Below are 72,089 nucleotides of genomic sequence, written 5' to 3' on the forward strand. Positions count from 1 at the left end.
GAAAGGGTTCTTAAACTTTTTGTTTTATTACATACCATTATTTGGATTTAATCCTTTTAATTCAACCAATCAGTCAAGTAAGTTAACAGTTAATAATAAACAAAACAGCTTTGCTATGTGATTTCTACTAGTTTAAAAAAAACAAAAAAACAAAAAAAAAAACATTCACAGACTGTCTGGTTATGCTTGGCAAACCCCATAGACTTTGATAACCACCAGTTTACAATTCAAGTCATTATATTTCAGAAGACTTCACTACAAACTCCCCCATGTGAAATCAATCTGTCAACAAGCAGTGCTCGCTAATTATAATAAAATGAAAGAGTATGAATAACATGGTGGTGAACAGCACTAAAACATTGATTTAGAATTAGTACACTTCATTTGTGCTGAAAAGAAAAAGACGGGAAGGAGGAGACTCAAGGGGGAGGTCTGTAAATAGAGTGTGGGGGGAGATAGCCGGCTTTGTCTCCTAACAGTAAATTGTTGTCATCCCATTGGTAAGCAAAAGAAAATGGGTCGTCCCTCCACTCTCTGAGGGCAGCGTGCGCCATAGTGAGGAGCTCATGGGTTAGCAAGTCGACCAGTATTATCAATCCTGGTTAAGGAGGCTCTGTTGACAGTAGCAGAGGGAGAGGGCTGCTTCCAGCCACTCCCCAAAAGAGTCCACTGAAGCGAAGTCCCTCCCTCACCCCGTCACAGATCCACACACACGTCGCGACAAGACCTCCTCAAGGCTCAGCCCCTCTTCATACATCACTCCAAATTAAAGTTACATTAGGCCCTCCTCAATCAGGGGCCTGGCGGAACAAGCTGACATCATTAGACGGAGCGCATGGCGGCCATCCATTACAGCCCTATTATACACATGTCTCTGGATTTTAGCAAAGTTCATGCATACCTAAGTGCAAGTTTGTGTTAAAAATTAAAGACTCTTTTAGGAGGACAAAGGAGTTTCTGAACTGTTGACTTTGAGAGGGGCTTCATTACCCCAATGCCGACGGGTCAATGCCAAGACGTCGGCCTCTTTCTTCTTCCCTTGCTTTTTATCTATGTCCACATTAATACACTTATTCAATCAGGGCCGAGACAGTGAGGAAACACACACTCTCTCTCTCTCTCCCTTCCTATCTATCTATCTATCTATCTATCTATCTATCTATCTATCTATCTATCTATCTATCTATCTATCTATCTATCTATCTATGTGTGTTCGCATCCCTACACATCTCTACACAGGCTGTGATTGTAGATCACATCAAATTCCAGTTGTAGTCAGACAAGAGTGTCACCTGAGCAAAATGCTTTACTCTAATTGCTTAATTTCCTGAATTGCTAATCACCTTTCAATTTCTGCTCTCATTTCCCCTCTGTCATTTAGCCCCACACTCAGTTTACCTCTTCCTCCTCCTGCAAACACACTGCATGCCTTTGCTTTCCAACATAATGATAACAGTTAATGCTGTGCACATTGATGCTTGATTCATAAACTTCTGTCTAATAGTGAAATGTTAATAATGGAGTATAATCACCACGTTTCTGTTATTTCTGCTCTTTTGTCACTTTTGTACGTCTCACAGTCACTTTTGTACATGTCTCTGGATATAGGCATGTGCCAAATGCGTTAAATGTAAATGTATATCTCTAAATATTCTGTAGCTGTGGCTCTGTATTTATATTGTATTTTTTATTTAAATAATTTAATCACTAATTTATGTGCTTAAGCAGAGCTCTGTGTGTGTGTGTGTGTGTGTGTGTGTGTGTGTGTGTGTGTGTGTGTGTGTGTGTGTGTGTGTGTGTGCGCGCGCGCGCGTGTGTGTGTGTGTGTGTGTGTGTGTGTGTGTGTGTGTGTGTGTGTGTGTGTGTGTGTGTGTGTGTGTGTGTGTGTTTCTCTTTTTTATACTTGGCAAGGCTTATAAACACCATGCAGATGTTTGCTGAGTGCATTTATGCACATCAGAGTACTAGCCTGCATAGATATTAAAAAATAAAATTGTTCAAAGTTAAGGGTGATAAAATTATATAAATAAAGGATCCTGGCTATTAAAAATGAAAACATTTTTGAGCAACTTAGAGAGTTACTTTCACCATCCCATCCTTAAGTTGATTTTATTTTTTATTCCTGGAGAATAATTTTCCTCTTATGTGCTTATTCCACAGTGGTTTACTTTTTTAATTTTTTACTTTTTATAGTGACATTTAATGCTTTAGAATATTCATGATATATTGTCGCACAAAACAACGATTCCTTCACTAGCCTTTGATTTCCTTTGATTTTACTTTCTCTTGAAGTTAACAGGACAGAAAAAAGAGCTTGTTATGTTACTGAGAAGCTATACATCACAGTTCTCTATCCTGTCCCACGATAGCTTATGTACCATATCGATTATTATACATTTGAATTTGTTAAATAGCATATCCCCAATAAAAATTCCCTGTAAATAAGTTCTTACTATCCGAATCAACTAAGTAAGCAGGTGCAGGTTAAAAGAGTCTATCAAAGGGCTCAACACTGGCTCTCAGGCAATCATGGGATTTGAACTCACAGCCTTCCCAGTGACCAGCTCAGAATTTTAACCACTGAGCCACCACTCCTGCAGTCAATGACCCAGTGTGACAGTTCAAACCACGGCACTCAGCCACACACTTACATTAACTACATGCCATTGATCCATTAACATACAAATGGTCCCTGCTTAACATGTGATTAAGATTCCAAATGCCACCAAATGTTAAAGAACTATGGTCTGAAGAATAAATAACCTAAATGGGGACCCATAACATTCAGACAGTAATTCGCTTTTTGTGCCGCCGTGGCTAAAACGGCCACATTTAATTTCTCATTACATGATGGATCTTCTCTGGAAAGTTGAGGTGTGCTGGCACATATATAAAATAAAGCTTGTTCCAGTGAGCTGAAGAATCCTACTGCTACATCTGGTCAGTATAAAATGTGACAACGTTGGAAATCAGATTGGAGCGTAGGCTATTAATTCACTCTATTACTACTATAAAACTCTGATATGAGATAAATGAAGTCTGAAGCCAATTGGACTCTTCTGAATGTACTCTATTAATGGTGGCTGAGAATATGCGACCTAATCAGAAAGGTACTAAATAATCTTAAAATGCAAAGACTCTTCAAAATACGTAATTGCATAAACATCCTGAAATTGATCGCAACTTCAGGAAAATGTGTTGTTCTGATAGAAAATCAAAAACAGGGTGGTGTGGAGAGATGTTTATTATATTCTACAGCCATCAGTAAATCCTGTTGTGTTCTATTCTTCTTATGCTGCAGCAATTTGCCAGCTCCAACATGTGTATCAAAAATATCATACTTTTTAAATCTAATTATAGTTACCTTTGATTGTATTATGTTCATGAAGCAACTTAGCTCATTTTAGCAATTGATCACACATTACATTAACTATAAACAGTCATTCCCTCACAAGTTTCTTTCTGTTTGGACAAAAATGACACTTGGCATATGTTTTCCATCCTGAACACAAGTTAAAGTTAAAGCTTTGACACAGGAGACTCCTTCAATAAATGCTAACTATAGATCTCCTGACAGAAAACATCATAATATCAACAACTACATGGTTTATTTTTTATCAATTTCTAAGCGTCCATCCAAGTAAATGTATAATATTTAAAACGCATCTCATGGGATATTTGAGTTCAACGCAATGTAAGTACAAGACACATAGATCATAGTTATTTTATTTTTCATAGCTACTTAGTGTTTTGTATTGTCTTTTGTCACATACTGTTGCACTAGGGTGTAGATATATATTGATGAAATGACAATAAAAGCTTCTTGAATTGATTCTTGACTTAAAAAGCTAAAAGCTTACTCTTGGACATCTGGTTGAGTACATCTGGTACTCCAGAACATCTGGTAGAACAAAAAAAGATGCCTCTGACACATCAACACATGGACAAAAACAACTGTGTTACGAGAAATGTGTATGTTGCCAGAAAAGGACCCAAAACACAGCAGATCATGTTAGACCATTTTGAAGTCATTTTCCACATGAAGTCAAGATGTCACTGGCACACTTTGGGCTTTGTTTCTAGAAATATGTGACTATTGTGACTTGGATCTGACTAAAACTGATCACTGAAATGACATCACACTGGCATTTGCTCTAAAACCACGTCTTTTGTCTGAAATAATTCAATGAAATAAATTTTTAATGTTTCATATAATTTAACATAAATATAAGAATTTATTTAAAAGTATATTTTTAATCAAATGTTTATTGTTACAGAAAACCATCATACAGAAACATATCAAACCAGAAACAAAGTGCAACACACTGAATTTTTGTTTTTTGAAATGACATCCCACCCACAGCTGCAGTTCCCCAGGAAAAAACTCCCTCTGCCTCACATTTGGTACAATCACAGATAGTCTCTATCAAAGATAATTACAGTAGAATCCACAAGGCAAATATGGCACAATGACATTATCTTTATGTCACTTTAACAAATCCTTAATTTTAGAAATTGCTCTTAGCGAAGCTGACACGATTTAATAAGTAGTACCCTGCATCCTTGCCACAGATAGCTTCAGGTTTGCATTGTCCAGGAAGAAAATTAGAATTAGTTGTAATCACCTAAAATTTTTTGGTCAATTGACTCTCAAAAATAATTTTGGACATGGCTTGGCTACAGTAAGGTAACAAATTTGAATAAAAAATTGAGACTACAATATTTTGGTCTTATGATAAAATCACTACAGTCCTGTTTAAGCCTTACCTAAATGCATCTTATGAATAATAATAATAATAATAATAATAATAATAATAATAATAATAATAATAATAATAATAATAATAATAATAATAATAACTATTTTGTTGTTATTGTTATTATTATTATTATTATTATTATTATTATTATTATTTAATCCTCTAAAACTCTGTTGCTAATTCATAAGATGCATTTAAGGAAGGCTTAAACAGGACTGTAGTGATCATACCCAATAATATTTATTATTATTAAATTATACAATTTCTTCCATGATGTTATCTTTCTGCCCTTTCATTGAATCACTTACTCTCTTATACAGTCTCTGTAGGCTTCGGTGGGTTTTAAGGGTCGAGTCAAGCCAGGGTGAGAAAAACAATCAGCCTTTGCCATCCTTTTTTTTTGTCTTTCTCAGATGTTGCTTACAACAGCTCCATGGGTCGTGGATACTTGGATCAATATCTATTTAGTGACCTAACCTCTGTGTATGTGTGTGTCAAAGCAGGCAATCTAAAGCTGTATGAAGTATTTCATCTGACATGACCTACCTCTTGACCTGCTCACATCACAGGCCTTTCTGTCCTGAGGGCACGCTGCTCTTCAGCTATAAACAAGCCAGGGAAGTTGTTGAACACTTATCACAATGTTGGTGGCAACCGACACCTACAGATTGTCTGTCTTTATACTGGTCTCTCACTGCCTTACTTCCTCTACTATAATGCAGGTTAGACAACAATAGTCAACCAGAGGCATTGGAAACACTTTATGCTTCTATTCGATCATATCCTTTATATAGTTTAGCTGTCTCAAGACCAGACATCAGGAGTCCAGGAAATATTCAAATAATCTGATTGGTCAGATTCATTTCCTATAACAGCAGCACAGACAGTAGTTCTTTCTGCAATACAGGTCGTAGTTTTACAATAAATGTCCTTTTATAATATGTTATCATTTCTATAGTAATAATAGAGTATGTATATGTTTTTGGTAAGGAGATAGAAAATGTTTCCAGTATCAACAATGTTCATTCAAGCTTTCTAACATGGCAACATTTTCAGTACAGACTGTTTTTTCTTCTTAGTTCTTCTTAGTTCTTTGCATTTTCTTTTTGTTGTTTTAATGTCATCTTAAACAGAAAAAAGAGACAGCTGATATAGTAAGTAAAATATGATATATGCCCAATATATAGCATTGTCAAAATGCTGTGGAACATCAGAGGAACTCTTCAAAATATATTGTTATCAAAAAATATGAACTTCACACAACCCAGTCACTGATTATTTTTCCCCAAAACCACAAACCCCATTATGTTTCATTCCTTACTTGCCATTTATGAACTTTTCTCAATAGAATTGAGACAGATCCAAACACTGAATAAAGGAATAATATCTCCTCCATGTCCATCTATCTGACAGGCTGAGGTCTGAATAAGGAAAAAAGCAAGCATGGCCCCAATCTTTCATTCAGCTGGCATTCATCTATCCCGTGTGCACCTCTTAATCTGCTTCTGCCAGCGGTCAGAAAACAGAGACCTTCAGCAGCTGAAACAAATGATACTACCAGGAAAAGGACACAACTCACAGCAAATGCTTTAACACTTCCAGCCTTAAGACACAACTGTGTTCTGCTGCTGTGTGGATGAGGCATGTGTTCCTTATAATCATACACATGATTATACAGTCAAGAGCTGTTTCTCAAGTGGTGTACTTTACATACATTTAGTACTCTGTCAAATGAAGCAGAATGATGCATTAAACTCATATTGAATTTTATTAAAATACCTCTGTTTCACAACATTTTTATGTAACTCTGGCTAGTTTTAAACATAATTGTCACATATCATATTGTCGTATGCTCTGCCACTCCATGTCTAAGATAGACAGAAAGGACAAGGCTAACTCTTAATGATTGGCATGTGATGTCAGTGATAAATTTATGAGGTAATTCAACCAACCAAGGATCTTTTACACCTTCACAACTTGTGTGTGAAGCATATATTATATATAAAAAAGCTCAGAGCTGCTTTCACGTTATTATTAATAGTGCTTCGTAATACTTGAGAGTAAAATGATATCTTGGAAATGGTATTAGAAGTGAGAAGGTATTAGATTTGATTAATTTTGTATGTTCAGCTTAGAACATTCTAATTCTAATTAAATCAATTCAACATATTGTAATTCAACAGTAGATAAAAGCACAATGAGTCTTTATTTTATAACTTATTCTACATGCAAGAGAGAATACATGACTTTTTCCATTGGGTATATCTTCATAATTAGTGACATTAGTAACTCTAACTGTATTGGTTAAATCCTTTGGGTCTATAATGAAAGGTGTGGCTTATCGCATGACCAACACAGGCACACTCAGTACATATATATCCACATCTTGTTTGTGTGACAGTGAATTTGAAGTGTTTATTGCACTCTGGTCTGGTTTGTGGTTGACCTCTGTAACCTGCTCCTTGATCACATCCTAATTTTAATGTGACACCAGATCTGTATGTCAGCCTCATGTGAGAAGTGAGTAAGGGTTCTGGAAATACCCAACCAAGGCCTGCAGCTCATCCTGTACACGGGCAGATAGACTACAGGATACAAACAATGATGGCACCCATGCTAACGGTTTGAGTAACACAAGTGTAGAACAGAGGCCACTGTTCAAGTTGGAATAGGAGCTTTAACCGATTGTATTGTGCTTATAAATGGACAAACATTACCATTGTGTGCTGAGTGAATACAATGATGAATTTATGGTGTTGTGCATTAGTAGATAATTTTACCTGGATGCTGTAGCTTTGCTCCTACTAAAATCATAAAGACTACCTTAATACTCATCCCTGGTGTTGCTAATGAAGAGGATGGTTTCCTTTAAGTCTGGTTCCTCTCAAGGTCTCTTTTTCATTTTGTCTTATGTCTAACAAGTAACTAACAATAAGCCACAAACGTGCTAGACAAATAGAACTAAATCATGTAAGTTTACTTGTTGGTTGGTTTGGTTGTTTGGTTTGCCTTGGGCCCTGAGTAGCATACCAAGTAAAGACACCACATGTGTCCTGTGACTAAGAGAAAAATACAGCTGTGTTAGGTGCTATTGGCTTTATTCCCAAGAGGGAGAGCTTCCAGTCAGATGTGCTTAAATTGACTAATCAGTATTTTTCTTTAAATACTTGGACTCCTCAAATAGCACAGATGACTAGCGGTTCTGGTGATTTTGCAAATTCCAGCAATAAACCTTGTTTTGAGAAAAGTAATCTCTGCTTGCTGAGTGATTTTAAAGTTACCTTATTAAATGCCATACCATAACAGCAATTACAAAACCGTAAACAATATCACCATAAAGGCCTTCAAATCTGTTGGAAAGGTAATCCAATTGAGTCAGAACTCACTTGAAAGCCTGTCTATTTGGAAATTATTGAGAAAGTCAGCTGACAGAAGTTAGGGAAATGCAATTTAAGCATGACAAACTTTGCTTTGAAAATAATCAGGCATTAGCACGGCATTTAATATGCTCAGTACTGTAAACATGGCCAATAAACCTGAGAACCAAACCAATAAAATTTATCACTAACAAAACACAGAAATACCTAACAAGAGCTAGAGACAGACACTGCATCCTTTTGTATACTATCATGGTACTGAATAGTTAATGCCATGTTACGCAATGATGGATAATGTGTCCAATTTAATTAATTGTTCAGAATATAAGGAATGTGCACTGAATCATTTTTAAGGACTTTAAATATACTTTGAAACAGAATAAAGCTAATAGAGAGGAATATATATGAACTGATACATATATAATTTTGCTATACACAATGCTGAAACCAACATAATACTTGGAACATGTCTGAAAAGCATTGATTAATTATACAGTTTTGCTTCCCAGTAATTGCACATTGCACACTGGCCTACACTGGCCTACTAAACCCTTATCACTGCATCTATTCAACTAATAGACATTACAAAATCGTGCAAATATCTCAAAGCTCCTTTTACATTCATGCCAACAATTTAGCAGAACACACAAGCGTGACATAGCCAACAAAACTGGATATGTATGTAACTTCCTTAATATTTTCACGAGCTTGCTTTGTCTGAGATGGGTGTCCAGAAAATGCACAGAGATGAATGACCCAGTGAAGAATCCGGCTGAACGCTCAATGAAGTGACTGATGACATGCAAATTTAATATGTGGTTTCCACCGACTAAAGTGGAAGTGGAGGGGGGCCGCTATGGTGCAGCCCCGAGGCAGCTGATAAAGTCGAGCAACACAGGGGAAAGAAGGAAGGCTTTGTCCTAAGGAAGAAAAAATGAGGCAAAAAGTTTAGGCTCATCACAGGATGCAGGCAAACAGCTTCAAAAATCCCACTGGGCCGGGGTAATAAGAGGAAGAGACATTTATTCGTATGCTACACCTGCAAAGCACTATAGATCTTTGAGGAGAAAGCTAGAGAGGGATGGAGAAAGAATATGGATACATACTGTATGCAAGGCACAATTCTAGAAATAATCACGCAAGAACATTATGTCCCAAAATATGTTATTCCTCTTATACTACACAATTGCAAAAGTTTACATTGTTATTAAAAATAAAAAGAGAAGTCATTTTTATCCATTTATAGTTATATTTAATGGTGTGCAACATCGATGAAGCAGGTTAGCTCCAATTATTTCTTACATTATAACAATCCCTTTTTTCTTACTACTCTGATAAGAAGGTTATGAGTTCAATCCTAGGACCACCAAGTTGCCACTGCTGGGCCCTTGGACAAGTGTTTAATCCTCAACTACCCAGTTGTATATATGAGATACTGGTAGAAGTACAAGCATCTCTGGATAAGGGCATCTGATAAAATGCCATAAGTGTAAAACATTTTAAAAGATTTTCTTCTACCAGAAAACCTAAAGTTACAGCTGTACCTCTGACTAGAGACTCCTTCCAAAAATATTCAATAAACATTTCATTAAAAGTTTAACAATTAATTCAACAATTAGACATATTCACAAGGCCCTGTGTAAGCTGTTACTTCAAAAATGCTAAGAAATTAGAACATCAATATAACCATTGCAGCTTTAATGAGGTTTTGTCACAGAAAATTAATCAACACCTTCTGACCAATCAGTGTTGCACAATAAATAGCCCTGTAATTTAAGTGGAAATAAAATGGTATAAAAAACAAATATTTCATTTACACTCTAATCTTGTGATCTTTATATGTAGAATTCAACACAGGAAAATAAGCTTCAGACATTATTCTCATTGCAAATAAAAAAAAATTAAGAAATAGAGGTGGACAGAAATTTACTGGTGTTTACACCCATAACAGCTAATGTGGACGCCCAAATGAAACACAGACATAACACTGAGCTTTAGGTTATTGAACAAGATTGATTTTGATCTGATATCAAGAACAAGGTGCCTACACTGGCACATAATGTAGGCTGTCCGTGATTACATTTAGCATATTAAACACTTTGTAAACTTTTTACAATGCTCAAAGAAGGGGGTCGGATTTTTCAAATCAAATCACACACAGATGCAAGTCATCTGACAGGACTAGCTGTAATTTCTAGTATAGACTGTTTTCATGCTGAATTCCAGCATGTTAATTGAATCTGCTGTTCTGAGCCTCATCTCAGCTTCAATCACATGGTGACATTAATCGTTTAGCAACTCGTTTGCTAGGCTTCTGAAAGACACTGGATTCCAAGGTAAGGGTCCCGAATGCCAAATGATAATTTAACCCCATTGATTTTATGATGTGTTTAAATTATACAAATACTCGGATTCTGCACTGGTCTGCTGAGAACAACTTTGCAAAGTTATACAATAAGCATTTTACTTTGAAACACATAACAGCCAATAATATAGGTTGTAGCTGTATAAAGAGAGTTTTTTCATGTTTTTAGGGATTTAGTGTGTTTGACTGATGCGGCAAATTTTTTACACTTAGCTATTGTTCCATTTCATGCTGCTTTCATCTTAACTCAGAGGTGAGAAGTTGGAAGGGCTACAAAGTGGGAAAAGACTAGGATGTTTGTTTGCTAGCAACACTCTAATAAGCCAAATAAGGTTAGTAATATGAGTACTTACTGTACTTACCTACCCATAACAATGAAGTGACTGTCAGTCTTAAAGATTTAACATGCCTCTTTGTTTATAATCTAAAACAAATACTAGCATATACAGTATAAGCTATTGAAAAGCAACACTAGAGTATGTGGTACGGAAATGTCGAGTCGAAATCACTTTATGCAGAACGTTCTCACTTTATGCAGAACTTTGAGTAGTGGGTCAAGTTGAAGGTCATACATTTGTGTGTCTAGCATAAACACATCAAAGATTTGGTTGAAATAAAAGTCGTAACTTTATTCTGCATGTTTACTCAATTACAAATGTACACATTATGTAAAATATCTCATTTTAGTTGCAATGCCGGAATATAATCAAGCAACACCATTTTATGCTTATTTGTAATCATTGCTCTCAAAAGATGGATGATACGGATGATTCGGTTACAAAGTGTATGCTGTTGTCATGGTAACCACCTAAGTAAATCCAGTAAATCTACATATTAAAAACACCACTCTTTGCTGTAACTTTGGGACTGAGGTGCCAATAAAGAATAATGATTTGACCTGATGTCGATGCACAACTGCAATGAAAAGGAAAAAACTGGACTAGCTTTGACAGGTAATGGGAGATTCCATAGTAATAATGTCTTTTTGTCCTAATTGTAATAAATAATTGTCAAAATGAAGGTAAGAATTTATACTGTTATTAATGCAAATTGATCTCATGAAATATGAGATCAGTACATTAATATACATCATATCACACTTCCTTCCAACTCTTACAACTTAAAATAAATATACTCTCAGAAACAAATTGCTTTCCTCTCACTTGGAAACATTGATATATACATACTATTAAAATGATTTAAGGCAACCTATAGAAATAGACAATGATTAGGAGATACCACTTGAACAACAAGGAATGGTTTAATTAAGTACCCTTTATTCTGAGTGTGTAGGCTAATGCCAGCCAAATTAGATACAGTAGGCCAGACAATTGTGGGGCTGGGGCGCTTGCTACAAAAGATTTCTTACTGTTGACACAATACAGCAATGCAGCGCTAAACTGAGTGTGGCATTGTATTTGCTGGAGGCTGGTGAAGTAAAATTGCAATCAAAAAAGTGGCCCAATTTGTCTGGACTATAAATGATATGGAAGACAAAATTTCCCATGTGCTGAATTAAACCTGGTGTTCATGCCATGTGTGCATCCAAACAGGCTGTGTGACATACATATTGGGGTTCATTTCGAGATTTCTACAGAAACAACACTGTAAAATATCAGCAGGCTACTCCAGCGCTTAATAATGATGAGGCCGCAAAAAGTCCATGCTGTATTTACTGTATGTAAAAATAGATTTGTCATTGATTTACATTCTGGCTTTATTATGATGTCAGTAAACTCAAAAGATTTACAAGCAATGTACAAATTTAATCCGGATTTTCATGCTTTACCAGCACATGTTACAGAAACGATCAGAAATATAACATCCAAACAGTAATGCACACTATTATTTTAGATTTTATTTTATCTTGCATTTTTTAAAGTTGAGGCAAAATGCATGTACTTCACATTGCGGTGAGAGGAGGTCTAGAGGGATAATATATCTATCTGGAAATCCGATTTGAAGAAATTGTGCAGAATATTAATTGAGAAAGCAGTCATTAGACTGACTGGTGATTGCTTTAATTAGGCTCCATGTCTAGCCAACTATTTCAAACCTAACATAAAATCTGAATAGTGATAAATCAATAAATGATTACAAGGTTACAAGCATACACGTACAGTGACTAGTGGACCCTGGCATGCACATGGATAAAAAGTCCACTTGTTGCCTCGTGAAAATGTCAGATGGAAATCTTAGTTTGAAATCCACGGAAATTAACAACAGACCTCTTTTTATTGTTCTGAGAGGTCATTAGGCCGCCAATTGGGTAATTATGGAAATGATCTGTTCGGCTCTTTGGGATGTTTTCCCCTCCTCTGAGTCTCCGTCGTGGGAAAGTTCCCCCGTAACTGCAAGTGTACCAGCAAAAATCAAATTAGTCAAAGAGATTGCATTAGTATTTATAGCCGGAGGCATCTGTAAAAGTGCAGGGTGAGAAGTTATGTAGGACTCAGAAGAGAGGGGCAATTATTGCCTAATGACAAAAGATCCGTACCTAAAGCCGACACTAAGAGTAATGAATTGGAGGCATTGATTGCATCTTGAAAGAGATATGAAGAGGAACGAGGAGGGTGACATAATGATGCTTAGTGAGCATTAAGGCTCGATTTGAAGCATTGTCAATAGGGTTGTTGTAAAAAAAAATGGTCGGTGTATCTTTCTTCAACAAGTTAGGTTGCTTTAGTCTTTAATCTATTAATCTATTTAGACTATTTTATAAGCATTGTTGAAAACTGTTCCATAAGGGCAGGCAGACTAATAAAGATTTAATTAATGTACAAATTAATAATGAATTGTTAACAAATGATAACAATGAATACCCAACTTAGAATTCAGGGATTTGTTTAACATGTGCTTAAATCATGTAATAATCACCGCATTACTTTTGGATTGGTACCTTTATCTGTTTTTTTTACCTTGAACCTAATGTGTAGGCTTAGCTTTACCCTGTTAGTGTGTGCTTTTATAGGACTTTTTAAAATAACACGTTTATGAGATATACATAGCCATGAGTTCCCAAATGTTTACTCCTTTTTTCTGAGGGTCTAGAATAATGCTGCAGACTTTGCCTTATATATAATGGCAGGTCCTCAATTTAAAAACCAACCAGCACCCCCGAACAAATAACTGACATCTCTCAATAGCCAATTTACTCCATATTGATTTTGTTCCAACGTGATATTGAGCCTTTGTTGAAGATAGATTAATTCAATTTCTTCTGATTTGGATTGAATTTTAAATTATTTTAAGGACATTTTTCGGATCTCAACTCTTCAAAACACTCTTCAAATGTAGATCATGTAATTATGTCCAAACATCATATAGTAAAACTGCAAATATATTTTATAAAGATTTACTACAGTATACAATTCGTTATTCGTATACAATACAACACACGTTATTCTCACCACATTTCCTTTTAACGGCTGACGCCTGCTAGTACACAAACAGTGAGGCCTAAGATCCCTTTCCAGAAGATTCAGTCAAATTGTCCCTTAGTGATGGAATGAACTTCTATATTCATGGCTAAACCTTCATTTACTAATGTCAGCATATACTAGTGCATAAACCTTTATCCTGTGCTCTTTTTGTGCTCCATACTCAATTAATATATAGTATGGTACCAATACATATATTGTCCTCTACTTGATGTCACGCTTTGCTTGAATTTGCACATTTGTACGTCGCTCACATTTGTAAGGGGCAATTCCATTGAGGACAGCATTTTAACATGTGATCTAATATATGATATGTTTTGGATTTGCACACCACTTACCTGAATTTCCCTTTAGTGGGTTTGACATCAATACCGAGGTCCCGGATGCTACCACACGTGGGCGCTCTATGAGCCAATCAGAGATTTCAAACAACAACCAATGAGCTCGATATAGTAAACCCCATTAGATTATTGGCTTCTAAGCCGCGTTTTGTAAAACTGGTTAGAAAAAATCAGTGACTGAAAAAAAAACTGACAGATTATTAGAAAGAGCTGTAATTCTAATTTACTCTGATGTTTGCGCACCAATGCGCATGACAAGGTCGAGTTTTTACAGGTCAGTAACGTATAAGCTTCTGGACTGCATTAAATAAACCCAGTGTTTTAAGATTATGTGCTTGGGAAATCAATCGTTTGTTTAAGTTTATTTGTTGTTTAAGGGATTATTCAAACTACTACTACTTTCGCACTGCTTGATATCTATTTGTTTCTCTGTATTCAGCTTATCTAATGGGTTTTTAACATCCAAGGTATATACATTTACATTGTTAAGGGCCTTGCTCAGGGGCCCAGCAGTGACACGACCATCTGCCCAGTAACAGTCCACCACCTTAACCTCTAGGCATCCCCGCAGTATGTAACACAGTGCGCAATCTCAAACTTCATTACTTTTTTATTTATAATTATTAAGTTGTTTCTTTTTTTTTTGTTTGTTTGTTTGTTTGTTTGTTTTTTGCAAGTTGTTCACAGTGAGTTGTTCTCGACCACATATTTACGCACAGAACATTTAATTTTACCCGCTACACTCGGGCTGTGAAAGACACTACATAATCCTGTAAAATAGCTCTGCACGGTTGCAGGCTGTAAACCATGAAACCTTTTCTTTTAAGAAACACGTGTATTGTTTGAGCATTTGTGCAATGTTGACTGAGTGCTTTGTGCGTATTATACGCGGGTAAATCACACCATTTACAAGCAGAAACACACCGTACAAATAACACCCTGTGGTCGCGCTAATGTGCTACTTAAGCGCTGCTCTAAATGACAATGAGTCGTACAAACCGGGTAACATCACACACACTCAACAGCACACATTGGCATGTTAATCTGGTTGCACGTTTAGCCGTTTTCCCACATTGCAGAACTCTCTATAACACTCCACGGCTCGGAGATGGTGGGATCACCAAGTCCAAGTGCTGAAATAAATACGCCTGGTTTCCCCAAAAGCATTTTAAACCTAAAGCTAAGGCCGTGGAAATCATAAGAACCGTTTAAGATTTAGGAGATAGATCTATGCATTAAGCACAGCAATATTACACTTAATACGTTTGTAACCTCATATGATTATATTACTTAACATGGATTACAAAGCTGGATTGGACACACTTGTAATGTACATTATTGTAAAAAAAAAAAAAAAAAGTATACAATTTACAATTTTTTTTACAAATTAAATTGTGTTTTTGAATTTTTTAATTATTGGTACATTTTTAAACCTTGAAATAATGGCTGATTAGTAAGGATTTTGTTATTATATATAATATTTTTTATATATAATATATTATACAACTTTGTTTATTTATTTGTTTGTTTGTTTGTTTGTTTGTTTGTTTGTTTTTGTTTGTTTATTTGTTCATTTTAATTTGTATTTGTTATTCTATCATGACAAACACAACTGTCTTAAATTCCACATCACTGGCTCGCATATTCGCTGGTAGGTATCACTGCGACAGTGTGAACAGCTCAATGTTACAGCGTAGATTTTTTTTTACATGGGCTCCAGAGACGAAAAAAATCCTACAAGCACCAATCGCTCTTCACGATTTCACTTGTCTTTGGGGCAAAGATTTAAGAATAATTCGCATTTTTAATTGGTATTTATGAAAGTGGTTGTAGAAAGAAAGAAAGAAAGAAAGAAAGAAAGAAAGAAAGAAAGAAAGAAAGAAAGAAAGAAAGAAAGAAAGAAAGAAAGAATTTTTTCCAAGCAGTACTGTATAGATGGATGTTTATGCAAACATATTATTATTATTATTATTATTATTATTATTATTATTATTATTATTATTATTATTATTATTATATTGTTGTTGTTGTTGTTGTTGTTGTTGTTGTTGTTGACTTGACGTCTGAGTTTATGTTTGTAGAATAATTGTGTTAATGGTCTGTAACGTTCATGTTTATTGATGGTCTTCAAAACCCATGCAAAATAACATTTCTAATCCCCTTTCTAATTCGTGCGGCCTTGGACATCTGTTTCTATTATTTTGGGAAAGTCAAGATGAAATGACAAAGATATTATGACAGATTCTACGTTCGTTTGAAATGTTTTAACCCAAAATTTTCTCACGTCTATTTCCTATGTGTTCACTATGAGCAATTTGGCGCTTGTGGTCGCGTTTTGGGAGCGCGGTGTAGATTTTGTGTTTAGGCCGCGCGATGATTCCACTAAAGGGACTGTTAAAAATGAGCTGGATCATACTGTTTGACAGAAAGCTGCAGGTTGATAGAGTGGCTCCTTCGGGGGGTGAGGATGGTGAATTCAGGGGGAAAGGAGCCTGAGATCCTGCCTTCTGGTGGGTACAGCCTTGGGGAATCACGGTGTCGAGCAGAGAAAATCCCATTAAGGATCGCATTTAAATGAAAAGTCATTTTTTAACGCGAGTATACACATGACATGGACATTTTCCTTTCGGCTGCAGAAGAAGAGGATTTTTTTTTCTGTGAATGACGCGCTTTTTTAGCAAATCTGACATGCTGATGATTACGAGTTGGTGTAAAAATAATTGACATAATAACCGTAATTAAAAGCGCGCTAACAATGCCATTAATTTATCACACCGTTTTACAGCCATCCCCCTGCAACACTCTGATAATAAGTCTTTACTAGTCTTGCGTTTGGGGAAAGACATTAGGCTCTGCCAAACTGCACAATACCGTGGCAAACTTCAACAAATCATATAAGGTTCAGTTATAAAAACTGGAAAGGGTGCATTTTATTTTATAAATGAAATAAAAAAAATACATCTGTATTAGGATTGCGGTTTGTACTTGAAGGTAAGCAACTAATTGGCAACTAATATATCAATAAATATTAATAGTGGAGAGAGTGTGAGGTGATCCCTGTATTCACTTAAATAAAATTAATATGATAAGGTGTGAGAGGTGCCCTTTGAATGTTACGATTGTCGATTAAATCAGAACCATACCGTTAAATATAACATGTTTCAGAGTAAATATTATCTCTACTGTAGATGCTCTGTGTGGTATGGGTTCAGCATCCACCCCAGCTTTACAGTCTCTAAAGCCACATCTAAAGCATTTTCTCTTGAATGGACACATTTCACATATATATATATTCGCCCTTTAGTTTCCTCCTTCTATATCTCTTTTTATTTGAGCGATTTAATTAGGCATAAATTCTGGTGCTGCTTTACTATTTGTGAGCCATTTGTTTCTGACCTTGCTGGATAATCACAGTGAGCGACTGGATCCGCACCGTCGCCTGCGCGCTGCAAACACTTCCCTTATTATTCTAAAAGCTTTAGTCGGGCTAAGCCGTGCATGTATGCTTAAATGCACATTTCATTAACAAGCTGCGGAAAGAAAATGACACCCGAATTTATCGAGCTTCAAAAGATCGCTGAGAGGACGAATGTGATCTCGTTTTGGATAATATGATAATATGCCTTTTACGCACGTACGCGTTTCTTCAGTGCGCACTGACAGGGAGAAACAGAACCTTATCCATAATGATCCTCGATGGCTTGGTGTATAATAATAGCTTGATACCATAAGGCAGTATTTTTATTATTTCATAAAATATGCATCAGACATTGTTAGAAATCAAGAAGAAAAAAAATCAAATGAGCATAAAAACAACAGAGCTGTTTTGTTTTTAAGTGTCACAAAGGCAAAAGTGCTTTGGCTTCATCTGCTAAGTAGCTCGTATTGATAGACAGAAGATCACACGGGTCACCGTCTGCTTGCCAGCACAATACTTGTCTAATGGAGGGGAGGACATGGCCCGCGTTTCTCTTCAACACCATTATAAACGGCTTGATTTAATTAATCCCGCTTTCATTGACCACGTTTAAAAAAAGTTGCTCTGGTGACGTCGCCTGAGCGCGCGCTCCCTAAAGAACAGTGAGACTACGGAAATGCACGTTTATCAGGTTCAATATTAAATATTCTCTAACAAAAACATTATACTCTACAATAAATGAAGAAAAAGATAGCAAAACAAATAAACAAATATCCAAATAAATGCAGTTTAAATTGAAAACGCATCCTACATATAAAAATTATTTAAATTAACCGGTTATTATTATTAATAATAATAATAATAATAATAATAATAATAATAATAATAATAATAATAATAATAATAATAATAATAAATTGTATGATCGATATAAATGCTCTCCTTACAGATTTTATTTTCTCTTTAGAAAAGTCAAAGGCTTACACAATATGCAAAATACCTCGTGGCCACGCAGGCACATTTACATTTCTCTGAAGCTGAGCTCTCATTTCTAAGTATAAAGTAATAAAGTAATTGGTTCTACTGTCGATTAAAGATCTTTTCATTACGGCAGGTGGAGCCTCTTGAGGCAAGTCGATAAGAGGTTATAACTGCATGCTGCAAAATAAATGACAAATGACGTGTTTAGAGACTTTGCTTTTTTTATTCTGTCTGTGCATAATAGGAATTACCTCTGCGATGTGTTGTATGTTAGTGCACGTTAAAAAATATTTACACAATATAATAATAATAATAATAATAATAATAATAATAATAATAATAATAATAATAATAAGCATGCACATAACACCTTTCAAAAGCCTATTAACATTTAGTCAGTGTTATCTTACACACCCTTATCTAGCGCAATGACACTAAGCAAAATTTTCTCACAGAGCTCTATATTCTCCATCCACATCCTTTTCCTCGGGAACATCCCCGCATGCGTCGCTCACCTTGGTGCGCGTGAATGGTCCTTGGTTTGCATTTTCGTGCTCGCTCATTTCCTACTTTTTCATATGCTAACACATGCAATGATTAGGTCGTTAGCACCTCCACAGAAACCAGTCAGAAAGCTTTATGTGTAGGTTTCCCTATTGTTGCTGTGCAATTATTTCCCCCGACACGTATAACAAAATCGACGCAGCAGCTACGTAGCCTATGAGTTCAGTAGAAGAAAATCACAAAAACTAAAGATTTTCTCCGAAATTGCTCAATAATAACACCCGCAAAAAAATATTATAAGTCGGCTTATACATTTGCTTTAATTCAGTAGAACGTTGAAGCAGTCAGTAATAAGAGTCGTAGTTGAATGTATCTGTTAGTAATTTTTTTTTTCAGTAGTTTTTCAGCACAGTGTATTCTTAGCTAATGTCCGTTTTCATAAACGAGGTGTAAAGTCTACCACAGGCTAATGTATACCAGAGCTGAAGACTTCAGTCATGCATGCATATCAGTTATAAAACGGTCTATATGACGGACGGACAGAGGTGTAAGTGTGTTGCTGTGTTGTCCCATTTGTTGACAAGCGCGTGAAACAAACTTCAGCTTCGCGGCTGTCGAACAGAGGGAGACCGTCTGACGTCACGGGGTCACGTGACGGGGCTGATAGTATATCTTTAAGTGGAAAAACTATCCTAATCTATCAGACAGTCGTTTTAAAAACCCTGCTTTGGAAGCATGCGTCATCACCTCTCTTTAGTCCAAAGTCACTCGTAATCAGGTACGCTGGAGCTGGAGACCTGCGCGCACAAGTTTGTTGAAACTTCCAAAGAGGGAGACGTATAATCTGAAGTTTTGAGTTTTCACTGGCAAGGCGCTGTGACTGAGCTGCATTTAGCCAAGTGGTTGACATCCGAGCTGACCGCCGGAGCAGACTGCGCTCTCACCTTCGGAATCGGTTTCTCAGTTAAGCGCGCAGCAATGACCCTGTCAGGAAGTGGCAGCGCCAGCGACATGTCCGGTCAGACGGTGCTCACTGCAGAGGACGTGGACATAGATGTGGTCGGTGAAGGTGACGAGGGACTGGAGCGGGATAGCGAGTGCGGAAGCCCAGGCATGCTGCCCGAGTCCAGCGACAATGGAGACGACCTGGAAGTGCACGAGCGCGCTACCGGCAGCCCGTGTGAAAGTGGCGGGGAGAGCGAGCACAGAACAGGGGAGGAGGGCCAGGAGAGTACCACTACCCCAGCGCCCAACAAGCCCAAGAGCAGCCTGGTGAAACCGCCGTATTCCTACATCGCTCTTATTACAATGGCCATCCTACAGAGCCCCCAGAAGAAGCTCACGCTTAGCGGCATCTGCGAGTTCATCAGCAACCGCTTCCCATACTATCGGGAGAAGTTCCCTGCGTGGCAGAACTCCATCCGCCACAACCTGTCGCTTAACGACTGCTTTGTCAAGATCCCGCGCGAGCCGGGCAACCCGGGCAAGGGCAACTACTGGACGCTGGACCCGCAATCTGAAGACATGTTCGACAACGGCAGCTTTTTGCGCAGGAGAAAGCGTTTCAAGAGGCAACCGGACATTCTCCGAGACCAGACAGCTCTCGTCATGCAGAGTTTCGGTGCTTACGGCCTTGGGAGTCCTTACGCGCGCCACTATGGCCTCCACCCGGCCGCCGCGTATTCTCACCCCGCCGCGCTACAGTACCCGTACATCCCTCCCGTTGGTCCTGTGCTGCCTCCGACCGTCCCTCTCCTACCGTCGGCAGAGGTAAACCGGAAGGCGTTCAGCTCACAGCTCAGCCCAAGCCTCCAGTTACAGCTGAATGGCCTGAGCGCCGCCGCCGCCGCCGCCGCCGCTGTCAGCACGGCGTCCATGATCAAGTCGGAGCCTTCGAGTCGGCCCTCGTTCAGCATAGAGAACATTATCGGCGTGTCCAGCAGCAGCGGCACCGCAAGCGCACAGACTTTGTTGCGGCCGCCGGTCACAGTGCAGTCGGCGCTGCTGAGCGCGCACTCTCTCTCGTCATTAACACGGAGCTCAGCCATCCTCAGCGTGCCGCCGACAAATCTCCTCTCGGGACAGTTCTTACCGGCGGCGGCCACAGCAGCGATATCCAAATGGCCTTCTCAGTGAACTCATTTTTTAATATTTAAGGGAAGGGATGGGAGACTATGTACAGCACGAACTAGGCAGCACTGGACGATTCGTCCACCTCAATGTAGCCATGTAAAGAAAAAAAATAATAAGAAAATATACAAAATGGAGGAATGCATACAGCACAGGTAATATTTGTAAATATTTGTATTAAGAAATTACTTGTTCTATTTTTTTTATTTTGTTTTTCTTTTTTTCATTTTGCTGTTCGAACTTTGACATTATGTAATCGAAAGTGTTTTACTTTGATTTCCATCATATATATGTGTTTTTCCCATTTGGAATCGCAAAAACGTGATTCATTTATTAGGGGAATTCATGTACTTTTTGATTTATTTTTATTATGGAACACAAAATCTTCTTGTTCGAAGGCTGAACAAGTAGTCTGTTTATACAACAAAATAAATATATGTATTCTATGTAGCTATATTGTGTTATAAATTCGATACATTTGTTAATAAATATTCAAGCAAATCGACATATATTCTTAATTGCTTAATTATTTAAACTTAAATTATATTAACACTGAAAGGTAAATCAGTTCATCACTTCATCAGAGGTTGTCGTTTATCTTTCATTTATTGTCAGGTTTTTTTTAATGACTTTTTAATAGAATCGATTTAATTGACAGAACACGTCCTAAAACGAAACGTACATTTCCTACACTCGGTTTAATCAGCGTTTAATTAAATTTGATTTATTGCTGGTGGAAATCACGACTCATTTATAGTTATTATTATATTATTATCTATAGTTAGTTTTTCTGACTCAGTGCTTGGAAATGAACTATCATTTAAACGTAAAATAGGAATTTTAATTGTATTACAAGATTTATTTCCAAGGTTATAAAATTAGGTACTACTTGAAAGATTATATGACGGTTTTTACACTTTAGATTCTATGTGTAATTTTATTTTTATTTTTTTAAATGTTGCAAAAGGAATGTGTTTGCTGTTTTCAATAGCAGACTCGCTAGTGGCACCATGTTATTTTAGCATATTCCAAAGCTTAAATAAACTAATTCAATTAATATATCTTTATCTATCATGTAAGTGAATTATCTCATGTAATAAAATGTCCGAGCAGTTGATCAGAGACACATAAAGGATTTACAGCAGCGACTTGAAATGTTCATGTTGCTTTTCTAAAAGCGGATCTTAGTTTCACAGTTGTGTTTCTGGCTAATCAGCGCTACACAAACAGCAAATGGCGTGCGGTGTACAGGGGTTAAGAGGCTATATTTAACTGATACCCATGGGAAAAGAGAAAGGACTTGCGTCTTAAATTCACTTTCGAGCAAAAGTAGCTGGCGAGAGTGACATCGGATAAGACCAAACTCATTCCTCTATATAGTGCCACCTTATTCTGTAAAATTAGACAAAAATTTGTGCGCGTTTCATGCGCATTTGTGCCATGTTTGACCTTCGGCCTCAGTGATTTAAAATAAAACATGAGGCTTAATGCTTTGATTCTCAAATATAAGAAATATGATTTCTGTATTATTATTATTATTATTATTATTATTATTATTATTATTATTATTATTATTATTATTATTATTATTTGTGTTATGATATATAATAATATAGAAATCATATATATAATAACAAACTAAAATAAAATCTAAAACCAAAGAACTTTACTATGAATAAAGAGAAAAAGAAAAGCTGTCGTTTAATCTAGAAAAACATTTTTTAATTTCAGTGTAATATTTTCTTTTAACGATCCAAGACATGGTTCTTCACTGCACCTCACCTAACCGTTATACATAGTAAATTCATATGGACACAAATAAAATGTGTGAGAATTAATAATTCAGCACATTAGTTGTTTATTCCAAACGGATGCTTTCAATACTGTAAATATATATATATTAAAAAACATAAAAAGGAACAAATATATTATCTGCTTATTACCATTAATGATGGTACACATGGGTAAAAGTCTATTGATATGATCTCAGGTAGAAATAATACTGTGTTGGAGTATTAAAGCCACACAGTATACCACTAGATGGAGCTTAAGCACACCATCATATCATGGTCCTGGAAATTATATACACGTATATAAACACGCTATACGTGTTTCTTGAAACCACCTAGAATCTGTGGCTACATCCAAAACCTCATACACTTAAGGCTTACTCCTAAAAAGGATAATATTAGCATCAACAGCCCTATTATTAGCACTCATTCTGTGCTAACAGTCCTTTTACACCACCCACGAGACTATAGTACATAATACTGTCAACATCCTACACTCGTAAAACCCCCAGACCTACAAGAATGCAATATCTTCTCATCTTCACAATGTTAATGCTATGTTACAACCTGAACCTAGGCTATATTTATTTAGTCTAATCTGTCAATGCTTTATTGAAAAGCAAAAAAAATAAAAAATTCAAGTGCGCAAAAGCGCACATGCAATAGTATTTTTATTTTTTGTTATTTAATATGATCAAGTCACGAAAGTTTAACGTACTGTTTTTGGACTTACGTGATGCAAAGTGTTAAAAATACAAAATTTAATTTTGCCATGTAATAAAAGGTAATGATAAATAAAATAAATGAAATCTAAATTGATATTCATTTAAATACATAATTACAGTAGCGTGTCTCTTTTATTTGTAGTCATTTATTTATTTATTTTTATTGGTTTTAGTAAAAAAAAATATTATTATTTTTATCTTAGAATTTTTATGATTAATGGTGATAGTAGGTTGCTACTCACAATTGTAAAACTAGAGTGTCATGGACTTTCCTATTACACTTGTGCATAAATGTGTCGTTTTTTGTTTTTGTTTTTTGTATCTTTGTTTGTTTTGTTTAGTGTCTGTTGTTTCGCACGTGTCACAGTAAAATGGCTTGTCAGTCTTTCAGGTCCACTCTGATCGGAAAGCTCTTCGACAAACATGCAGAACGTTGAAACTGTAAACTGATATGCGCAATATTTAATGCTCATGTTAAACATCAATCAAATGACAGAAACTATTTGAGAAAGTGAGGATGTGAAAGTTCCAGACATGCTGCCAAAGAGCAAGTAGTGTGTGTATTCACTCACTGGTTACCGTCCAAGGAACATCTAAGCTGTCTGTATGAACAAAATGGGATACATTTCATATTAAATATAGTTCAGGTTTAAGACAAAGACTATATTGTGGAAGGTGAGTAAGTGAAAGTGTGTGTGTGTTTTTGTGTTTGTCTGTGTGTGTGTGTGTGTGTGTGTGTGTGTGTGTGTGTGTGTGTGTGTGTGTGTGTGTGTGTGTGTGTGTGTGTGTGTGTGTGGTCACTTTCCTCACCCGTAATACCCTGCTGAGCTTCAAGGCAAGTGCTGTTCTGGTCAATCAGTGGTCACATCTCAGAGGAACACGACCTTTACTGCCTCACCTGCTCTAGTGCGCAGGCATTCCCACAACCTCAAGATCAGCAGTGTACAGACCTCCCATTATGCCCAGTTTTTCTACAGACATCCTGAACACATTTCACAAGATCATGTAAATTCAATTTTTCCCAATATGATCTTCCGAAATTGTCATAGCAAAAATAATTCAAGGCAAAGGTATACGACCATGCCAGAGCTCAATAAAATAAAATAAAATAGTATAATTAACAGCATAATTGCAAGAAGGTAGATAATATTTTTTAACATTCTATTTACAGAATAAATTCTTTGCAAAATCTTTGGGAAAGCAGACACCGTGAACAAAATAAGCGGAAAAAATAAACAAAACTTTGCTTGTATAAGGACAAAAGACTGGATGGTTATAGAGAAAGATACCAGTTCTCATTATAGGGACAGTGGCAAGTCAGGACAACAGCAATCTCCTGGAGCGGATCATCAACAGTAAATGTGGATACAGCTGTTCCTGAATATTTAACAGGCACAGAGGTGAAGCAATAAATGACAAAGTAAAGCTGGCACACAGGCGCATTAATAACTAATGCAGGAGACGGTAACTAATAGGCTGCTCATTGTAATGAAAATGTCATTGCAAATCAGCAGTCGTCCAAGGTTATTATTTATAAATGTTTCATGCGCTAACCACAAAGAAGCCATGTCTTATTAGGCGTTTGCCCAGAAAAACACAAGGCACTGCCACTAAAGTCTCCACCCTGAGGGCGCACAACAGATCTCTCAGGAAAGAAACTTAAAAAAGCAATTTCAAGTAGCACAAATTCCTTTAATAAAACACCTTAACAATGTCTTTGAAAAAGGTCAGTAACATATTGCAAATGAGAGATACAGGACAAATGTCAGGCTACAATAATGCATTTGTCATATTGCTTTGTACAACAGCAGTGTTGAATTCTTGATTCTGATTGGTCAGGAGATTTGGATTAATTTTCAATTACAGCAGCCAACTGGGGAAGGCAAATCACAAGTTTACACTCATGATGTACTTTCTGGTTGTAATACATAGCATTTCTATAGTGATGCGATAGCAATGACATTATATAATAATAATAATAATAATAATAATAATAATAATAATAATAATAATAATAATAATAATAATAATAATGATGATGATGATGATAATAATAATAATAATAATAATAATAATAATAATAATAATAATAATAATAATAATAATAATAATAATTCTATTTGTATTGTGCCTTTCTAACCCTCAGTATCACTGTAAATAAATACATACATACCCAGAAAATGTGAGGTGAGGTTTGTTTAGCATCTTTGGAAAAAGAGACTCCAGTTTCAGTGCTTTGCAACAGCTACAGTGGAACCTAACAGCTTACAGTTAAGTATTCTTCATATTTTGATTTATTAACGTCGAAAGAGAGGTTGGTAAGTGAAACAGGCCGTTATAGCCGTTATAACACACATGATGAAACGTGTCCTGTGGATGTTCAATTAAAAATATGACGTTGTTCTTTAATAATTAAAAGTTGGTAGTGCAGGTGTTGGGTAAAAGAGATATTAAACACTTTGGAGCATGCTGGAAAATATAACTCTTATCGCACTTTGATTGTCATTTTATTAGGTTTTCATTCCTTAAATATTTCTAGATATTTTTCTAAAAATTCTTCTATCTGAGTTGAGGTTTAGGTAAGTTTACCTGCTTTTATCAGGTCAGACAATGACTCAGGTCAGACAATTCTGTTGCAGTTGAGGAATAAAATACAATTATATATATTATTATAATTTTATATATTTATATATATATATATATATATATATATATATAAAATTATAATAATATATATAATTGTATTTTATATATATACACACACAAATATATAAATACACACATTTATATAACAACCTCTCGTACAACAAACAGAATTATAGAGGAAAGCCAAAAAACAAACAAACAAACAAACAAAAACTGGTATGTTACTATTACATGGTGTATTACTATTACTATTACAGCCTAAAGTTTCCCATACAGTTCTTATCTGTAGATATCTAAAAAATTAAGGGTTTTCTTCTTCTGCCCCTGTTGTGGAAAATAAATTGTTTTGCTTTGTTTTAGTAGAAACTTTCAACAGAGTATGTTATTAGTATATTAGTAGAAATAAAACGATGCAGTGTTGAATGAAAACGCATTGTGTAGGAATTTATCCTGGTGCTCTTGAAAGAACACCTCATTTTCATGGAGGATTATCACCTACATATCATGTGACAGTGCTATAGATACATATTGTACATATTCCTGTTTGTATGTTGTATGTTTGCAAATTGTGTAAATGACTATATGCTCCTTGTGTATATATTTCTTGTGTAATTTGTCTGGATTGATTTTCCACTTTACATAATTTTATTCAGCATCAAGAGGAGTTTAAGCAAGGTAAGGTAAGTTCATGTATCTTCAGTAATGCTAATAAGATAGATGTCCACACTTTTATGGATCAGTTGCTGAATTTAACAGATAGGAACATGTTATATAAGGGATGAACTTGGACTTGCCTGGATTATAGGAATTGTATTGATAAAACATTAGATCATACTTTGGAAATTACAGTCAGGCCTTTAGCGTTAATTAGGCATATATTTGTCTATATATAAAATTAGCTTAAATAAGATAATTGATTTTGTTATTGTATTGGCCTTATATAAAACTGGCCTTATGGTGTCTAAACCTGACACATTAGCATGTCTATTTCATTCTGGCTTACTTAAAAAAAACTAAAACATTTTTTAATTCATAATTTATAATAAGTTGTATATTAAGTGTTTAATTTATTTTCTTTGGCCCTGGATGTTTGTGATTTAATAAAGAATAAGAGTTTATTGTCCAGCAGGTAGTGCTATTGAGAAACTGTAGCATGGACAAAGTAAATCTGGCCATACAGGTTTAAAACTGCAAAATTTGTCATCAGTCCATTCTTGGTATTATTTATGGTTTACATTTGAGGTCAATTGGATAAATCTGGATTTCATTCTGAGCCAAACTACTCCTTTAATTATCATAATGTGTCAATTATGACTATAAAAAAAATGGAAGGAAAAAAAAATATAATTAATAACGACCCCATATATGTATTTTATAAATATTTCAAAAGTACAGCTAGAGACTGTTTTATTTATTTATTTTTCGACATGACATTTACGTCATCAGTAAGCGCCGCTCTAGCTACTAACCGTTTTCCCGATCTACAAATCATCCGGAAGAAAAATTCTGCTTGGTTATGAGATATAGATCTGCGTTATCGTTGTGCTGACGTGATGTTTAAGGAAGTAGGGGCTGCAGAGTTGAGGATAATTACTGCACGTTTTAAAAGGGATCCAGAAATGGAGAAATGGAGCCTTATTTCACTGTGTGTTTTGACTGCGGTTACGTTGAGATGGGCTGTGTCTTTTAACTCTTACTCAGGTTAGTAACTCAGTGATTAAAACACGAATATAAAGTGGAAGATTAATATTAAAACTATTATTTAACTAAATAATGGGTTTCAAGAAGAAGACATTTTGATCAAATCTGTTATTTAATGATACTAATAAAAACAGGCGCTGGCAAAACACCAATGTTTGGAGATTATGAAGCCCAGAGGCACTGGCAGGAAGTGACGTACAACCTACCGGCTCAAGATTGGTTGGTTCATTCATTCATTAATTTCTTATCACTGAGAATTATATATATATATATATATTTCAATAAGAAATAAATCACAACATGTATGTTTTTTTAATGATTAATGACTAAAACTGATTCTTTTCCAGTAACAGCTGTTATCTGAAGTGTTATTTTTATCCGTTTATAGTTACATACAATCATGTAGAACATCCAGTATGATTGTTCCTCACATGTTATCACATGTATTATACTATTGCAGGGGTAAACAATCAATAACCTCACCAGCCCAATACCCTCATCAGCCTCTGTTTTGTTCCACATTTCCTACCTTTATTCTTTTACATTTGCAAAGCACTTTATCCTGGTCAGAGTCACTTATCCCAGGAACTCTCCTGTATCGGAAAATAGGGATGCGGTAGACTAGTGGTTAAGGTGTTGGACTACTTATTGGAAGGTCATGAGTTCGAATCCCAGCTTCACCGAGCTGCCACTGCTGGGCCCTTGAGCAAAGCCCTTAACCATCTGTTGCTCGGTTGTATAAATTGATATAAATTGTAAGTTACTCTGGATAAAGGTGTCTGCTAAATGCCATAAATGTAAAACACATTGACTTATTTTACAAAGAATTGACTCTTTTGTCTCCTTTAAATGTCTTCTTACGTTTTTAAAATCTGTTATTAGAGTGTGAGCGAATTGTCATCCATACAAGATTCTATGAATGATTTATTACTGTAGAAAGGAATTATAGACGTGTTTTAATATAAATCTGTGATTAGAATGAGCTGGCAGAGCTACAGTTACAGACTGTTATTCATCACCTTCTGACCAATCAGATTCAAGAATGTGACAGGGCTGCAGTTTAATAATGCTAAGAACATTTTCACTGTTTCATGATGCTACAATATTGTTTCTGCACTTTTAAAGGTACTTCAACACTACAGACAATGACCTGAACTACTGGGGCCTAGATTATCCTCCACTAACAGCCTACCACAGTCTCTTATGTGCTCATGTGTAAGTGTCCAACTTACGCTTAATGCTATGTGATCAAGCTGTGTGTGTGTGTATATATATATATATATATATATATATATATATATATATATATATATATATATATACATATATATACACACATATATATATATATATATATATATATATATATATATATATATATATATATATATATATACACATGTGTATGTATGTGTGTGTATGTAAATGTATGTATTTTTTTTACCTTGATGTACAGATACAGATAATACAGATCCTAAAGTCATCTCCAACATTTATACTATTTCATACTAGTAAAGCATTTGTAAGACACTGTTGACATGGACATCAAAATGAACTGCATCTCTGATTTGTTTATGATTTATCTTTTTGATTTTGTCTGTGTGTAGCGCAAAGCTGATTAATTCTGCATGGGTGGAGTTGCGCACTTCCAGAGGTTATGAGAGCACTTCTCATAAATTATTCATGAGGGCCACAGGTGAGCACGGACAAGCTCAAGCCTTTTTTTTGTATTTGGGGCCATTAGAGAGTCTGCCAATCTTAATGTTATATAAATATTAAATTGTTTTGAATTCAGACTAAATTCTGCTCTTTGAATCTGTTACATAATGACATTAGTTTGCATTTTGTGTTGAACTCAACTAACATGGAGTTTGCTGATCGCATGGACAGGAAGCGGTAGTATAGTGGAACACCAACACAAATACAATTGCTGTGTATCTCACTACAAACTTTTGTAGTTTTTAAAACTTTAGTGAATGATGCACGTATTGTCTAACACTGTAATTAACAGACTAATTTCTTTTGAAACCTGCTATCACCAGTGTAACCGTGTTCTTAATCAACACTAAACGTGGCATTGTAAAAGTATTCTATTCAATCTGAGGATATTTACATGAAGTTAGTTGGTGCGAGAGTAGACGATGCCGAAGATAGAGTAGGGCTGGGCGATATGGCTGAAAACTGTATCACGATATCAGTGTTTCGTATCGGTCGAATTATTGATATTTTTTATGACCAATTTAAAATATGGACCAGGAGAAAAATATATTACATTTAAACATTTTTATTTTAAACTTAACCTTCCTCTGATCAGAATCACCTCATTTATTAAGACAGAAATGTCAACAACCAGGAAAATTCAAATAATTAAAATGTAAACATAAGTCTAAAGTCACAATGAACACAATGAACAATTATCTCTTAACATTTAAGGTGCAAAATTAAAGAAAACTTAAGAAATGCTTAATAAAGTATAATAAAATAGTGCAAAGTGTTAAATATAAACATAGAGAAACCTGAGAATTTAGTTTAGTGGTAGGACGTTCGCTAGCTGTTCACCTTCTGGTGAATAAAGTGTTTTAAAATTTGTGCAGTGTTTTGTAAACATAAATAAAACTGAGGTAGACTGAGATACATCTGTAATATAAAAAAACAAACCTGATACAGTACAGTAACATTGAAATATAAAACCTGCAGAAATATGAAAAAGTAGCTGACTTTTCCTCTTTTATTTACAATTTCCTCGCTCGCTGTGGCTCACTTTCTGCTTATCAGTCGCTGGTTACTGAAGAGGAATCCAGAAGACCAGCATGAGACAATGATATGGCACAACCAAACATGATACTGTTACATGATTGGCTGTTAGCGTGTCACTCCCTACGTTGCTAGGTTACCAGAGAGCGCTTGCCTTTGTTAATGCAACCAAACTTGCTTCGCAACCTCTGTTTTCTTCCGACAAAGAATAAAAAATATCGAACGTTTTATCGAACACATTTTTATTGATATCAATCACATGTCTATCGCGATACATATCGTTATCGTTTTATCACCCTGCCCTAGGATAGAGTTAGCTGGAAACAGATGATTCGCTGTGGCGAACCCTAATGGGAAAAGCCGAAAGTGGGAGCTTTGGATCAGCTCAGCTTTTTCAATAACAGCACATACCCTAAGTGTTTTATTCCTCTTATTCTATAGTGATTTGCCACTGATTAATTTTGAAAAATGTATTAATAATCTCATTACCCTTTATTTTCTATTCCTTTATATATTGATATGTCTAATGCCTCAGAACATCCACAAAACCAGTTCGTTGCTGTGTTTTTATGTTCCTTTGACATTCCTCTCCCACTCCCCAGTTCTTTTCTCAGATATACTGATCTACATTCCAGCAGTTCTCCTGTACTGCTTCTACCTCAGCGAAGGATCCTACAAAAAGAAGGTAATGCGGTTGTCTGCCATTTTGTTTAATTGATTCATTCATAAGCATACAGTATATTTTGATCATCATTGTGTATTTCTGTACAAGACTGCCACGGCTTTGTGCATCCTACTTTACCCAGGACTCATCCTAATCGATTTTGGTCATTTTCAATATCCTTTAAAATGTGTAATCTCTCTCATTCATGATTGCATGGTGACAAAAAAAAAAAGAATGATTACATCAGCATTTTGCAGCAAGCCTTAACCCCTGGTCAGATATAACAATGTGAGTCTGGGCTTGGCGTTACTGGGTGTAGTGGCACTCGGTTTGGGTCGGGACCTGCTCGGGTCTTTGGCCTTCACCTTGGCACTCAACTACAAACAGATGGAGTTGTACCATGCGTTGCCTTTCTTCTGCTACCTTTTAGGCAGATGTATTAAACAGGGCCTTCTGGGCAAAGGGTAAGAAACATTTTAAGCTCCTTTATGTTCTTAAATATGTACATGTGGATGTCTCTGTTCAATCCAGATCACCAGGGTTTTGTAGGGTTTAAACCTGAAGACTGAGACTGCATGGAAGTATTTGGAAGTTTGTTTGTTTTATCATATCACTGAAAGCAATAAGTGAGGCCATGTATGAACTGCCAGTCAGAGATAACCAGGTTTTAGGCTGAAATATCCAGGTACTTTGAAGATTTAATAATGCCACCAATGCCATTTTTAGCTCCTGAACCAATGGCACATAGAACAGCCCCAAAGCACCGCAGATCCACCTCCATATTATTTAATTTTGCAATATCACACAAGCATGAGTGCGGCTATATTGAATATTCAAACATCTGTCATTTGGCCATTGGTATTTACAGCAGTGCCGATATTCAGTTGAACCACACTCGAGCTCATGTGATATTGCTTTTATACAACAGTTCTATGAAAGAGAAATTCATATAGAGTAACTGGCTGTCTCACAGAGATTTGTATATTCCCAATGAAGGGGCGTCTAGTAAAATTGACGTCCCTGCTTCGTTTCCCTCTGATGAGCTTTCATATTTGATGTCAAAAATTATATTCTTGAAAATTAGAGTTTGTCCTGTCTGCTGATAATGTCATTAACTTTACTTTAGTAACTGTTTTGAACCATGAAGTGGAAATGTAGATAGTATTTATATTGGGACTTGCTCAAGGGCCCAACAATGGCAGGTTGGTGGGGCTTCTGCTTGAACCCCTGACCTTCTTCGGATCAGCTTTAACCATTGATGTACCCCTGCCTCTAAATATAAGTAATTTTAACTGGACTAATTATACCTGGCCTATCTTGAACCTAACATTTACATTTATGGCCGAGCATTTGAAGATTGAGGGCAATTTCTCAGGGGCCCATGAATGGCAGTTTGGTGACCCTGGGATTGAAGCTCACTGTCTTTCAATAAGTAGTCCAGCACCTTAACCACTGAGCTACCACATCCCACTTCCCATCCAACTGGTGTATAATGTACAATCCAGTTCTTGTCTCGTGTAGTCTCTCTTTTCCCAGCAAACGTACTGGGATTAGAATTCATTTAAATCTCCAGTTGCATTTAGGACCAGACAGAAGTTAGTTTAATAGATTATGTCCAAGTCTGATAATGATAGAAATTAATCCAAGACTTTCATTCCATTATTACACCTCAGATAGCATTCCTAGCTGGAAATACTGAGAATACCTCAGTGCAGTGTAGATCTCGGCCCTTATTCAGCCCTACAGGTTATTCTTCTCATTACCCTGACTCACACTCAGGCTACTTTACATTTGTTGATGTAGTAACAGTGCACCGGAGGCATTTGGTAGCCATTGCATTGTTGGGTTCGATTACTTTGAAAAATATGTCCAGATGACCCTCTGACCATGCTCTAGCTTCCCTGCAATGCCCGTGTGTCCAGTTTTACTACTACAGCTGAGAAGAGTCAGCAGCTCAAACAGACACACCTACGGCAAACTGAAACTGTTTAAGGATAGAAGACATTGCTGACATTCTCGTGGAGTGGGTGCTGCTTGTTATACCATGTTCTGTGTAAGGAATAAAACATGATGGGGATTGAAGATTTGGAAAATATTCAATAAAAATAACGGCAGCCTGAAGTTAGGGTTAGCGGGGTTATCCTTAGAAATACAGAGTTGATTATTTTCCATTAACAACGTTATCAAAAGTGTTTTATTCCTCTTACACCACACCACAGCTGTTTGGCGAAGCTAATACTTATCAAAACATCATTCTTTCATACCTTTATCACATATGTTACAGCAGCTGTAAAGTCATTCCTTTTTTATCTCTCTCTCTCTATATTATGTTACCATGAGTCTCTTTCTTCCTGCTGACTTTCATGTGTAGAAAACCTAAAGAAACAGCTTTACCTCTGACTGGCACTGAAGACTCCTTCCATAAACGTTAAATTATATGGTTCTTCACAGAAAAAGAAAAACATTGCCATATCAATAAATATATATCTGTTTGTGTGAAACATCAATACATGTAATAAGTCCCTGTGTACATTATAATCATTGAAACAATAATGTGTTACAACAACTGTTTTTTGTGTACTGTCTTTTTTGTATTTTGTGTATTGTCTTGTAAACTTTAGTCTGCACTATCTTGTCTGTCTTGTCCTGCACTGTCTTGTCCTCCACTGTCCTGCACTGTCTTGTCTGTCTTGTTTGTATTGTCCTCCACTGTCTTGTCTGTCTTGTTTGTATTGTCCTGCACTGTATTGTCTGTCTTGTTTGTATTGTCCTGCATTGTCTTGTCTGTCTTGTTTGTATTTTCCTGCACTGTCTTGTCTGTCTTGTTTGTATCGTCCTGCACTGTCTTGTCTGTCTTGTTTGTATCGTCCTGCACTGTCTTGTCTGTCTTGTTTGTATTGTCCTGCACTGTCTTGTCTGTCTTGTTTGTATTGTCCTGCACTGTCTTGTCTGTCTTGTTTGTATTGTCCTGCACTGTCTTGTCTGTCTTGTTTGTATTGTCCTGCACTGTCTTGTCTGTCTTGTTTGTATTGTCCTGCACTGTCTTGTTTGTATTGTCCTGCACTGTCTTGTCTGTCTTGTCCTGCACTGTTTCCACCAGGTTGCACAGATGCACTTTATGTGGCTAAGACTACTTACATGTCCTTAGCCCTGTCTTTGTTTTATGTAGCACCATGAGCCTGGAGAAACGTTGTCTCATTTCACTGTGTACTGCAACAGCTATATACGGTTGAAATTACAATAAAAGCTTCTTGACTTGACTTAAGATATAGATAATAAACTTTCATCATAGCTTTTTGAGAATTCTTTCTTTTTGTATAAGCTACTACAGACGTTTTGAGCTGAGCTCTTTGTTACCCTGCTATACATGTATATTATTATTATCATTATTATTATTATTATTATTATTATTATTATTATTATTATTATTATTATTATTATTATTATTATTATATTCTTACAGGCTGCTTCTGTTAGTGAAGATCTCATTGACTGTGCTGGTGACTTTTGCCCTCTGCTGGTTGCCTTTCCTGTCAGACCTACAGCAGATACTGCAGGTTCTGCATCGCTTGTTCCCAGTGGACCGCGGTTTATTCGAGGTACGTCCTTGCACTCAAAAGGTTCACAGTTTCACTAAAGCCCAGTCATGTCTGAACAGATACAATAGTTTCCTCTTTTTTAGTCAGTTCAGTATTCATTGCATGTGTTTATTGATTTCAGTCCATTTGTATGGTGTATGGCAGACACCCTTATCCAGAGTGACTAAAGTTTAGCTCATTTTGTATAGACTGAGCAGCTGAGGGTTAAGGGCCTTGCTCATGGACCCTGTAGTGTCAGATTGGCAGTGCTGGGATTTGAACTCATGATCTAGAAATTTACATGTACAATTCCTCAGAGATCATTTCAGAATCAATGACTATCGCGGATCACGTTTACCTTATAACACACAGAGAGACTACAGTCACAGGTGGCGAGAGCAGTGTTACAGCTAACAAGCTGAAAAAATAATAGGATTAGACTGAAGGCTAGTGACACAGTGAAATCTGTAGGCTAGTGACACAGTGAAATTTATTTTTATTAATTAACTCTGAATATATTGCCATGTTTACCAGAAGAGGACACACATGGCTTTTCAGAATATCAGCATGATGCGAAGCTTTGCTTTTGTGTTGCATTGCACTGTCAGTTAATTTTTAAGATTAAGGTTACACAAGAAAAACTCTCGGAATGCTAAACTAAATACAGTGATGCCTCGAGATTCGAGTTTATTTCGTTCCGCGACCTTGCTCGTATCTCAAAACAATTTTCCCCGTTTAAATGAATTGAAATCCCATTAATCCGTTCCAGCTCGCAAAATTCCACTCCAGTTGTTTTGTTTGTGTTTTGAATATGAAAAATGTACAGTACCTGTATTTATAAATGACAAATATTGTATAAAAACATACAGTAATAAAAGACAATGTTTAAAAAATAAACTGGTTTTACTTTACGGAAGATGCGCACGGAGGTTGAGGGAGGAGTAAACAGGCGGAGGAGTTAGGAGGAATTACACTTTCACTTTCGTTCACTTACTCGCTACTGTACACTCTTAATGCTACTTTACACTTAAATGGAACTTTAATAAACTTCACTAAAATTAATGAACTTAACTGAAATTTTCTTAACTTATCTGAACTTAATTGCTACAATTTCTGTTTTCTTTACATTCATTTTTCTTAATTTTCTTCATCGCTTTTCTCTTCACTTGTTTTTGCCTTTTTTGTCACTCTTTCCTCACTAACATCTGCCGGTCGTTTTAATAAAAACCTGTCTGGTCGGCATATCGGATGCGGTGTAGTCGCACAAGTTCAAATTTTTTAACGGATACAACGTTCAAAACGGATCCAAAAATTACAGATCTGCAGATGGTCAGCACCTCACGCAGCGCCTTTGCGACTCCATAGGAAATGAATGACTTCCGGTTTATCGGCCGTCGTTTGTCGTGTGCAGTGGAAAGGCGGCTTTAACCGAGTGAGACGCGGGAAGCTGAGGCGGGGGAAACAGAGCACATGTAGTTGCTGGGGACCTTTGTTTCGGCAGTGGCGGCTCGGATGCTCGTATCTCACACGTGGTTGTTGGGGATCTTTGTTTCGGCGGCGGTGGCTCAGATGCTCGTATCTCAAAAATTTGCTCGTATCTCAAGTCAAAATTTTGGTTGAATCACAGCTCATATCTCAAAAAATTCATATGTCAAAGCACTTGTATCCCGCGGCATCACTGTACAAAATATGTGTGCGTGAGCAGATGTGCAAACGTATGTGAGAGGGGGTGAGCGAGCGAGTGAGCGTGAGTGACACAGTGGAGAACATGTAGAACTCCACACAGGCAGTAACACAAGCTCACGCTTAAACCGGAAACCGTAGTGCTGTGTGTCGACTAACAAGTTAGCGTCTATCATTCTCGCTTGTGACATGATGCTAACATAATACACAAAGTGTGAGCAACTCTAACCTGGACACTCTGATGGCTGTAAAAGTGAGAGAGTTTGCCTAGCTGATGAACTGAGCATGTGTCCATGAGTGTGTGTTATTTGGGGAACAGCATTCAAAATGGCACGGTTATCTGTGTGAGTGTGTGTGTGTAGGCAGGCCATGAGGGTCACGCTTTGCTTGCTTGAACTAATAGCATTAGTGGCCATGTAAGCAAGATCACTCCGGCCAAGCATCAAGTTGCTCTCGTAAAGAAATGGAGTCAGGGGCATGTTGTTCAGACAGGCTGACTCTCACACAAGGGACAAATCAGGCTTTTTGACACTGAAACAGATCCAAGACTACTCCAGGGTCAAAGGGGAGAGTGTATTGGTGGTTATTCCAAACACATAGACTCGGAATTTGGAATGAGAAGGGTAAGTTTCATGATGTGATACTCGCTGCTTTAGGGTGGTCAGTGTAGAGGAATGTGCTTGGCATGCAGAAAGAGGAGTCGGGAGCTGACTCGCACACATTTGACCCCATGTGCCTGAGTTTACAAATAAGTGCATAGCTTTTTTTTTTTTTTTTTGACATGCCACTTGCTTGACAGGGAAACTCATGACACGAGCGAGTAGCTTGTAACCTCCAGCCTCACTGTCCATATGTCACAGGGGAATTTTTATTGCACTTTCAGTTGGGAAATGATTACGTAGAGTAATGCCACTTATTTGCTTTCTCTTAAGAAGTTGCAGTGTATTTAAAGAAGCTCACCATAGTTGTGAGCTCAAATCTGGTAACCCGGTATTATGACTTACAGCTACTGGGATTTAAAGAGTATCTGGTTCTGATGCAGCCAAAATACTGTTTGTCTTTTTTTTATTTACAGTAGAAAATTCTCCCTTTTTCCATTCTCCATTGTAGTTGAATTACTTCTTAAATGAGTGTAATCGCACCTACACAATAATCAAATAATTATTAAATAATAATAAAATCAATAAATAAAAAATACTGTAAATCTGTTTTTTTTCTTGTTAATGAAGTTAAACTGGAAGGAACCTATTAATGTAATTAAATGTTATTTGTACAGACAAGTTTTTAACAGTAAACACATTACAGAAACTCACATTTAGATCTATAACGAGCAAGACGGAGATAACAGTGGCAAGAAAAAAACTCTAAAATGAATCGAAAAACCCGGATTCAAATGGAAACTCATTTTTATTACATACCACATAAAATCATAAAGTACTATCTGAATCGCTTTGTGTTCTGAATCACAGTGTATTGAGGATAAAAATGATACAGCTGTTACATGATTCCAGCTACTTTTGCTAAATGCACACTGTCAAAGATCACAGAAGAAAGCTAACGGGAGATTATTCTACAACACGTGGTGGTTTGATACGAGTGTGTAATGATATCACATTTGCTTGGTAAACGGACTTCAGACATCAAACATAAGCTTCAGACATCAAAATTTAACATTTACAGCATTTGGCAGATGTACTTGTGCAGAGTGACGTACAAAAGTGGTTTGAAGTCTCCATCAATGAATACATCAACAGTGGTACTGGTTCACTAGGTTACAGACTAAGAATATATACATATAATAAGAAGAAGCCTTTATTATTGCCACATGTACATTACAGCACATTCATATTCTTTTCTTCACAACTGAGGAGGTTGGGGTCAGAGTACAGGGGCAGCTATAATACAGCGCCCCTGGAGCACGGAGGGCTAAGGGCCTTGCTCAAGGGCCACCACTGTCCCCTGTTTGTTTATATAAATAAAACAACTTCTGGCTTAATAAACATCTCTTCATTGGTTCAGCTGGTCAACTACTCTGATTACTGTTGTTACAGTTATGAGCTATGTAAATCACAAACCATTATTATCAAAGCTATTGTATTTATAATCGTGTTGTAGCTTGACCAGCTTGGACTCTTTTATCGGATCTCACAAACAAGTAGAACTATAAACAATGGGACCTAATGTGGACCTACTGTAATGTGTTATGTCAGTGGAAAGTTCTGGACTAAAAAACTACATGCTCCAATAAATATCCAGGCTATTACTGTGCACAATGAAATAAATAATGTAAAATCTGCACAGATTATGACTTTTAGATTAATGGTGATACATTTTGCTGAGAGGGAAAGGATTGTAAAACACTGTGGTTACTGATGTAATATCATAGAGATATTATTATACTGAGTATTAGAAAAAACATTTGTTAACATGCGTACAGGAAAACAAACACTTCTTGTTCCAGCTTGGAAAAAAATCTTAATTTTAATTTGTCCTGTTGATTGTGTACGTGCTTGTAGGATAAAGTGGCAAACACATGGTGCAGCTTGAACGTCCTGATAAAGATCAAGACCCTGCTGTCCAGAGATACTCAGCTGCTCCTCAGGTAATCCTTCTTCCATCCGTTTACCAACCATCCACCCTTTCTCTGCCTTCAGTCCACCTTCTGGAGTCCTCATTACGATTGAGTGCGCTGAAGATTATCAGACCTTAATGATATCCGTGAGCTTTTGGGAACAATGATATCTGCTCGGTAATCTGCAGCTGGTCTTGGTTGAGATTTCTGACTAAACAAAGGGATGTGTTTAGCTCTCCCGAGTAGTTAAAACTAGTCTATCTGAGAGATTTTCTAGGCAGATTCTCTGGTGCCGTTTGAGTGAATGGAGTCCAAGTCTTTGGTGTGATTAAATCTGTAAATCTATTTTAGGCACAAAGGCAGCATTTTCTTTACAACTTGTAATCCCTGGGATTACTTGGCCTTGGATTATTTGTGCTTTTGTTGCTGCGTGATATTAGCATTATGAGGTCCAGATTAAAAGTGGCCATATTTCGATAAAGTCCTGAGTGAGCTCATCCTGCACACGTTGGAGAGAAGCCTGAATGTCGCTCAGATACGTGTGAATCTCACCTACCTCTCACTCTGCGCTACCTCCTCCATTTTGATATTTCGTTCATCGAGAAGAGCTAAAATTGAATGCATCTATTGCATAACTCTGGGCTTGGTGACCTTGAACATTTATTAAAAATCTAAACATCTCACTTAGTTACTGTAGCTCTGTATACATTCATTCATCCATATTCAATTAATGTGTTATTATAGAGAGGGTCACATTGGATCAAGAGCCTATCCTGGGAATACCAGTTACGAGAGTGGAAATACGCTCAAATCGGGGCTCCATGAGCACAGATATTCACAAACACGCACACACACACACACACACACACACGTTTTAGCATGTTTTAGGAGGAGGCCAAAGAACTAAAGGGGGAACATAGAAAACTCCACACCGATAGTAACCCAAGCTCAGGATCATATCTAGAGCTGTAAGGCAGCAACACTTTCCACTATACTACTGCTCAATGCTGTCTAAGCTCTGTACCTTTTGTCAGAAAATCCAGTTCTAAATCCAGTGTTTTTTTCTTTCTTTTTAGTTTTGCTGTGACTCTCCTATTCCTTTTGCCCTCATCAATTAAATTGTTGACCAAACCTACCTTATGGCAATTTAAACTGGCTTTGGTAAGTATTGTTATTGTGTTCTTTCACTCCCTTGTTATAATCTGTTGATCTTTTTACAGATTTACGAACTAACCATATATGATCTTCTACTATAGGTGAACTCCTCACTGGCCTTTTTCCTCTTCTCCTTTCAAGTCCATGAGAAATCTATCCTGCTGCCAGCCTTGTAAGTTTACACATTCTGCTATATTCAGTATGGCTTATATGTTATATGTATGTAATTATAATAAAATACTTGAATATATTAACTGACTGCATTCTGGATACAAACCCAACAAAGTATTTTATTAGACAAGTCATTCAGTAGATGAAAAACTGTCAAAAGATCAGCTAGATTTCTAACCACAAACCATCTCGGCTTCTGTAGCAGATCATCTCTTGTGGTAGATCTAATCCCATGCATGTCTAAATGCTATTTATCTGAAGGCAGATTAGCAGACGACGCTAGCTAAAGAGCTAGAGACATTCTTCATTTACCCTCTGTGGTCCGATTAGCAAACTGATGACGTGGTTTGTGATGTAGCTTGTACAACTAGATAGACAGGTTTAAAGACTATGAAGCATCACTAGAAAACAAATGATACCCATTTTGTATGGATGAGTCAGAAATCAGTGGTTAAAGTGTAAAAGCTGACAGTTGTGATAGATTTGTATACCTGTCTATTATACATAAATCATAACATAAATACACCCAATGTGAAGAAGGTTTACATTCTGCCTTTAACACCGTCTGGGAATCATTTGCCTCACCGTGTGACCGTACATTTATAGAATGTATGATGTATTCGTTTACAGGTGTTTATGGATCTATTAACATAGATTATCCAGAGTGTTGCTTTATGAACTGTTGAGTTATATCGCACACCTGTTCAAACCAATCAGTAATGCATGTCACCAGATTAGGAGGGACACGTTCGGGGCCACAGTGCTCTGTGTACGTGTGATCGGATCAGATCTAAGGGTGAACACATTGGTGTTACAGGAGCGCAGTAGTGGGTGCTGTAATTACCGGATCAGATAGGAGGGCTTGGTGAGGTCCTACCTACATACAAGCCCCTTTCTAGTTAATAATAGCTTTGATGTCAGATGAATGTGTTTTCCTGTCTAGTGCTTACACAAACACTGTGTGTGTGTTTACTACTCATTTGTATACGACTGTGTGTGCCAATTAAATACTCTGTATAATATTTCAGAGAATCTCATCCTGATGGGATATGGCATGATGCAGAGAGAATAATTTCCCAATAATAGCACACACCAAATTTCCTTATAAGAGGAATGACAATTTGGTGTGTGCTATTATAAGGAAATTTCCTCTCTTATAAGGAAAAGTTATTTCCTATTATAACTTGTGGTATAAAAGATTATAATATAATCTTTTATACCACAAGTGATAGGTGTGTGTGTGTGTTCTCTATCACTTGAAAATAAAGATTATATAAGATGTATATAATCTTTTATACCACCAGTGATAGGTGTATATATGTATGTGTGTATGTCGTGTATCGCATATGCAGGGATTTATTTAATAGGCTTTGATAATTTATTTGCTCTTAGCAAATGTGTATAAATGGCCTTTTTAGCTTCAAGAGGAAAATAGGGGAAAAAATAGAAAGTGCATGTGACTTTACACTACCTTTGCAGATGTGAGGTTTTAAAAATAACATTTTACCTACAAAATTATAAATAAAATTAACTTTAATTGTTAGAGTATTGACTGTAGATTTATTCAGATATTCATATTTCAAAATAATGCTTTATTAATTATAAATACACTGGTGAATTAATTTAAGTAATTGTTGAGCCTTATGTCCGGGAACACTGTACAGCATCATGGATCAACACCAGGACATCAGTAATCCGCTCAGGCTTTTAACTCCTTTCCTCTCTTTAAACATACGGTTTGCAAAAATAGTTACTGAGCGGCTAAGACCTGCCAAAATGTCCGGTGTGTTTCATAAATGTAAATTTCTTTATTTGTAGACCAGTGTGCCTTTTGATGAATGAACTTCCACTGATGGCCACTTGGTTCCTGGTGGCTTCCACCTTCAGGTAAGAAGCTTGGTTAAAGTTAAATAGATGATGTTATAATGTGTACAAAACACGTTGGTTCCTGTTGTCACCTGTGCAATATAAGCTATAGAGTCCTGCAGCTTGTCATGTAACAAAGAAACTATCTGTAACACGCAACATTCTTACTTATAGCTGTGGCAGATACTTATATGGATCATGACACTTCTGACTGTTGCAAAAGTTGGGCACTGGAGACTCCTTCCAGAAAATAAACACACATTGCCTCAAAAAAAGTTTATGTTAGGCTTAGATTGCATGTAGTATCTGCCACACAAGTGACGGTGAATAAGTTACTATAGAAACAGTATCCAAGAGCACTAATATTTACTGGTGATTTGTCTAAGGTCAGAACTTCTGTAATAGGAATTTAATTAATACCTTCCAACCAATCAGATATAAGAATAGAATACAAGTTGTTTTATTACAATACTATATAACCACTATACTATACAATACTATGAAACCCGGGCCCGTAATAAATAAAACTGTTCAGACTGTATACTTTTTGCTCAGTAACTGTCGTGCACATGGTCTAGCATACACACATCACAACATAATCCACATATAATTTAATTAAGAGCCTTTCATATTAACGCTACTCGGCATGCCGTGGATTCAAACCAGCAGTTTCCTTAAACGTATTGTTTTTGTGTTGTTGAATACATATTTCTTTTTGTTATCCACTTTTCTTTCTATGAAGGAGTTTTTGTTGAACGGTTAGAGCGACCGTTCGTAGGGAATATACATTGAAACAACAGTCTGTTTCCAAGTTTAATGTCTCAGACACACAAGTATGTTGTACATTGAAAGCTTGGATTGTTTCAGTGGCACGAACCCGTCACTGAGTCACATTGCCTTAGATTTTGCTTCATTTAGTCAAAAAGTGGCGGGTCTAATTCAGTTGCTAAATTACTCAGCGTACTCAAGGTTTTGCAAGGTTTTCTACTAATGCAGTTTATATCATTAGAACAGTTGTTCTATCTTGTATCTTAATCTTTTTGCTGCTTTAATATTCCTGTAGCATGCTGCCTCTTCTGCTGAAGGATGGTCTGCTCCTGCCTTACGTGGTGACTTCACTGGCCTTCATCTACTTCAGTGTGTATCTTCTCTCAGCTCTAGAAAGGACCTCATTGGAAGAGCTCAGACTGGGCCCGTGTCACAAGCTCACCCAGTACTGTCTGTCCAAACACACCCTCAGCCTGATAATCAAGTGCACAGTAAGCAACAAACCCTAAGCAGAAACACAGAACTCAACCACCATCTAGCTAGCTGTCCATTATCACATAACCGCTACCAACCAAGGAGGGTGAATGCTAGCACAAGGTTCCGCCAAGACAAATGAAGCACCAAATACTCTTCCACATTCATAAGCGCGCAGACACATAACGGTTAATGTCAGTCACCGTGCTTTGTGTTAAGGTATTTTAGCAGGATAGACAAGTGACCCCACCATGACCTTTTAAGTGATTGTATCATTAACACAGGCTTTAGTGATCCCTCTCTACAGCCATGCTCTATAGACTATATTTGATATACATTGCATCTTATAGGTCTGGTGATATTTTTGTTTTGGTTATATAAATGTACTGTTCATCCTGGGTTTTTGTTTTCTTTGTTCACAGTTTGGAGTGTCGTTATGCATCATGGCTGGCCTGAGCTTTATGAGTGTGGCAGTGGATCCTCCAACCAAACTGCCAGATTTGTTCCCGGTTCTAGTTTCTGTGTTCTCCTTCCTTCAGTTCCTGACCTTGCTGGTGTATTTCAATCTAGTCCAACTGACTGAGCTGACCAACAAAAAGCCGCAGAAGAAGACAAACTGAAACGGTGGGTCTATCTGAAATGGGGAGAATTAAGGAGAATGATGACAAAGGAAAAGGAGAATTCCTTGCATTAGGGTGGATTGGACTTAATTTAGGAAATTGAATTTCCTGTTAATAAACTTGAGAAAATCCCCTCTGTTTAAAACAGTGACTTGGTATCAATGAATGGAAGATTTTGCCAAATTACAAAAGGACGGTTGTTAAACACACATTGCATCAGCGATAATTTTTTCAAACACACAAGGACCATTTGTTATCTTCATACGTGCTAAATATTTTTCTACACATCAATAAATGCTTTTATACAGAATGTCTGTTGGAGATCTTAATTTGAGTCAGCAAAAGGAAAGGAAACCTGCTTAAAATGAAGAAAATTATAACCAGATGAATTGAACCTAAAAAAAAAATACTGTGAAAATGTAAAAAAAAAAAATAAAAAAAAATGAAAAGATATAAACTGAATAAAATGCATTGCCTGCATGCCCTATAAAACAAAAATGATGGGAAGGGAAATATCGGAACACAATGTCATAAAGCTGAAATACCAGAGGAACAAAGGTGCACACAATCTTGTGCCACCTCCTTCTTTCAAAGGAGTTAATGACTAGTATTAAAAAAATCCATTACAACTGTAAATGTTATCAGGTCACAGAGGGGCTATAGTGGTACAGCTTGCACAAGCTCCACAGTCTCTCTCTCTCTCTCGCGCACACACACACACTCACACACACACACACACAGACACACACAGAGGACTAGGATCATTGAATGCTTTTGATTTAATACAAGCAGAAAATACTGAGAAATCAAATAGAGATAGAAAAGCAGATAGAACTAAAAGAGAAAAGACACGTTAGCTAATTCGGTGATGAACCAGGAAAGAAGCAACAAAAAAACTTTAAGGAGCCTGACTGATTGTAAGATTTCTAGTTTAAGAAAAAAAACAACCACAACACCTGGAGGCATTCTGCTGTAGGACAATAATCCATGATGGGGTGAAGTGAGCAGCTTGACATATTAGTGACTATTTTCCAGTAACAGTGTGCCGATTACACTTATTCCCTATAATTAAATGTTTCACTGATTAAACGTCTTATTTATCCATTTATAGCTCAGTTTAATGTTGTGGATCATGTTCCCGTTCTTTCTGATTATAATCCGCACCAGCCGAATGTATTTTTTTGTTTTTCTCTGTTAAAACGAATAAGACAAAAAAATGCACTTTATGTTAAATGGGAAATGCCTGGTGGAGTACTGGAGGTTCCTTCCATAGATTTAAAATAACTTTACTTAAAGAAAGACTGTTATTTATCAAAGAAAGACAAACACTTAAAACCAATTGTTTATTAATCTTATATTATGTGGAGAATTCACCATACAACTCTGAAATGAGTAAATTAATATAAACGTGTCTTGCCTTACAGCCAGAACTACAGCTGCTACTGTAAAATAATCAACAACTTCTTACAGATCAGAAATAAAAATGTAACAATGTGTGAATGTAATGATGTAAGTGCACTGACGAGCATGGAAATCCAGTGGTCTTCATTTTTCCTGTGAATGTTCACTGAGACGAGACTCCGAAGCTCTGTGTTGTGGCCAAACACAAGTCACTGCTAAAATCACTGCTAAAAATCCAACCCCAAGCTTTTATTTTTTTTTCACTTTCAACAAAAGGTGGCCATGTATATGGGAAAACACAAGTATGGTTAATGGGCCACCTTGTGCTTTTGTCCTTCACGCTGCCTCTGGGGGTGATAAAGTGAGAGTTATATGATCCACCTTGAGCAGAAATAGGATGGTTTGTGTGGCCAGCAGCTGTTGTTCAGGTCAGCTTTCTGAGCCACTGCCAAATAAAGAGACAAGATCAACATGAAAACTGCATCTCACTGCACTATAATGTGTCTGTATGTGAAGTGACAAATCAACAAGTTTTAACAAGTTCACACTGTTATGCCTATTGTTCATTTTATCTCCTTAAATGCTTGTACAGGTCTGCAAAATCAGAAAGAATAGAAAAAGTATAAATATTCTGTTGACGGAGACTCATTAGGCAGGTTTTGGGTGTATAACACTTATTAATGAATTCTTTCCTCTTAGTGTACTGTAAATATCATCTCAGTCTCTCATATAGGAGTTCTCTCTGACTGATGTGTGGTAGCCAATCAGCGACAGTGATGTTCGGTAAGGAGCCTTTCCGTTCTGAGTTGATATTGATCTAGTTCTGAATTTTTCAGTTGCGATTTCACATTTGCAGATGTTTTTGGATTTGCGCTATCGATCTAATGTAAACGTTTTGGCATTAGGTTCGAAGTAAAGTAATTTTTTTTCCTTGACACCTCCTCTCTAATGCAGAAAGATCACATTCGGTGTTTTCTTTTCGATATGGAGTTCAAAAACGGCTTTTAAAATGATCTATGATCTAGTTTTTTTTTACTACATAAGGTGTCAGAAGCTCTAATGGGACTGCACAGGCCAGAGGTAGAAAAACAAATTTTTGCAGCAGCACAATGCAATGTAGACTGTAGAATCAACATTTTGTCAGTTAGCGTTTAAAAATACGAACAAGAGCCCTTGTGGAGAGCGAGTTGTGTATAAATGAGAAAGTGTATGGTGTGCAGTCTGCTTTTATCATCTACACGTTTGATTGACTGACAGCAGCCCAGATGCGTCTCTGCCTCCAGGCTGACAGGCTGTTCGGTGCGCATCAAACATCCGGACAATCCCATCTCAGAAGACATGCAGAGCTATTCCATTTACAAGTTTATATTAATGAGAAAATAATAGACTTGCCTTAAGATGTTCTTCAGAAACTCATAGGAACTGCCAGTCTGTGTTGTACCTGTGAAATGGATTACAAACTTCACATTCAGCTTCTTTGATAAAAACATATGAACAAGATTTATCAAAAAAAAAAAAAACCTGTATGATGGGTATGATAGCAGAACAGTAGAAAAAAAGACCTCGCATAGCCTTAACATTAGCTGTGAAATGATTTAGAAACATCTAGAATTTATGTTCAGACAACACAACTAAAATGCCCCATAGAAAGCCAGTCAATGATAGTAAAGTATTAAATCCAACAGATAAATGTGGTCATAAATGCTTATGAAGCATCATCGCTTTAGAATACTGAAAAACAGCTCGTCACCTGTCCACCCAAAGGCCTTCTAATATACAGCGTGGCTTTAATTGGGTCTGTGTTTTCTGAAGAAAAAGCATAAAAAAGCATAAAATTCACTGCAAGCAGCCTCCATTTGTCCATCAACAGCCTCTGATTGATGTGATGAGAGTAGACGCTCTGACCCTTTTCCAGCCAACTGCTGAAAACCTATTTGTTTTATTACATTTTTAAGGAATCTTTCTTTAATACAGTCTATTAAGGCTGTCTTACAAATCTCCCCTGACTCGACCCCATCTACGGCCTGATCAATTTTTATACTGCTGATCCGTCCTCTTCCTTCTCATTTTTCCTCCACAAAATTCACATTATATAGGATTTTCTTATGGAACACTTGCCATAAAAATACGTTACTACCCCTCGTGAGGTGAGCAGGCGGCTGCTTCCCGATGACAGAGGGTTTCAGTAAAGATAAAACTTGTTTCGGCGGTAAGCAGAACTGTTTAAATGTTATTTATTTTCATGCTCCAAAGAAAATATATTGTGAAGCGCAACATTGATTTAGCACACAACGTGTCTGGAAGGGCGTGCTTTGGGTGGAGGCAAAGGCCGATTTATGAATCCTTTGCTCAACTCATTTAATTGAATTTTCCAAATCTCTCGCAACACACAAATAATCAATACCTGTGCTGTTGAGTAGCAAAGTTGCTTCAGAAGTACTGTGCTCTCTTTTTTCCATTTTGTGCTCATCAGCACATGATTTCAGATCAACTGTTCAGAGGAAGTAACACTGCACCAAAAAGATGCCAAACTTTCCCAAGTTTGAGTGATGTACAGTCATCATGGATGTTTACAGAGGCCACCGGGAAGATTTAAGGGATGATACACCCACTGTTGAGGGCATGGATTCAAAAGTGTGTCCGTGGAAGTTAAAACATCCATGTGAATTTTCTCAGCTGTCTTGGCACCATCGCAGTGCCTGGCACTCGGTTTGGCCATTACTCAGCCTGGTCTCATGTCCATCATGGCAGTTTAGGTGACTGTATGTGCACTTGTGTGGAGATTAGAATAAGCTCGATCACAAGAACTGTTTACGATAATTACAGTAAGGAGTAAGTGATCTTCAATACCTTACTCCATTACCTGAAATAAATCACCATCACATTCTCCCTCGGTCTACAGCTTTCCTCCGAGTTCTCCAGTTTCCTCTCACTTCCTAAAACATGCCATAGATCTCTCGACTGCTCTAATATCCCCCTAGGTGTGAATGAGTGTGTGAACATGTTGAATGAGTGTGTGAATGTGCTCTGAATTTTGCTCTGAATCTCAAACTTTTAGTCAGAGACTCATTTAACTGTAAGATAATTTACACTGATGCCTTTAGTCTCTGGCACTCTGATGCCAGATTTATTTCATCAGCACGATGCAACCATTCAGATATTAGGCTAACGTATACAATAATACATAACATTATTTTTGTTTATTTGTTAGTACTGTAGAGCTTTTATTTCTTGAACTTTCCACCAAAAGAACCCATTAGGGCCAAGTTGCCATTATTTATAGACCATTAGTTTTTGAATTATTGAGGTTTAGATGAAACCTATTTAATGTGAGTGACCAGTTAAACCAGCTAATAATAAGAGCGTGATAATAAATGTACCTTTGACTAATGTAACAAAATAAAAATCACAGGCCTACTTACTGCTTCAGTGACTTCTGCCCACTGTAATATTAACTGCTCGAAGTGATCTGACTGACCAACTTTACAAAGTTTACAAATGAAGTTTGCCACTAGCTGATGAGTTTGTCCTGGTAAACATTGTCATTTTGAGGCCAATCTAATTTTCTCGCATGACATGGCTTATAAGCTTGTGCAGTAGTTGTGGGCTTGAAAAGAGCACCATGATTGACCATGACTAATGTGCTTAAATGCCTACTGGTCATTTTCCTTTCTGCTTTTTTTTTATTCATTCATCTAAACTACTACTATCAGTTTAACATACTGTATATCCTTAATGAATGCATACTGCATATTAAAAAAAAATAATAACATAGGATATTACATATATGTAAAACGTAGATAGATAGATAGATAGATAGATAGATAGATAGATAGATAGATAGATAGATAGATAGATAGATAGATAGATAGATAGATAGATAGATATTTTTCTTGTGTATGTTGGTTCATTTAGAAGCAACCGCCTTTGTCACATCTACATTACAGCAGAGTGAAAATCTTTGTTCACATATCCCAACTTTGGAGTTTGGGGTCAGAGTGCAGAGTCAGCCATGATACAGCACCACTGGAGCAGTGAGAGTTAAGGGCCTTGCTCAAGGGCCCAACAGTAGCAGCTTGGCAATGCTGCCGCTAGAACTTGATCCTCCGATCAACATCCCAGAGCTTTAACCATTTGAGCCACAATTTAATTATAAACACCTAACAAAATAAACACCATTCTGAATCCCCAAGGACCTGAAAATGTGGTAGATTTAATCAGTAAGTATATTTAATTATTATAGTGTCTGGGGGAAATGTTCAATACACAAAATGTCACAAAACAAACAAATATGACAGCATGAGCGGGCAATATAACTACAAAACAAACTTCAGTCTTCAATGAGTCTTAAACGCACACCAATGTAAAATATTTAACCCCTTGATTTCCATGTAACAAAGTATCTGCCCCGATGTCGTTCAACGCCACATCCATATTTGAGCAGTAAACCTTTACTGAAGGTACATCTCACGGCAACAAACTCTCAATTCTCCAGGCTGAGCTAACAATCTGTAACGGTTCTATTTGTTGTTGTAAGTGGGGCTTCGTGCACTGATACATGTCATGCTCCATCATGTGATCAGAAATGTGACATTCCTATGGTACGGAGCCCATGCTCCGAGGTCCTCCAGTGTGACTAATTTAAGCGAGTTTGTCCAACCTTATCGTAAAATTGTTTTGAACTTCACTACAATTCTCCCATTGACTCGCTACAAGTCACCATTATGTGACTGAATCACAAGTGCAGCTTTGCTGAAGGCTTTATATGTGCTTGAAATAATCAAATTAATTCTGTCTCACGAAGAGAAGTGTGTGGTTGTTTGTGTTATAAAAACTAAATGTTTTTTTTCTCAAGAAAAGGGAGACTCTTATTCTGGCTGCGACAGCATTTTTGGCCCGTCAGCATCGAGTTAAATGCCAAACTGTTCTCAAAACTCAAAATGTGAATAGCTTTCGAGCTTGAAATCAACCACGAGCCATAAATAAGTGGAACTCCAAATGTTGTCTTTCCCTGACTCATTCATGCAGAGCACAAAGGTCTCAATCATCATACTGTAGTCATTTGTAATTAATACAGAAAACTACACAGCCAAGCAGAATGAATTTGAGATGATTTGACGTTGCTGTATTTTTATTAGTTGAACATTTAATAAACTGAGGTTCAGGCCACTTACCCTCTAGCCACTTCTCATGCCCTCGTGTTGCATTAAACTCACAGTTTGCTTTAGAAGCTGTAAGAAAATTTGAGTGATTAGACAATGCAGGACTCTGAAGAAAGCTCAAGACAAGTTACAAGTTCGGTTTAAGCCATTTCCATGTCTACAAAGGAAATAGTACAGATGTGTATGGACTAAGAAACAGATAATTATAGAGTTTTTCCTAATAAATTACACGATGAGGACTCACACAGCTCTTTGTGTCTCTTCAATTCACTGCGCAAATCAGCAGGGCCCATCAGTAAGAAACTCCTCAGCTCACTGTCGCCCTCTACAGGCTTTAATATGCAAAGACAGATTACATTCGGTATTCAAGGGAAGTTCGCTTTTGCTCTGGAGGTATAGATGGGTGTCTGAATGTAACCTACGCACCAATAAGGACTCGAGATCTTGCCTGGTCTTCATTAAGTCCTTGAAAGATCCTTCCAGTTTAGACCTGAGAAAATCCATTCTGAAATAAAGATTGAACATTTTTTTTAATTCACAAGGTTTGCAAATCTTCCTCATCATCCCAGACCTTCTGTTAACATCAGCCAACAAAAAAAAAAAGCCACCTGAAGTTTTCAATATAATCCTATGATGTCTTTTCCAGTGGTCCAAATCCAGTCGTGGTCACAATTTGGCACTAGAATAGCTCTTTCCAAATGAACACATTCCTAAATTAATGATAAGCTCATTCTCGTTATTGATGTTTTTATATATATTTAACTAGCTTCCTCTTAAATGACTTCACTCTAAAATTCAAAACTAATGCTTGTCTTGATGGATTAAGAAAGGGCTCTGTGTTAGTATGCGTTGAAGGGGAAATAGGTCTTTCTTAAACACTCCTTAACCAACTATTTTTAGTGCTGTGTAAATCAGAGAAAGGATTTTGTCTGGTGATGAAGCTCCCTCCATGTCCTGTCATTAAATTCTGATCAGTCATAATGACCATCAAGCCGAGCAGGACGAAGGAAATATCCTTTAATAATGAGAGATATCCTTTCGTTTTAATGGCCTGATAATGCCACTAGTAGAAAGACATAGAAATTAAACCAGACTGGAGCACGTAGTTTAAATACATAAACGCTAATTCAACAAAAAAAAAAAAACAAACACTGAATCTATAAGTGACATATTTACAGGCAGGAGACAAATAAAAAACAAACCGCTTTGGAGACATCTAGCTGGCTCACTTGTCCCCGTAAGTGTAGATGTCTCTCTACAATACATATCAAAGTTTTTCTCACCACTCTGCTTTGTTATATGAATTAAAAATTCATCTGATTGGGTTGGTCTTTTCCTGGATGACCCAAACCCTCATCTATAGTGCACAAGGACTCACTGAATGAATTGAGGAGTCTAAAGATACTGTAAATCATGCTATGCTCGTCAGAGTCATTACAACTCGACCCAGTTGAACATCTGTGGGAGAATTTGGAGACTTTATTAGACAGCTCTCCTTACCACCATCATCAAAACACTGTCTGAGGGAATATGTTTGAGAAGAATGGAGTTCATTCCTACTTTATAATTTCAATTTGTACAATTTGCGTTAACGTGACCTGGTGGCTGACTACTTAACTAAGGTGATTTATTTTGCTTTGGCACATGTATGTAACTAATTAGATGATATCCTTACATCACGGCATTGCACAAAAACCATAACGCATGCTATATTTCATATAATGAGGTACTGTAATAAGAACTTGCTATATGGAGATCTACTGATAATTGTTAACATAGCTACAGTTGAATTTGGATCATGCAAACCTTTTATTTTCTGTTGAAATTACAGAATTCTTCAGACATCATTTATCAGTTCCATCACAGGCCACCTTGCAAAAAATAATAAAATAAAATACTAACCTCTCTTTGTCCGTTTCTGTCTGTGGCCCTTGTGCTTCCAGGGTGTTGACAGTGTTCCCACTGGTTTTGTAATTACCTGCTGATTAAGCACTAAATGTCAGTAATTCATCACATTACAGTTGACAGAGATATTAGTGACAGTTAAAAAAGGGCAAAGACTAAGGATTTCACCTGGCTTACAATGCTACATAAACATGTCTTATAACAAAGCAGAGTTGAATGCGGAACACTGATTCTGACGGTGTTGATTCGATTCATTTTCTGTAACAAACTCTAACAGCCGTTTAAGCTGAATAAAAAAAAATTTAAGCTGTTTATATAAATGCACACATTTTAATACATTAGAATTTTCTATAGTAACTTAAATAGGCATGCATACAAAACAGATTGTAAACGTGTTTATAGAGGAAATGTTAATTTCATATTAATGGAAGACATTTCCAGGGTTAGTGCTTTGTACCAGTCAAAGATAAATCTGTAAGTTTTCTTATCTTACTGATTTCAAGAGTAAGGAAAAACGTTGGCAAATAGCTGAGGTGTAAGAGGAATAAAATAAAAGGAAAGTTTTCAAATTCCGTTTGATACAAGTATCTCCACTTATTATCAGGCCACATGACACCAATCCATCAGTGGTTATTTTTCTATAACCATGAACGCACACGCACTTACTGAGGGCTGCTCATAATTCAGTTATGATTTAATGATGCTTCTGTATATTATGTCAGTTGTAATTATAGATCATAACAAATGTGGACTCTATTACCTTGGGTTTTAGCTGTTGGGGTTATGAGCATTGTTCCAGTCAAAGGAGAATAGTTCCTGTCTTTGGTGTGCCTCTTGACTGGAGTCTAGAGTAGGCAACGTTGAACAATTAAGTCATACAATTGCAATTTCATTAGATAAATCTACCATGTAGAATTATTGACTCCATGTGCAATTTGTACCCGACTACTATCTACAATCCTTCAGTGGAAACAGACCACCACCTACCAGATAATGTTTAATATGTGAACAACTCTGTGAGGTTTATATCAGTTAATCAATCCAGTATTGTCTTGTTGACCTGTGTAATTATTGCCCCTTGTAATTATATTGCATATTCTGCACTTGCCTCACACTGTTGGTGTCTTGTGTACTGTATTGTACTGTATTCACAGTACCTTGTATCACACAAGGGTCCTGGAAAAAACATTCAATTCACTTGTATACAAGCTAAACAAAGGAATATCAAACAATGAAGCTCAATATCGAGCTACAGTCTCCAATTGTACACTAACAAAGCTTTGCTCAACAGGATAAATAAAATGCTTAAGAAAAATAATAATGCTCTATTACCTGAGACCCAGCACCAACACACAGTACTGTGTCACAACCATGCAAAAAATGATCACCACCCAAATTATATCTGGTTTGCAATGGTGCAGTTTTACTGAAAATTTGAGAGAAAGGGCTGACAAACCGTTTATAGCAACACACACATATATGCATACATATATATATGTGTGTGTGTGTGTGTGTGTGTGTGTGTGTATATATATATATGTATATATACACGTATATATACACATATATATATATATATATATGTATATATACACGTATATATACACATATATATATATATATATATATATACACACACACACACACACACTATATCATTGCACTTCAGGTAGATGCCAAACTGCATTTTGTTGCCGTGTACATGTACTATGCAATGACAAAGTTCTTTCTATCTTTCTATCTATCTATTACAGGCAGTAATATACTGTAACTTTAAATGGACCTACATATGGCCTTCACAACCAGGCTTTTCTTTCCACAAGCCATCAGACCCCTCAACAACTGAACTGAACTGAACAGAACAGTACTGGGCACAACAAACACATCGACTGTATGGACTGCACAGACCTACACCATATACACACACTTCCAAATTACATCCATCAAACTGTTTACATGCTGTTTTGCACACTGTTTTTGCTCTTTGCACATGCTGTCTCACATTCAGTTGTTTGCTGTTTTGCACAATCTTTTAAAATACTGCATGTAACTGATGCTATAATACTGTTTATTCCAGTATTTCTGCACACGCAATATTGGTTGAACATACGGAATTTACACTAGTCTGAGCTGTTTTTGTGTAATGTCTTGTATCTTTTGTCCTGCACTGTCTTTGTTGTCTTTTGTCCTTCAGTCTTTCTGTCTACATCTCTTTTGTTCTGCACTGTCTTTCTGTCTTCTTGTCTTTTGTCCTGCACTGTCTTTTTTGTCTTTTGTCCTGCAAAATCTTTTTTGTCTTTTGTCCTGCACTGTCTTTCTGTCTTTTGTCTCATACTGTTTGCACCAGGTTGCACTTTATGTATCTAGGACTAACTTACTAAATCCTTAGCTCTGTCTTTGTGTTATGTAACACCCTGGTCCTGGAGAAACGTTGTCTCATTTCACTGTGTACTGCAACAGCTATATACGGTTGAAATGACAATAAAAGACTTGCCAGTACATTAGATGCACATACAATATGTTAAGTCAACTGAGTGTATACAGCACCAGGTGATATACCACGTTAGAAAATCAGGTTGAAAATGATAAGCCAGACAAACTGGGAGCTTACATTTTCCTCGGCTTCTATCTGAAGGCTTCTTTTGACACTGTGAAAGAAGGAAAATATGGTGATACATTCTGGGATTCTCTCCAAACTCTACACCAAACACAGACCTCAAAGTACACAAAAATAAAACACACAACGAGCTAACAGTACGTCAAACTACAGCTTTCGAGAAAATACTAACATAAGAAAGTCAACAAATCTGACTTACGGCATTGTTTTTATGACTTTTTGTTAACCGTTTCAACTTCAATGATGTTTGTATTTTGGCGCCGGGCGGCGGTGATATATGACCCCGGGAAACGACTAATAACGACTAATAAATAAATAAATAAAAATTAACATTATATATTATACTTAATATATATTGTCGCCGTTCAACAAACAACCGTTATACTTATATATTTAATATAAGCACAGAATTTTATTTTGAATGTTTGAGGAACGTTTTGTGGAGTTGTTTTCCACGGATAAAGTTTAACGGCGCACCAACGACAGATAGTTGGCGAAGACTCCGGTTGCCATATTCATGAAATGTACACTAAACATGTATATTTTTTATTGAAACAAGGTTGAATTCTGCAAACAAGTTTATTTGAGTATGTGTTGTGCATCCACTATATACATAACCATTTCTGTTCTAATATATGTTGCAAAGATCGAGAACAAAGTGATGGAAATGGACAAAGGCAGCTTTCAGAACTTTTGGGTGTTTTATTGGAAGTGAGATGGAAGTATGTTTTATTTAGACCTGGCAACCCTACTAAAAACTTGGTTGTTAATAGTAAAGTACTATGAAACCTGGAACATACATACAGGTCAGATAATGTACATATGTTCAGATTGATATCATGTAAATTCAGATCATGTAAAGTTAATGGAATGCAATAAAAGTGAGCCTAGGGATGAGTTTTCTCTAACTTAGATTCACACAGACTATCAGTGACATGATGTGATTACACACTTTGTTGAAATATCCCCTACATATTATCTCCATATGTCATTGTCACATCCATTATACATGATCAGCATTGATGCAGAATGTGCACGTGAAATACAATGGTGAATGAATACAAATTTCCATGCAGGAAAACTCGCTACTGACCCTCCACACAACCTCTTTAAGCTCCTCCCTTCTGGCAGGCAATACAGAACTTTGTTTATCATTTACAGCATTTGGTAGATGCTCTTATCCAGAGTGACTTACATTATCTCATTTTTATACAACTGAGCAATTGAGGGTTAAGGGCCTTGCTCAGTGGCCCAACAGTGGCAGCTTAGTGGACCTGGGATTGAACTCACAACGTTCCGACTTATCCTTAACCACTAGGCTACCACATCTAACTGGGCTCACCAGTTTACCAAAACTGCCAGACACAGGAACAGTTTCTTTCCCCAGACAATCACCCTGATTAACAACTCACCATAATTATATTTCCTGCTTCATATCTATAAGTACTGCACTATCAGAAATGTCAGTCATTACATCATCCTTATATGTTACACACACTAATGCTGCTGCATATTGTACAAAAAGCATAATATTGCACAATACTGTTATTTGCACTACCATGCACTTCTCAAATTTTATGTACATAACTGATCTGTCGTATTCTGTATATTCATATATTCTGTATTCTATTTAATACTGATACTGTCTATATTGACTCACATCGTCTGTATTATCTTGTATAGTCTGTTTTGACTTGTCTTGTATAGTCCAGGCTAAATGACAAAAAAAAATCACAAACAGCTGGAAGCAAATTCATTGAGTGCGTCAGCATACTTGGCCAATAAACCTGATTCTGATTATATGTATTGTTTACTCTGTCATCCTTTCAACCCAAAATGCTTTTAGAGGAGAAAAACAGATGACAGTTTTGTAGGAAATATCTTTTTTCCGATATTCTTACATCAATAAGAGTGTAGTCACGAATGGTGTGCTGTTTTAAATGTGAAAAAAAGGCATTTTTAAAAGATTATTTTTTTGGCTATTCTGAGTAGATCAATACCAATGTAACATTAATTAAGTACGATACATATGTACAAATCTCTAGAACATATTGAAAATTTCAGCTGGGGTGAATGCTTATTCATGGTACTATACTGACCTGCAATGAACTGCCATTCACAAATAAAGGCTCTTAATAAAGAAGGAGCAGTTTATTTACTATGTTTGTTATTATATCTGTAAGCATCCTTCTTATGGCTAATTCTTGTCTTCTCACTGTCTTTTTATTATACAAGCAAACATTTTATACGATACTCAATAGGTACTAACACAATACATGGCTGCACACAAGCAGGGAACAAGTAAAGGGCCTGATATTTATTGTCCATCACCTTTTGATTAAGGCACTAATACATCAGTGTTATGACCAAGCAGGCACAGTGCTTTTGGGGCATTCTATTAAACCAGACAGATCCTAGGTAGACAGGAAATGTTGGTTTCTCTAAAATATACAGTACAGTAGAGTGAAAAAGTTTGCATATTTTTAAAATAAATGAAGAACACATTCATTATTATTATTGTTATTATTATTATTATTATTATTATTATTATTATTATTATTATTATTATTATTATTATTATTAGTAGTAGTAGTAGTAGTAGTAGTAGTAGTAGTAGTAGTAGTATTTTCAATTTTTAATATCAAGATGTCCAGGGTGTATCCTGCCTTGATGCCCGATGACGCCTGAGATAGGCACAGGCTCCCCATGACCCGAGAAGTTCGGATAAGCGGTAGAAAATGAGTGAGTGAGTGAGAATATCAAGATGTTTGTTAGTATGTTAGATTTCACAAGAGTTTCTTCATTATTGCAAGTGATGTAATGGCTAATTGTTTTATGTTGACAACTACAGTTCAGAAATGTGCATGCCCATGAACATGGTCCTAAATATTTCTTAATAATTTATAAGTAATAATTTGTATGGCTATTCATTACTGTTTAACTGCCCTAGTTTAACGCCTAGTATCTCTTTTCTCATTTTCAGGTTCAGCTTGATGTTAGTTATATTTGAATGAAATACAGAGTTTAACAATAAATTATTATATAAATGATATATATAAATGAAATATAAATAATATTTTGTCATGTGGTGTACAGCATTGCACCTTAACCTATACACTTGAGTCAGTAAACATTTCTGAAAGCTTGAAAGACTACTGTATCTTCAGACCACACTTTAAAGTCTGCAGCTAATTTTTTCATATATAAAAATGACTTCAACAATAGTATTAAAACCTCATAGCTCACAGTTGCACTGTAGTTCTCTCAATTTAATATCCTATAAGCTATACTACGATAAGTCTTGGAGGCAAACACATTTCCTGTCAATATGTGTTGAGCTTTCGTATCGATCCCCTTCTTTTTGTTTGCACTCTTTTTGACTTTAACCTTAGCTAGTTTGCTTTACTGCAGAAAAATAATGGCCAAACCTGTCAAAGAGAAAGGACCTGGGAAAAGCTAGATGCACTCGAATGAAGAACGAGGGTTTTGAGATTACTACAGAGAGTTCTAGTACCTTGCTTCCAGCCAGCCATATTGCCTCAGCCTAAGGCTTCATAATTGGGAGACAGGATTGGAGAGTTAGCACGGCCTGTGTTTTTATGGTGTGTGTGTTTGTGTGCAGGCCTGTAAATTAAAGGCGTTCTGCCCTGGTGACAGGGCAGTGTATTAGCTCGCCAGAGTGACCCATCTCTTCGAGACATTACATCAGGGCCTTTTCAAGTGGACACACGCCCCAGGCACTTTTCTTCATTTTGATTCGGGGTGGACAAACCACCCAAGTGTTATGGTTTGATACTTTACACATTTCACAGCTCAACATAAATACTGAAAGGAAATTGCTTTTGTTAAAGAAGTGTCATTCACCAGCACATGTTTTTAGCCCTCTCTAAAAGATGTGTTAAAGCATGCTGAACATTAAAAACGCTGTATTGTACCTCAGGACTATTTATTTCCAAAAATGACTCTCAGATGGGTCAGAATGAGGCTGTTATTCCTGAGTTTTTGATTACTTCTTTGTGATTTACAGTTTATTTGCTGTACCATTTCTGCTGGACTTTTTAACAACAGCCATTAAAAGAAAAATACTCTATAATTTAGACAGTCATTTATGAAATGTTATATCTGGGATACATTATATATATTTATGTCTCAACCTATACTCAGTTTTCACCTCGTAAAGCCATTTTAATTAGGGTTGTTTTTTTTCCCTTTTTCTTTTCAAACATTTGAATTATATCCTCAGACTCAAGTACACTAAGGTCAAATAATATGTTGGATTTGTTTGAATTCAGTTGTAATGGCGCCATCCTGTGGTTACAAGTGATTATTTTTATTGATGAAGTCTGAGTGCTCTATTACAGTATTTACAGTGCAGTGCCATATTATGAGCAGTTTCATACCTTATTATCACCAAAGTTTATAAAGTCTTAAATAAGGGACCCAGTTAAAGTCTGTGTGCCTGCTAAGAGGGCGTTGGGATGATTTTTGTCATTTCAACCATATACTGCTGGAGTGGTACTAGAGATGTTCCAGCTCCAGTTGGACTCTGCTTCATGAAATGTTCTGACATTCTAAGAGAAGATGCCATCTATAGTACATGTGGTCTTCGAGGACAATAACCTCCTCATCAGTACACAATTGTCGGACTGTATGTTTATAATCACAATCTCCAGTGTCACCCAAATTAGGATGAGGTTCCTTTCAAGGTTTCTTCAGCTTCCATCTAAGGGAGTTTTTCCTCACCACAGTCGCCTCAGTCACCTCAGACTTGCTCATTGGGTATAAATACAAACACATTTAAATATAAGTTTAATACTAATCTTTTTTTATATTATTGTTTTGTATTAATCTTTGTATAATATTTATATTCTTTTTTATTACGTTTCTTATGTTCTGTAAAGCCACTTTGAGACAATGCCCATTGTAAAAAGCCCTATACAGTGCTACATAAAACACAGAATTATAGGAGTCAACAAAGAACTAAGTACACTACAGAGTATTACATAAAGAGCATGTGTGCGAACAGTGAAAAAAAACAAGGAACGGTGCAGCACCAACCAGTACACTGTACTCAAATAAGTTAAGTGCAATATTAAGATGCAATTGGATGTAAGCATAATACACATCAGCAAAAACTTAATGTGCAAAAATTGGGAGTGCGATGATGTACAGTTGTATACCAGTGTGTGTGTTGGTATCTGTACAGTCTCTGGGTGTTGAGGAGTATGATGGCTTGAGGAAAGCTATGAACTGAAAACCCAGCACCATTAAGCTGCCACTGCTGGGCCACTGAGCGAGGCCCCTAGCCTTCAGCTGTTCAGTTGCATAAATGAGATAAATGTTAATCACTCTGGATAAATGATGTTTGCCAAATGCCCGTACCCAAAAAAAATTCAGTGGATAATCTGTAGATTTACACCTTTTAAGAATTATAATGACTTTCCTTTGTTTACACCACCACAGCTGTTAATGACAATATGATCATACCCAACCAAATATACCCTTTTATATCTATTGGGGGAAGTCTGACTCCTAACCCTAAGGTTGTGGGTTTGAGTCTCATGCCGGCCACGACTGAGGTGCCCTTGAGCAAGGCACCGGACCCCCCCTGCTCCCCGGGCGCCGCAGCATAAATGGCTGCCCACTGCTCCGGGTGTGTGTTCAAAGTGTGTGTTCACTGCTGTGTGTGCACTTTGGATGGGTTAAATGCAGAGAACAAATTCTGAGTATGGGTCACCATACTTAGAAGTATGTCACGTCACTTCGTCACTTAACACATTTATCAGTGCCTTTTCTGTTTATGTCTGTTTATTGTAATGTACATAATCCCACTCTCTGGTGTGACGAGCCAAGTCTGGGTTCCCTTTTGAGTCTGGTTTCTCCAAAGGTTTCTTCTTCATGTGGTCAGATTAAAAATGACTAACAATATGTTAATATCTGGAAGCAATCCAAATTCATACTTTCACACCCCTATTATGTACTGGATTTCAGTGAGAATAAAATGCAATGTCTCTTCTAATGCTTAGTGAAAGAAAAAGAGAAAAAGCCAGTATAGCACACTAACATTCTCAGTTCTAACACCGTTTTATTATTGGACAAAAAAGTATGAGGTCTGACCACCTTAAATAGATCTCATTTGTTTATCAGTAGCCTAAATTTACTGTCTTTATATCTATTCAAATAAAAGGATTACACAAACTGGATCTACTCAAGAACTTAACATTTTAGAACATTTTCACAGTATTTTAGATCCTAACCTCTTTTCTCTCGATATCCTTACAAATAAAGCTGCTGTAGTGTCTGTACCTTTTGTTTGCTGTGTGTTAGTGAATGCTGGACAGGAATGCAAATAAGTTGAAGGCAGCAGCAGTTGCATTAGGTTTAGTGTGAAAGGTTTACAAGCATTGCAGTTGTACAAGATTTAATATTGTACATGATCCCCATCTAGTTCGTTTAAGTTATTATAAGGAAGAACTGTGGGAGTTAAAAGTAAAACTAAGATAAAGGTAAAATATGGCTATTTTCATAAAACTTTTAAAAATATACTATATACATGATTGATCTGTATTTGTATGATTTTATGCATTGTGCTACTGCAACATGATTGGCTGATTAGATAACAGGGTTCATGGACATAGAGTAGTCTGTGTCACCTTCTAGCGCTCCCTTTCAGTTAGTCTAGCCCAGCACTTAGCACATAATGAACATTGCCATCACATGAAAACAATCATAGCTAATCATAATACCACTCCCATCTGTCGGGTTAGACATGATACATCCAAGCTCCCAGATCTGAGTTCCTAGTCTGAGCGCCTCTTCTTCCGGACCTACTTCATCAATCCTGACACCCTAACTTTGGTTGGAGTCTCATCAGCATCAGCCAGCTTTATTGAGTCTTCATCAGTGATCATTTGAAGACTTTGTCAGGAAGAAATAAGTGCTGGGTTTGTGGTGAACTCGGAATTTGCTCTCAACTACACACTGTTGTAAGAAGGAAATTATTTACATTTACATTATGTTGTGTTAGTAGTGTTTTTTATCGTGGTCCTGCTGCAAATGCTCCCAATTGATTTGGATATATTTCTCTGGGAATTTAATTAAAGTTTCTTCTGAATTTATTCTGCTGCTATCATCGTAACTTACATCATCAATAATGATTAGTGAGCATGTTCCAGAAGAAGCTGTAAAACCCAAGCTTCACAACTGAGCTCAAATATTTTGGATTATGAGATCCTGTTTCCTTCCACACTTTGGAAATTCAGTTGGTAGAGGTTTACATTGGTTACAGAGCTTGCATACTCATTTGTGGCTCATTTATGTAATCTTTATGAATTCTAATCTAGATTTCTGGTTCTGGTCTTACGTTATAGCTTCTATATTTCTGCTCTTTAAGTCTTCTGTAGATTGTGATACCTTTACACCTGCCCTGTGGATATTGTTAGTCATGCCACTTGCTGTTGTTTTGGGGTTTTCTTTTCAGTTCTCACAACATGTTTTATCATCAGCTGTTGCTGTTGGATAACCAGTTTATTTTCTGTTGCTTAGTGTGCCGGTGTTTTCCGTCTTTTCAGGACATTCCAAATTGTCATATCAACTATGCCCAATGTTGTGCAATGCCATTAATTGATTTTAACCTCTTTTCTTAACTTCAAGCCAAAGTGACACGCATTTCATCTATAGCCAGCTCTCTCATCTTCATGCTAGTGCATCCATTTTATCAACAAATGCAGTCTTTAGAGGTGAAACTGGAGGCTAAACCCAAGAGTAGATCTTCAGAGCCATTTATTGTTTAAACAATTACAATTTTTCATCTTTTGATCCCAAACCCAAATGCCTTCAGTCTACAAAAAAAAAAAGATTTGAAATGACCTTGACATTCCAATAGATTTGGAGGTGACTGTATACATTTATTACTTATTCTTTCTGCACATCATTGATATTCACTGGCCATCTACAAATAGCTTGAGTAACACACAATCCAGGCAGTCAGGCCTACACACAGCCTATTCGTTCCTGGCCTTTAATGCCACAAGCAGGCCTGAATGTCTATTTATACCACTCTGCCAATTCTTTTGCCCTTTGACTTTATCTACTGTAACCGTAGACCAGAAGACTAAATGTCACATGGCACATTAATAGGGCATTTAAACTACACTGTATGTCTCTTCTTTACAGCATATGAGAAATCAAGCAAAGTTTCGCTCCAGTGTTCACAAGAAAAAAAAAACAGTATTTAGGGTTTCATGCAAGACTGATGTTTCTTTTTGGGGATTATAAGTATGACTGCTAAATATGTTTTCAAACCCTAATTTCTGAATATGTTGAGAGATGTTGTTAGCTGAAACTATTGCTTTTAACCTATATTTTCAAACCCTAGTGTCCCCAGGCTGTGCAAACATTGCATCATTATAAACTCTGTACTTTCTTTGAAAGGAGTCCTGTTCAAACCAGATGCAGCAATCACACTAAGCTCTGAATAGAAGCCCATATTTCCCAGCAAAAAAGCCTCCAACTTTTTGTTTTTAACGTGGTCATTATCACGTATTGTACATTCTCCAGACAGGCAGAGGAAAGAAACAACATTTCTCCAGACTTTGCAAATACATTAAGCCTGTAGTATGTACAAAACTTACATAAAATTTTACAAAATACAAAAAAAGAGCTTTTATAATCCTTCATGTATGCTGTGAAAAGCAGCCGTGTGTCCTGACTGTAAAAGCCAGGAAAATAAACAGTAATACGTAGATACTTCCAAAATAAAGTGCATTGTCTGACTGTTTGCTAATCTTGTTTAAATAACCGTTCTAAGATAGTAACGCAACCCTTAAGATCTCATTATACATGACCGTGGGGCTCCAAAAATGAAGAGAACACATATGAACTTGTGAGCTGGGATTGTGACTTTAATTGGGACTGGTATTAGAATGGTTGCATCATAAATTATTTGCTCAGTGGAAAACTCTGGTCTCAATGGCATGCCAAATGGGTTGCCAATTCACTGTGACCAAATCCCCAGAAGAACTATATATTAATTTCTCAGTTTACATATATAATATTACTTGAAATATTTGAATGTGTTTGGCATTGATACTTCCTGATGTTTCATTTATGGCTGATTTGGGGATACATTTATTGAGCATTGGACATTAATTAGTTGACAATATAAATCATAGCAAAACATAATGTTGTTAATAAGAATGATGATGTAATGGAGATGCCAAAACCAAAGGCTTGCAGTCTGTCCATGAGAATACAGATAATTATTGGGATAGAAATAAAAAATATCAAATAATTTTTTCAATGTGGCAGAGAATAACCAATGTTACCATGTTAACGTTCCCCATTATAGAAATTATGTCACTCAACAAATAACTCTAAAATCCCATTTTAGTTCAGAATTTCAACTCCACCTGCGAATGCTGAACGATATAGGCAAATGTTTGCAGACATCTAATCATCACACTTGTATGCTTTATGAACAGCTGGTACAGTATAACTGCCTCCACTCATCTGGGAAGGCCTTACACATTATTTTTGAATGTGGCTATGGAGATTTGTGGTCATTCAGCACAAATGCTCTCACATTTGTGCTGAATGACCAGGCAATGATGTCAGGTGAGGCAGCTTGGGATTCCAGTTCATCCCAAACATGTTCAGTGAGGTTGAGGTCAGGGTTCTTGTGCAAAATTCTTCCACTACAACTTCAGAGCCCACTTTGTGCACAGTGGTATTATTATGCTGGAAGATGTTTCCATAAGTAGCCTATTAAAGAAGGAATCAGTTAACTGACCCATTAGTTCCTCAGGAGTTCTTTGGTTACACAATTCCACTCAAATACAAATAGATTTACATTATTTCCTGTCCAGTTTTACCCAACTGATCATGAGGTTCCCTTCTGAATCTGGTTTCTCTCAATGTTTCTTCCTCGTATCATCTCAGGGAGTTTTTACTCGATGACAACATTATGGGAAAAAGCAACATATAAAAGTGGTGTCTTTAAACTTTTAGTATTATAATGTATTCTTTATCCATTGGGAGTGGCATTCAGCCACACTTATTCAGAATTTCCGTGCGAATAAACAAATGTATCAAGAGGAAGCAAGAGTTTTTGGTCTACTTCTCCTTTAAATGTGTGAAGTAGGGCGGGCCAGAGCAAACCAAACCTGCGTGTGCGTGCGTATTTGAGGAGGTTTATACATGCGCTATATCCTGTGTGGCACCCGGATCACACAGGCAAACTTGTTGGGCGAAATGGTGAAAATCAGTGTTGTCAAGACCAACGCTTACAGCGACCAAAAGCCTGGAACCAGCGGTTTGAGGAAGAGGGTGACAGTGTTCCAGAAAAACCCGCATTATGCTGAGAATTTCATCCAGAGCACTATTTCGGCCATCGAGACCTCTCAGAGACTAGAGGGCACTCTGGTAGTGGGAGGAGATGGTCGATTTTTCATGAAAGATGCCATTCAGTTGATCATCCAGATTGCTGCTGCCAATGGGGTTAGTAGATCCGGATGGACGTGGACTTTCTCCATTGCATTTTGTTCTCTATGCATGCATAGATGCATGCATGCATGCATTTAGCAAATGGTTCTAGCTGCATCTCTGTGGTTGTGTCTGTTTCCCAATATCGCACTTCATACATTTCAAGTAAACACATTTCTCATCGCTTTTGCAACATATCCTTCAGCTCGTGCATGTTGAAATGTTGTCTAAAACTGTGTGTTCAGTGGGCTCAGATCGTGCTGAATGACCTCTGTGTACGTTTTTGGAGAGGTCTCCAAAGGCACCTCTGACATTTCAAGGCATTGCTACATGAGTAAAGCAGCTCTCTCATGTTTCTCGGTTTAGGGACAGCATTTGCAGCACACTACAAACGGTAAGAGGTAAAGTACTATGTAGTGTGATATGTGTATAATAGAAAGCCATTCAGGATTGAACCAGAAAGGAGCTCGCGCTTCCGTGGTGTGTGTGTTGCTACTGCGCATGCGTAAAGGAGGCGTGCTTGCTGTCACGTTCTTAAAAAGTGTTCAGAAAAGTGTCCTTAAATCTCACAAGTTTCTGTCTATCCAGATCACTCGTATTTAACTCTCTTTTTTATGTGCTTATTAATGATGATCCTGGTGCTTATTTGTTAGTTGACACTAAATTTGGAAAATAAAATCTTCATGAATGTTGATTTTTTTTAATTAGTGTACAGAAATGGTGTTAATCTGGACAGATTAAAAGATTAATGTTCTGCTGCATTGCACTCTTTAAGGAAAGACTCTTTTCTACTAGCACAACTATCAGCATACAGTTAAATTGCATTGGGGCAATGTAAGTAAAAAAAAGTGAAGTGAAGACTGTCCATCCATCCATTTTCTACAAGAAACTCTATTCTAGGGGACCTGAGGTCTAAAATGGGGGGGGACACTGAACAGCGGGCCAGGACACAGTCGTGCACACCCATTCACACAATCTTAGAGATGGGAAGCTACCTACAATGCATGTTGTTGAACCCCCTCAAAGCACAAGGAGAACTAGAAAACTCCATGCTTACAGGACAGGAATCGGGTATTAATTCTGGTGCTAATCTCAAAGCCACCATGAGATCCATTGTGGACTGTGAAGACCATTATATCGTTTTAAACAAGCTAAAATATCAACTCAGAATTTTGCAACAAACTACACAATTTATTCAAGGTTTTTCTTTTTAACTTTTAAGAGCCACAGATTTCTCACTTTAACTTTTTTAAGATTTAAGCATAGAATCGTTAAAGTTGATTGGTCTTATGTGTTAACCTCTTTCAGTACACTGACTTTATATCATCTGGTGAGATCATGTAATATTGTGTATCCTTTAATTCAGTATTTTATTTATCTTTGCTGTTGAAGCAGTTGTGTTGGTGTCATCTTGTGTATAGATAACGTGAAGAATAAATTCAGGATTGTTTAACTTCATTCCTTATTTCTTTTATCCTTCCTGTTCCAGATTGGTCGACTGGTTATCGGTCAGAATGGGATCATGTCTACGCCTGCAGTGTCCTGTGTCATCCGCAAATTAAAAGCAGTTGGAGGAATCATTCTAACAGCCAGCCACAATCCTGGTGGTCCCAGTGGGGACTTTGGCATCAAGTATAATATCTCCAATGGAGGTACTTTGGATATGGGATGTGCACACCTTACTATTTACAATCCAACTCTTTATTTTAACACAGTATAATTTAAAGTCTGCCTTTGACCCTTTTTAATATCTGACACCCACTGTTGTAGGTTTGTGGTCCAGTAGTCTCACTAATTTGGAAACATTTTCATCTTAAATATGTATCTTTCACCTGGGACAGTGAATATTATGTACTATTAAAGGAAAAGTCAACCTGGATCTACAACTCCTGTAGACAAAGGCTGTGTCTACAACTTCTACGTTGGACCTATATGTTTGGCCAGGGACATTTATAGAGAGAAATCAAATCAATTCAAATTCTATTTGTCACATACAAATACATACAGAGTACGACATGTAGTGAAATGCTTTTTGCATCTGTCCGGTATTCAAACATAAGGAATGTAATGTGTGATAAAAATTATAACCAAAAGAAGGTAGATAAATAAAAAAAGTATAAACTATATAAAAAAAAGATAGAAAATATGATATTAGTTTATATACATGTACATAAATGCGTATGGTTTTAAATATTTTCCTTAAAGTGTCCATGTGCAGTATGGTGTGTATAAATTGGTACTGTGCTGTGCAAGTCCAGAGTTAAAGTGACAGTCCAGAGTTGGTGTCAGTGCAAAAAAGGTGTGCAGAAAAACAGTGAAGATGGAGGGAGAGGTCCAGTACTAGATCCAGATCCTGGGTGTTTCCTGTTTTAAACTCAGAAAGGCCTGCGGGAAGAAGCTTCTCTTCATTCTCTCTGTGTTTACTTTTAAGTAGCGGAAGCGTTTCCCTGAACGCGACAAAGAAGAGAGTCCATTGTTGGGATGGCTGAGATCCTTTATAAATCGTTTATACTTTAGCATTATTACAGGTCAAATAATAGGTTTAGTGTGCTGCATAGTCCGATGGTTTTGCTGCCCAGAGTTTAGTAAAAAAAAAAAAAAAGGTAGCTAATCAAGGTTTCAGCTATGAGATTTCTTGTTCTGTTCCTATTATTTATGTCCGACTTGAATTTGTGTTTTGTTTTTATACGTTTATCAGTGAGGTACTGCTTGTTTAATCACATTATCAATTTAAATGTTCTGTTCGGTATTTTAATAATTAAATAAGCTGCTAATCATTGCTCATCATAAGCTGCTATTGCAAAGCCTACCATGTGTCCAAAAAAAAAAACCCACCAGATTTTATTACACAATCTAACCCACAAAATCTGTCGTTCCAGGACCTGCACCAGAGGGCATTACTAATAAAATCTTTGAGATCAGCAAAAGCCTCCAAGAGTACTACATCTGCCCAGAGCTCAAGGTCGATTTATCTGCTATTGGCAAACAGACATTTGAAGTGGAAACTTTCAAGTCATTCACAGGTGGAAATCTCAAATCCACTTATATTCCACTGGTTAATTATTTTGTTGATTGCGACTGGTTTTCATCACTGTTTTATCCTTTTCCCTTCTGATCTGCTGTAGTGGAGATTGTGGACTCCGTGGAGTCATATTCAGAGATGCTCAGAGACATCTTCGACTTTGCTGCATTAAAGGACTTACTCTCTGGACCTAATCACATCAATGTCCGGTTAGATGCAATGCATGGAGGTGAGGAGTCAAATTTGAGAAAAATCGTATGGCATTTAATAGATATGCAGTAAAATAGAAAATTACTCTACAGCTAAATAGAAAAGAGCTTCAAGGAAGTGGAGTTGAATATAATCGAGCTTAATTAAAGTACAAATGAATAGAATGGAGCTTTATTACAGTCAAATGGATTACAGTAGCTTCATGTTAAAGTCCAATTGCTGAGAATAGAGCATCATTACAGTTAAATGTATTAGACTAGATAAGCACAACTGAATAGAATATAGATCTATAAGAGCTTTTTTTTTTTTTGTCAAACAATTGAGACTTTATATTTCGTCATGAGGTTTACACAGCTTTTCTTTAAGAAGCTAAATTATAAAGTCTAGCTGTCATTTATAAGAGATATAGCCGTATATGTTACTTCTCTGAGCAATTATTAAATGCGATCATTATTTTTTCAGACATTGTTTGACTTTTTGCTTTTATGGATTATGAGAATGTTCGTTCATTCATTTTTCATGACAGTGGTAGGCCCTTATGTGAAGAAGATTGTATGTGAGGAGTTGGGCTCCCCTGCTGACTCGGCTGTTAACTGTGAGCCCTCGGAGGACTTTGGGGGTCATCACCCAGACCCTAACTTGACCTATGCTGCTGATCTGGTCAAAACCATGAAGGGAGGCGAATACGACTTTGGAGCAGCTTTTGATGGTGATGGTGTACGTGTCCATGCTTTTCGATGTTTGCTAATCCGGTTTGGTTATTTCTATATTGTAGTGAATTTTATTCTGTGTAGAATTTTGTGATCTACTTTGCAGTATGTAAACTGACCTTAACATGCATCACGGTAATTCAATTCAAATGTATTTATATAGCGCTTTTAACAATGGACATTGTATCATAGAAACTTTACAGAACATAATACAAGAAATGTAATATTATATGAAGATTAATATTAGACTTGTATTTAAACGTGTTTGTTTTTATCCACAATGAGCAAGCCTGAGGTGAATGAGGCAACTGTGGCAAGGGAAAAACTCCCTTAGATGGAAGAGGAAGAAACCTTGAGAAGTAAAACAATGGCTAATCTTAACTCCCTTGATGACCTGAGCTAGTCAATGAGGCCTCACAATAAAGCATCATTATTGATGAACTATATTTAGCACCATTACTATATACATACAGATGAGTGTTAACTTAAAGGGAAAACCTATTTAAATTGGCTTGGTATGTAGAAGGAGCCACTACAAGCAGCAAGAAAACCTTCAAAGTGCCTTGAATTAGATTGTTATTCTCTGGAACAGCATTCTTGATATTGTGTGTCATTTGTCATGTGTTTACATCTTTACATATGTAAAAATGTACATTAAAAACCTTTAGTTTTAGATTAATTAGTGTCAGGAAAGGAATAAAACATGATGGTGTGTTTGGTTATGGGGAAATGATCGACAGCTGGTTTGTGTGATGTGGGACAACATGAAACTTGGTTACTGTTACTGTAAAGCAAAAAAAAGTCAGGTTAATTAATAGTAAAGAAAGGTAAACCATTCTTAACTGTTTATCAGTCCTATTACTGTTAAACATAATCATATTGTTGACAAAATGCCTTTCCACCTGATCAGGTTATGATGACACTAACAGATAAAAAAAAAAAGACTTCCCAATACACAAGAGTATAAATGTAATATGAGAGTAGTATACAATCAATAATGACTCAGTTTCAAACCTTTATGTTCTGCATTTTGCTTTAGGACCGTAACATGATTCTTGGTAAACATGGATTCTTCGTAAATCCTTCTGACTCTGTAGCAGTTATCGGTGCCAACATCACCTGCATCCCATACTTCCAGAAAACTGGTGTTAAAGGTCTGGCACGCAGCATGCCCACCAGTGGTGCCCTTGACAAGTAAGACCAGCCTGCGTTACTATACTGTAATTCAGTTAGTTATATAATGGCTACAATTCAGACGTTAACGATATTCGTCTTATAACAAATCTCGTAAAACTCTAGAGTGACATTTGGATGAATTCAGAGCAGTACCTGTATATTGATTGGTTGTGTTGAACAGTGTGGCCAAAGCTTTGAAGATGAAGCTGTATGAAACTCCTACAGGCTGGAAATTCTTTGGGAACCTGATGGATGCTGGCAAACTGTCTCTGTGTGGGGAAGAAAGCTTTGGCACTGGTTAGTGGAATCTACTGCTACATAGATTATGACTGTAATAATTCAAGTGTGGTTTTGATTACACTAAATCAGCGCTCATCCGTGATTTGACATGGAGCTGAATTCTAGCAGAGCGAGATATGTTTGAGTCTACACCTTCCAACCTAAACATATCAACACCTCAGACACTCAGTCAGTCAGTCAGACTAATGATGCATGATGTCTTTCACCTATTCACACAATCCTTTGTAGTACACATGGTCACGTACACATAAAAAGTGAAAAAATAATTGAAAATAATGTTTTGTTAGATAGATAGATAGATAGATAGATAGATCTTATCAGCATTCGGTAGAAGAATATTAGATTACGCTGATTTATTAGATGGATGTTTGTGACTACATGAAGTTTATGCTGTTATTCAGGCATAGAAAATATAAATTGCCTTTAAATATCTACTGGAAAAAATATTTAAAAGGTAACTACATATATATCACATGTTTAATATTAAAAAATCTGTGCTCGGTATGTCATGCGCTGAAGCTGAATCTTGTGACAGCTCCAAATATTGCAAACTTTGGTCAATTTAGAACAAAAAACGCAACGATTCGTTGTCGTTGAAAGAGTCAGCTCTTAACAGGGAGC

The 72,089-nt window shown here is 36.7% G+C and overlaps 4 protein-coding genes and 1 long non-coding RNA gene across 10 annotated transcripts in view; 3 read left to right on the forward strand and 2 right to left on the reverse strand.

The window, feature by feature from the left end:
- Positions 1 to 19,873: 19,873 nt before the first annotated feature.
- Positions 19,874 to 21,819, forward strand: foxd3 (forkhead box D3). Its single transcript, XM_027146367.2, has one exon. It carries the CDS (start codon positions 20,165 to 20,167, stop codon positions 21,320 to 21,322), a length of 1,158 nt encoding a protein of 385 aa, XP_027002168.2. The 5' UTR covers positions 19,874 to 20,164; the 3' UTR covers positions 21,323 to 21,819.
- Positions 21,820 to 27,949: 6,130 nt separating this feature from the next.
- On the forward strand, positions 27,950 to 44,793 carry alg6 (ALG6 alpha-1,3-glucosyltransferase). Its single transcript, XM_027147206.2, has 14 exons — positions 27,950 to 28,178; positions 28,313 to 28,397; positions 29,304 to 29,393; positions 29,786 to 29,874; positions 31,535 to 31,617; positions 31,705 to 31,769; positions 31,875 to 32,060; positions 35,060 to 35,195; positions 39,374 to 39,459; positions 40,506 to 40,590; positions 40,686 to 40,756; positions 42,574 to 42,642; positions 43,685 to 43,880; positions 44,286 to 44,793. The coding sequence occupies exons 1-14, from the start codon at positions 28,031 to 28,033 to the stop codon at positions 44,481 to 44,483; spliced, it is 1,587 nt and encodes a 528-aa protein (XP_027003007.2). The 5' UTR covers positions 27,950 to 28,030; the 3' UTR covers positions 44,484 to 44,793.
- Positions 44,794 to 45,812: 1,019 nt separating this feature from the next.
- On the reverse strand, positions 45,813 to 56,045 carry LOC125141256 (integrin subunit beta 3 binding protein). 5 transcript variants are annotated; one of them, XM_047814104.1, is made up of 10 exons: positions 55,768 to 56,045; positions 55,563 to 55,599; positions 54,060 to 54,127; positions 53,712 to 53,796; positions 52,949 to 53,024; positions 51,473 to 51,551; positions 51,291 to 51,378; positions 51,059 to 51,115; positions 47,277 to 47,325; positions 45,813 to 46,329 (listed from the first exon to the last, which is right to left on the reverse strand). In XM_047814104.1, the coding sequence occupies exons 4-10, from the start codon at positions 53,740 to 53,742 to the stop codon at positions 46,314 to 46,316; spliced, it is 396 nt and encodes a 131-aa protein (XP_047670060.1). In that variant the 5' UTR covers positions 53,743 to 53,796; positions 54,060 to 54,127; positions 55,563 to 55,599; positions 55,768 to 56,045; the 3' UTR covers positions 45,813 to 46,313. The 5 variants fall into 5 exon arrangements, with proteins under 5 accessions (XP_047670060.1, XP_047670058.1, XP_047670056.1 ...); XM_047814102.1 differs by having other exon boundaries at positions 52,949 to 53,027; positions 55,768 to 56,042; XM_047814100.1 differs by lacking the exon at positions 54,060 to 54,127.
- Positions 51,559 to 52,939, reverse strand: LOC125141257. Its single transcript, XR_007140641.1, has 3 exons — positions 52,425 to 52,939; positions 52,249 to 52,301; positions 51,559 to 51,736 (listed from the first exon to the last, which is right to left on the reverse strand). It is a non-coding gene; the product is annotated as an uncharacterized LOC125141257 (long non-coding RNA).
- Positions 56,046 to 65,746: 9,701 nt separating the features above from the next.
- The window catches only part of pgm1 (phosphoglucomutase 1), a 10,964-nt gene continuing 4,621 nt past the window's right edge, over positions 65,747 to 72,089 (forward strand). The window contains exons 1-7 of one of the 2 annotated variants that reach the window (XM_027147216.2): positions 65,747 to 66,065; positions 67,540 to 67,702; positions 68,930 to 69,073; positions 69,176 to 69,301; positions 69,809 to 69,999; positions 71,032 to 71,186; positions 71,350 to 71,465. In XM_027147216.2, the coding sequence (XP_027003017.1) occupies positions 65,766 to 66,065; positions 67,540 to 67,702; positions 68,930 to 69,073; positions 69,176 to 69,301; positions 69,809 to 69,999; positions 71,032 to 71,186; positions 71,350 to 71,465 (1,195 nt within the window). In that variant the 5' untranslated portion in view covers positions 65,747 to 65,765. Of the gene's footprint in view, positions 66,066 to 66,426; positions 66,445 to 67,539; positions 67,703 to 68,929; positions 69,074 to 69,175; positions 69,302 to 69,808; positions 70,000 to 71,031; positions 71,187 to 71,349; positions 71,466 to 72,089 lie in introns of those variants that run through there. The other variant, XM_047813924.1, reaches the window with a different exon arrangement.

The sequence above is a fragment of the Tachysurus fulvidraco genome, chromosome 5 (genome assembly GCF_022655615.1).
Source record: "Tachysurus fulvidraco isolate hzauxx_2018 chromosome 5, HZAU_PFXX_2.0, whole genome shotgun sequence".
NCBI classification, from domain to species: Eukaryota; Metazoa; Chordata; class Actinopteri; order Siluriformes; family Bagridae; genus Tachysurus; species Tachysurus fulvidraco.

Excerpts from the sequence above, each read along its gene's own strand:
- foxd3 (XM_027146367.2), top strand. The coding sequence starts at position 20,165 with ATGACCCTGTCAGGAAGTGGCAGCGCCAGCGACATGTCCGGTCAGACG.
- LOC125141256 (XM_047814099.1), bottom strand. Across the intron at positions 51,552-52,948 it reads ACAGAAACGGACAAAGAGAG|AATGGATTTTCTCAGGTCTA; the intron begins GTTAGTATTTTA and ends TCTTTATTTCAG. Across the intron at positions 47,326-51,058 it reads GCATGAGAAGTGGCTAGAGG|GTACAACACAGACTGGCAGT; the intron begins GTAAGTGGCCTG and ends TCCATTTCACAG.
- alg6 (XM_027147206.2), top strand. The coding sequence starts at position 28,031 with ATGTTTAAGGAAGTAGGGGCTGCAGAGTTGAGGATAATTACTGCACGT. Across the intron at positions 28,179-28,312 it reads GTCTTTTAACTCTTACTCAG|GCGCTGGCAAAACACCAATG; the intron begins GTTAGTAACTCA and ends TAATAAAAACAG. Across the intron at positions 42,643-43,684 it reads CTGGTGGCTTCCACCTTCAG|CATGCTGCCTCTTCTGCTGA; the intron begins GTAAGAAGCTTG and ends ATATTCCTGTAG.